The 71562-nt window shown below is 48.6% G+C and overlaps 2 protein-coding genes and 1 non-coding gene across 3 annotated transcripts in view; all 3 read left to right on the forward strand.

Moving 5' to 3' along the window:
- The first annotated feature begins 10885 nt into the window (after positions 1-10885).
- Positions 10886-27016, forward strand: LOC149361560 (3-alpha-hydroxysteroid sulfotransferase-like). The gene is made up of 2 exons (XM_089568112.1): positions 10886-11008; positions 26024-27016. The coding sequence occupies exons 1-2, from the start codon at positions 10886-10888 to the stop codon at positions 27014-27016; spliced, it is 1116 nt and encodes a 371-aa protein (XP_089424238.1).
- A 27959-nt stretch (positions 27017-54975) lies between these two features.
- TRNAA-CGC (transfer RNA alanine (anticodon CGC)) lies at positions 54976-55047 on the forward strand. The gene has a single exon. It is a non-coding gene; the product is annotated as a tRNA-Ala (tRNA).
- Positions 55048-70719: 15672 nt separating this feature from the next.
- Positions 70720-71562, forward strand: part of LOC149361562 (uncharacterized) — a 1176-nt gene continuing 333 nt past the window's right edge. Inside the window, exon 1 of the mRNA XM_089569530.1 lies at positions 70720-71562. This exon is cut by the window's right edge and continues 333 nt beyond it. Coding sequence (XP_089425656.1) covers positions 70855-71562 — 708 coding nt within the window. The 5' untranslated portion in view covers positions 70720-70854.

Raw genomic sequence — 71562 nt, forward strand, 5'->3', positions numbered from 1 at the left:
GTTCGGTCAAGCCATTGCTCTGCGGATGGGAGGCCGTGGTCTTGCGGTGTGTTGTGCAGCTCAGCCGAAAGATGTGGTCGATTAGTTGCGCTGTAAACGCCGTCCCTCTGTCTGTAATCACGTGCGAAGGAGCGCCATGTCGCAGGACGATGTTGTGCATGAAAAACTCTGCGACTTCTGAAGCTGTGCCACGAGGAATCGCCTTGGTCTCGGCGTAGCGAGTCAAATAGTCGGTAGCAACTATGATCTACTTATTGCCGCCCTGCGACAAGGGGAAAGGGCCGAGGAGGTCCATGCCGATCTGGTCGAACGGAGCGCGAGGGGCAGTAACGGGCTTGAGAAAACCCGCCGGCTTAAGTGGTGGCGTTTTCCGGCGCTGGCATTCTCGGCAGCTTTTAACGTATCGTTTGACATCAGCAGAAAGTCCAGGCCAGTAATACATGTTCCGCACTCTGGCGAGCGTACGTGAAAAGCCCAAGTGGCCAGACGTGGGCTCATCGTGGCAGGCGAAAAGAACGTCAGATCGGAGGTCGGCTGGAATGACGAGAAGGTAAGGTCTATCGTTGCCTCTCGAGTTCTTCTTGTACAAGAGACCTTGCCGCAAACAGAAGGAGCCAAGACGTCGAGAGAAGTGACGAGGTATAACCGTATCACTACCTTCAAGGGCGTCAATGAGAGGGCGAAGGTCCGAGTCCGCCCTCTGCCGAGTCAGTAGGTCGGATCTGATATTGGTGAAAACATCAGAATGGACCAACTAGCCCAGCAAAAAGTTCCAGTAGGTCGGAGGCGGTGAGAGTACCAAGGAAGCCGCTGTCGTCATCGGGCGCTGCGTCGGCAGGATCAACTGGTGCACGCGACAGTGTGTCGGCGTCTTCGTGTCTGCGGCCGGACTTGTAAACAATAGTAATGTCAAATTCCTGGAGCCGTAAGCTCCAGCGTGCCAGGCGTCCAGATGGGTCTCGCAAATTTGCCAGCCAGCATAGGCAGTGGTGATCGGTGACCACTTTGAATGGGCGGCCGTAAAGATAAGGGCGAAACTTCATGGTGGCCCACACGACCGCAAGACAATCTTTTTCAGACGTGGAGTAATTGCTCTCGGCGCGGGAGAGAGTACGGCTAGCATAGGCGATAACCCTCTCAAGGCCGTCTTGGTGTTGAACAAGGACCGCGCCAAGACCGATGTTACTGGCGTCGGTGTGGACCTCGGTATCGGCATCTTCGTCGAAGTGCGCAAGAACGGGAGGTGTTTGAAGGCGCTGGCGGAGCGTAGAGAAAGCGGTCTGTTGCTCAGTGGTCCAGACAAAGGAGGTGGTATTCCTGGTGAGGCGCGTCAACGGCTCAGCAATCGTGGAAAAGTCCGCAATAAAGCGCCGATAATACGCACAGAGACCCAGGAAGCGCTGGACAGCTTTCTTGTCGGTCGGAACGGGAAAACGTGCGACGGCGGCAGTCTTTTCGGGGTCCGGCCGCACTCCCTCAGCGCTCACAACGTGACCCAGAAATTTGAGCTCTTCGTAACCGAAATGACACTTCTGGGGCTTCAGGGTAAGGTCTGCGAGCGGAGGGCTTCGAGGACAGCCCGCAGGCGCTGGAGATGTTGGTCAAACGTTTCCGAAAAAACTACGACGTCGTCCAAGTAAACAAGACAGCTTTGCCACTTGAGGCCTGTGAGGACGGTGTCCATCATCCGTTGGAACGTAGCCGGGGCGGAGCACAAACCGAAAGGAAGCACTTTAAATTCATAGAGGCCATCTGGAGTAACAAAGGCGGTTTTTTCGCGGTCCCGTTCGTCTACTTCAATTTGCCAATAGCCGCTCTTTAAGTCAATGAATGAGAAGTACTTAGCGCGCCGTAATCTATCCAGCGAGTCGTCAATGCGCGGTAACGGGTAGACGTCCTTTTTGGTCACACTGTTCAGTTTGCGATAGTCGACACAAAACCGGAAAGTGCCGTCCTTCTTCTTAACAAGGACTACAGGTGAAGACCACGGGCTTTGGGAAGGTTGAACAACGCCATCGTCAAGCATTTCCTGAACCTGAGTTTGGATAACCGCCCGTTCTTTAGCAGAAACACGATAAGGCTGCTGTCGTATAGGGCGAGCGTCGTCACAGGTGATGATGCGGTGCTGCGTGATGGGTGTTTGACGAACCTTCGAGGAGGAAGCGAAGCACGACTTGTATTCCTTCAGCAGCTGTTCCAAAGCCAGGCGTTGCTCCCGAGACAGGTGGCAGTTTATGTCGACGTTTTCAAGGGAAGGTTCGTCAGTGCCTGCTGCCGCGGACGCAAAACAAACGGGAATATCGGTAACAGGTTCGGCAGAAGCGATAGCCGTTCCTGCAAAAAGGTGCCGGTACTCATTAGAAAAAATTAGTGACCAGGACCGCAGACCGGCCACCACGAAGCGTCAGTAGACTGCGAGCGGCGCAGATGCCTTGAGTAAGCAGGAGTGAACGGTTAGCCTCGGCGACTGCTTCTGCGTCATGCAAGTCGTTGCAAGTGACTTCAACCAAAACACTGCTCCGTGGCGCCAACGTGACACTGTCTGCAGAAACACGAAGGGCGGCACTGCGGTGGCGAGATTCGGCGAGGTGGGTCGCTTTACTGGTCGAAAAGGTGATGATTCGTCGGCGGAGGTCGATGACAGCACCATACTCCCGCAGAAAGTCAATGCCGATGATGAGATCGCGGGAGCAATTGCACAGAACTACACAACTGACGACGAACGTAGATCCCTGAATCTGAACGCGAGCCGTACAAATACCCTTTGGAGTAACGAGATGACCACCGGCAGTACGGAGATGCACTACAGAACAAGGCGTAAGGACTTTTTTTAGAAGAGTCGCCAATTTATCACTGATAATTGAATAGTCGGCCCCGGTGTCCACTAATGCACTGACTCTGTGACCGTCGAGAAGAACAGGTATGTCCAAGGAAACGCAGCTGTCTTGGTCAGATGACGGTACTATCTGTTCACGGTCGGAGCGTTGCGGCGGGAGGTCTTCAGCGCAGCGACTCCCAGCGACCTCGCCCCCGAAGGTCGCTGGTCTCAGTTTTCCCGGCGAGGGCTCGGCGAGCGACCCTGTACTGCTCGCGGGGAGCTGTGCGGGCTCGGGGAAGAGCGCCGCGGAGAAGATGAGCGCGGCTGATGCGGCGCACGGGCTGAAAGTCGCTGTTCCGCGAGGAAGTCTTCAATGGCTGGATGCCGGTGGCCAAACCGGGGTCTGGGCGAATCGGCTCGAAAGCCCTGCAGACCGAGGCGTCGATAAGAGCAATTGCGGTAGAGATGGCCTGGTTCTCCGCAGTGAAAGCAGAGTGGCCGGTTGTCAGGTGTGCGCCAGACATCGGCCTTCCGCAAGTGCACTCGGCGATCGTCGAAATACGGGACTGGTGGAACTGGGGACAGCGGTGCAGGAGGCGTTACTGGAATCGGCGGTGGCGAAGCTGCAGCCGGGCGTCTCGCAACTTCGGCATAGGTGGGGCGGCTGTAGTCTCTCGGCAGAGGTGGTGTTTCGACGGTAGGACCCCTGAACGCCTGTTGCACCTCCTCGCGAACAAGAGCGGAAATCGAACCAAGTGCAGACTGCGAAGGGCTGCAAAACTTGAGGACCTCTTCACGCACGATGGTGCGAATCAGTTCGCGCAAATCGTCAGGGTGGCTCCCGGCGGTGGCAAACGATTCGGTGACTGCATCAGCATGCACGGGCCGGTTGTAAGTCGCAGAACGTTGTTGAAGAACCTTTTCCATCGTCGCGGCCTCGGCAAGGAATGCAGCGACGGTCGATGGTGGGCTGCGCACGAGGCCTGCAAAGAGCTGTTCTTTGACGCCGCGCATGAGTTGGCGCACCTTTTTCTCTTCGGGCATGGCCGGGTCAGCTCGCCGGAAGAGCCGAGTCATATCCTCCACTTACATGGCTACAGACTCATTGGGCATTTGAATGCGAGACTGCAAAGCCCGTTCAGCCCGTTCTCGGCGATCCGTGCTGGTGTAGGTCTCCAGCAGGCGTCGGCGGAACTCATGCCATGATGTTAGCGCATCTTCTCGGTTCTCGTACCACGTACGTGCCCCATCCTCCAGGCTAAAGAAGACGTTTCGAAGCTTGGCTGCGTCGTCCCACTGGTTGAACGAGGCCACGCGTTCAAACTCGACCAGCCAGTCTTCGACGTCTTCGAGCTGACTGCCATGGAATGGTTTGGGCAGTCGCGGATTCTGCAAGGTATAGTAGGCTGCAGCTGGCATAACAGGTCGATGGGTGGGTGCTCTTGCAGACTCCAAAAGCCCGTGTTCGGGAGGTAGGCCTTGGTTTCTCCGGCTAGCACGGTGCACAGGGGTGTCCACCAGCGAAGGACTGGAGCCCAGGGTATGCGGAGGACTATTAGACATATACAGGGATCTTACCCAGCGCCTACACCAGACTGTAACGTACTTGCTGACGAAGGGGGGCTTTATTAGCAGGCACGAAAGGGAAGGCCAGGCAAGCTGGGGCAACAACAGCGGCAGACTCCACACGGCGCGAGCCCTACTTCGTCGTCGTCGCCCTACTTCGTATGCGCCACCTGGCAATACTAGGTGGCAATATATATATATATATATATATATATATATATATATATATATATATACAGGGTGTTTCACCTAAGACTTTCTGCAATTTTTAAAAATAAGCTATTTGAATTAGATGCGAGCTTTTTCTGGCATAGCATTGTCAGTGGTGTAGTACATCATAATGCAGCTAAGACGTGCTAACTAGCAGGCTTGTTAACCAATATTTAATAGTTAACTTTTAAACTATTACCGTTGGGCTCCTTAATTATTGAGAGACATGTAGCCCACCGTAAGTAATGTCCATATCCGTTTTTAGAATTTCGAGAACGCGATTATCCTCGGCGCTGTAGCCCAACAAATTTTGGCTATCTCGACGAGTTAGGTTCACTGGAGAGGTTGCTTTACCTGCAAGCTTCTCCAACCGCATGTATTTTGGCGCGATGTAGGCGAAATTTGTTGGGCCACAGCGCCAAGGGTAACCGCGTTTTCGAAATTCTGAAAACTGATATGGACATTACTTACGGTGGGCTACATGCCTCTCAATAATTAAGGAGCCCAACGGTAATAGTTTAAAAGTTAAATATTAAATATTGGTTCACAAGCCTGCTAGCTAGCACGTCTTAGCTGCATTATGATGTACTACACCACTGACAATGCTATGCCAGAAAAAGCGCCCATCTAATTCAAATAGCTTATATTTAAAAATTGCAGAAAGTCTTAGATGAAACACCCTGTATATATATATATATATATATATATATATGTATCATGTATTCCCTGATGTTGCGTATTCAAACCGGTGGGCTGTGATCTTGTGAAGCTGCTCATCAGCAGCTTTTACTTTCACCTCACCTTGTTTTGAGCAAACATAAAATAAACAGTCTGTATCGGTACACACTGTAGTGGTTTTTCTCCATAAACTGTTCACCTAACTGGCAACCCATCTCAGTGAGCCGCAGTCCAAAACGCACGCCAGAGAGGATGTCTATCAGCTCATACGTTGAATTCCGACACGAAGTTCACACTTGCCTCCTTAGGAGGTGGACGCCGCGGTGGCTTAGTGACTATATTGCTCGGCTGGTGACTCGAAAGACACGAGTTTGATTCCGGCCACGGCGGTGTCACTTCCATTGAGGCGAAATACTATAGGCTGGTGCGCTGTACGATATCAGCGCGCGTTAATGAAACTCTAGTGGTCGAAAGTGCACAAAGGGCTATACAACGGTGTCCCTCATAGGCTGAATGGCTTTGGGAGGTTAAACCGCTTGCATAAATCAAACTCAGCAGGTTATATGAGTGATACCGGAATTACATATTCAAAACAGATTTATTCTAAACAACAGATGATGGTTTGTTAGCAGGCTTATATCATCGCCATTGGCGTGAACAAATATCTGCATACATGGGTCGCATATAGCAGGCTGAAGAACAGTAATTTCTCGCGCTTCATATTTTCGGCTGCGCGAGTTCATTCAGTGAAGGTGAAATTCTAGAGGTCCGTGTGCCGTGCCATATGTCGGTGCACGTTAAGGAAACCCAGGTGCTCGAAATTTCTGGAGCCCTTCACTACGGTGTCCCTCATAGCCTGAGTCGCTTTGGAAGAACAGTATAAGAACGGAAGTTCGGGGAAGCTGTCGCAACTCGAAACCAAACCCCCATAAACAATAAGCCAAAAATTCAAGGAAAGATGAGGCGGATAGGAAGTAGCGTTGTACTAACAACTTTATTTGAGAGGGCTGCGGCCAGCCTCGAGCCAACGGCTGCTAGAAAAAAAAAGTAAAAAAAAACAAAACAAAACAATGCACCTGTCGGGAAAAACGCGCAAAAATATATAGGCATAGGAGATGACTAAGCCACATCACGTCCTTTTTCAGACAACCACCAATGAAATCACAAAACAGAAACATAAAACACCCTACGGCGGATGAAGCAAGGATACACGCTACAACAACTCTTGTTGAATGCCACCAGATAAACCAGGAAAACAGAAATAAAAATGGCAAAACAACAATGAAAGCGAAGATCTAAAGCATGAACCGAGTGAAGAACGGAATTAACCCGGCTAAAATATGAGAAAAAAAATGTAAATGTGCCTGAAAGCAATATGAGGGCGTAGTTTTAGAAAACATGAAAGGAGTAAACAATCGTATGTATGAATAATACGGCAAAACAGCGCTGACGGACGGAACGGAAGAAGATGAGACAGATACATGCGCCGGGATAAGGCTCTTCTTCTTCCGTCCAGTCCGTCAGCGCTGTTTTGCCGTACCATTCAACATGAACTAACAAGCCCGACTCAGCCCTCTGCTTGAATCGTATGTATTCCCGCCAACAATTAACTCAGCTAAAAATGTGAAAAAGCATGTGAAGGTGCCTAAGCCCAAGGTGAAATCAGATAAAATTGGAGAGGAACATAATCTTTTTTTCAGAGGGGAAAATTGAGGAGTTGCTTACCTTACTCGGGGAGGAAGATTACCTTCCTCACCCATCACTGCAAGCCTCACCGTGAGCCTGCTGCCGACGAGCCGCCTCAGGGTTGTGATTTAACTAATCGCACTAAAAGCGTTCATGACAACCGGTGGCAAGTCAGCCTTCTCCGCAATAGTCTTCAACAAGTTCATGTAAGTTACAGAGTGCTCGGTTTTCATGTAAAATCGGTGCATGTATCTCCGATCAGGAGTATGATTCGCGTCAACGAAGTCATCTCAGGCGAAATCAGGTCCAGTCATATTCACACCAAGGCCGTGTGGTGTTAGACAATGTCCTCCATCGTTTCCATAAATATGGAAGGAAGGCTACAAGAAAGTAATCTAGGTTATAATCTTTCGTACAGATTAGGCGGAAATGTAGTTGAGCAGCCGATCCCTGGTTTAATGTATGCGGTCGATATTCTAATGTTAGCAGATAGCCAGAAAGATTTGCAAACTCTGTTTAATTCTTGTGGAGAGGAGACGCTCTAAGATTCAGTTTTAGCGCAACTAAGTCAGGTGCGATGATTTTCAACAAAACAACTGAGCACATGCTTACAATACAAGGCCACGAAATACCCAGAGTGGCCGAATACAAATACCTCGGGATATGGCTAAACGAAGTGCAGATATACACGGAAAAGCATGAACAGGCTCTTAGGGCAAAAGGCCGAAGAGACGCCGGGATAATGAAACATAGGGCATAATGGCAGTAAAGCAAATACGAAGTGCTGAGAGGTATTTGGAAAGCAATAATGGTGCCAGGGCTTACTTTCGGTAATGCGGTTCTGGGCTTAAGGGCAGAAGTTCAGTATAGATTAGACGTAAATCAGAGAGCTGTAGGAAGATTAGCACAAGGTGCCCACGGCGAAACCACAAACGACGCAGCACGAGGGGATATGGGCTGGGCATCGTTCGAAGCACGGGAAGCTAAGAGTAAAATACTATATGAAGAACGCCTGAGGAAATTGGACTATAACAGGTGGGCAGCTGAGGTATTCAAATATTTATATAGTAGAGCGTTGAATCACAGTGGCGGAAAACAACTAAATAACCAGTGAGCACGCCAGACACGAGGACGGAGAAAGATAGAGCATTAAACGACAGGTTAAAAAGGCGTAAGTTAAAAATTGGATTAACTCAACGGAGGAGAAGCAGAGCGCAGAACTATATCGCTACTGGAACAGGCAGATCTGGAAAGGAGTTTTCAACCAGAACTCAAGAGGCAGTGCCCTACTCTTTGAAGTTAGGTCAATTTGTCTTAGAACGCACAGCTACAAAAAAAAAATTAACGAAGATGATGACACATGTGCTGTGTGTGGTAGATCTGTAGAAACAATTGAACTCCTCATACCCAAATGTGATGGTATCCATCCGGATGTCGATGCAGGCACAGTCACTCTTCCTGAGGCCCTAGGCTTTAATGATAACAATGATCATGTAAATAAATGCGGTGTAAGTTAACAAAAAGCGATTGAAAGATTTTAGGCAGAAAAGCAGAGAGGTGACATAAGGTTAGAAGTGTGGGAAACCGTAGTGAAAGAACATGGCGAATTTTAATGAGAATTTGCAACAAATTTGAACAAAAACAAAGGAAAAAGAAGCTAAGCATGATGGCAATTGCTACCACCCCGTTTCAAAGGGGGCGCTCCCATCCGTCCATCCGTGACTGGGCGAGTGGTGTTGTCACTGGAGTCGAGCAGGCGCGCTTCTCTGAAGCTTTAACGACGGCTCGGCTGACAGACAGTTGTTGTTGTTGTTGTTGTGACTGAGAGAAGGATGAAAAGGAAATCGCACGGGCCTGCCTACTGGCTCGATCCGAGCCACCACCGCTGCCACGTGCAGACAGAGGAGAGTTAAAAGATCAGAGGAAAGAGAAAAAGGAAAGAAAAGACGCGCGTCGCGGCAACAACGGCGGACGCTGCTCAAAAAACAGATAAGCGGCCGAAGCCGCGCTCGCCGAAGCGAGAACAGATACTCCCTTCAACTGCAGCTGACAGACAGTGCTCAACGTCCTTCATATATAGGCGAGCTATGCGTCTGTGCGCCAAGGCAGGCGCGCACATACACACAGTGTCGGCTGTGCATTCTCCTTCTCGCGCCGGGCGCGCGTCCCCATTGGTCAGGCGCTGAGACTGGCTTCGAGGCGTTTCGAGAACTTTCTGATGTGGCGCCGCCGCCGACGCGTGAGTGAAGAGGAACAGGGCATCCCTTAACACACTCAAGGTTAAGACCTCTCCGTCAGCATTGAGGGAAGCGGCAGTGGGTTGACCATAAGGCTTTCGCCAAGCACACTTTAGAATTTCCAAAGTGTCTCCGGTATTTTTGAGGAAAGGAAATGAGCAGTATCTGTCTCCCACAGCGGCGAAACCAATAGAGCGGGGGCTTGGAAAGCAGAGGGTAAAATTTGTAAATTGCTTTTTGGGGAAAGGAAATGCGCAGTGTCTCACATATCTCGGTGGACACTTGAACCAGAAGGAAGGCGCATAACTGCCCTATTGGAACAGTGGACACTTTAATTGTGCTTTAAGCTACGTGGTAATAGTGAAAGATGTGCGCTGCATGCTTTGGCATTGACAACGTTGTGCCAGAAACGCTGTCACCTGCCAAGGTGGCAGGGCGGGTGGGGACTTTAATGTAGATATAAAGAGAAGCGGGTATTTCTTACACTTATGGGGGAGAACATCCCGTTCCTCTCGCTCGTTACGGCTCACACAGCTGTGACAACCTGGCGAAATACTTGCGCAGACCTCCTCTTTGAGAACCAGGCATTGGTGCAGCAAGTCGAGCATATATCAATCTATTTCTCTGACCACAAAGCTTCCTTCATGACAATCAAGAACTATTATGGAGTGTTTCTTGAAGAAAGAATATGTGTGAAAATTAATAAGTTGTCTGTGATTGCACATACATGCCTTGCACGAATTCTTTGCCTCAGTCTACCGAAAAGCTGGAACAGCTGAGGAGCTGCGCTCAAATTTCGCATTAGGAAGTAACGTAATCTTCGGCAATTTTTCTGGTGCCCAATTGCACGCAGTGCCGCCTGTATAGAAGCCATCGATTCACAGTGGATACGACGATGAATAAAAAAAATATTCGCATGTACTATTTTCTTTGTTTTTTTTTTCCTAAAATGCTCCGAATTTCGTGAGACAGACCGACCTTGCAGCCTGTCGGTGGGCACTTCGCTAGCGGATACGTACTTTCAATGCACCTTTTTTATAGTTTCATAGGGGGGGGGGGATGAGGGGAGGAAGCCTCGTTCTTTCCGGGATGGGGGATGTCGAAGGTGTCACGGGGCCCGTGAGGTGATCTCTGGTCTCTGAGTTTTTACGGTGCCTTCTTGTTTGCTATAGCCGAGTGGTGCAAGCGCAGTTGTTCGTTGTATCTAAGACGCGTGCAATTGCATTAATACATATTTTGGCGGTAGCACCGCCCTCGTTTGTAATCACGGAGCACTTGCTATAACGACGACCGTTATAAGTTGGCCGATTGTATAGGAAACATTTAAAAAACACTGCATATTCTGTGCAAAAATTCTCAGTAATTGATAACGCACTTCATTACGTCCCTTCCGGCAATAATACTGGTTTTTTGCACTACATTACGTCATATCCAGCAATAATACTGGTTTTTCCTTCTCTGGGTAGAAGATGATGGCTCACACGTGCCGCCATGTTTTAAACGTATGGAATTTTCAGGGAGCCTTTTATGAAATTAACCATTTCACATATGCCTTCTAGTCTCTTTTGATGCTCTTAAACCGGACGCGGCTTCGTTTATCACTTGTACCTCCTAGCGTGAGCATGTCGAAAGCCACCTGCCTGGAAAGGAAGTGCCGCATTTCACAACGGGCGAAGCCCCTGCAGCAGAAATGGTGTACTGCGCAGCGGCGGAAGCCGGCCATGTTCGCAGCGATGCGTCCAATCGCCCTGTCGAACAGACGCGCTCCGGCACTTGGAAGACAAGAGGACAGAGCGCGTGTGAAGCTCAGGAGGTAAGGGCTTTCAGAATTGTTTTAAAATGAGGGCCCGCCTTGAAAACAAGCTGGATCATAGCAGATAAGGGTGCAAAAATTGCTGACAGCTGGGGAAATAAATATACTGATAAGAAAGTGAGGCACCTAGAATTTCCTTTACGCACTCGGTTAGTGGGCGGAAGGCTAGAAATAGCTGTGGGAAGCAGATTGTTACTTCAGCAACCACTTACATCAGATGATAATAGAAATAGAAACCTGGTGCTAGTACGAGGTTCATGTGAAAATTCGGTAATGCCATTCTAGAGCATTGACGACCGAAGAAAGATGTTTAGAAATTTGCGTATTACCTTCTCAGAGCGACGTGCTGCGATACAGCGCGTGAACAAACTTGCTGCAAGGCTGACTGGAGGAACCTTGAGCAAATATGCCTCACGAAAAGTGTATTTATCACCAATCAGGAAAGGGAGTGACCTTAAACAAATACCCCGCGGAAAAGGTGCGTTTGTCATCAATCAGGAAAGGGATCGAGGAAGGAGGCACAATCTCTTGAGGAGGATTCCCTGTGTTGAGGGAAGTAGAATGTTTAGAGAACCTGAGCGATATTGATATCAATTCATTTGCTTTAACTCGGGGTTGAAGGCCTCCCAGGGGATCAAATAAGGGAAAAAATGCCCGGGGGCCCATACAAGGTAGCAGTCGTCACAGTATAAATTACAGTGCGAGCTCACGTGCTCAATGAAAATTCTTAAGAAATCTAGACTACAATAAATTAACGAAACAATAGTTCAAGAAAACTCCAAGTAATAAGCGTTGTGCCAGAGTTCACAATGAATATTGAGAAACATTGTACGTTTGTTCGCAGATTTCATGTACATGTCTGACTCTTATCACAATAAATAGGTTAAAAAACAATTCCGCCGCCGCGGTGGATCAGTGGTTATGGTGCTCGGCGCCTGACCCGAAAGACGCGGGTTCGATCCCGGCCTCAGCGGCTAGAATTTCTTGGGAGGAGAAATTCTAGAGGCCCGTGTACTGTGCGATGTGAGTGCAAGTTAAAGAACCCCAGGGGGTCGAAATTTCCAGAGCCCTTCACTACGGCATCCCTCATAGCCTAAGTCGCTTTGGGACGTTAAACGCTATAAACCAAGGCAACCAAAACAATTCCTTTGTATTGAAGGTCTCAGAGTGTTTTTCCTTCTTTTCATAATCAGTAACAACATACGGAAGCAGATGTTGCAGGGATTGAGAGAGATAATCGCATCGTCTTTGATACAGGCCACTTATCACAGCTAAGACAGCGAGCGTCGCTTTTTTTTTGCTTGAATGTGCGGAACTCTTGAAAAACGTTTGAAAGGCGTAGTTTTCAAAAAAGAAAAAGTACATAGGGCGAAAATTCATTTAATGCTTGGGTTTTGTTATTTTATACTCGAGAAACAATTATTTTGTGGGATAGTAGTGCGATAGATTAGCAATATTACGAGAAGACTTTTTTGTAGAAGGAAAATTGCGGTAATATTGCTGATCTTTGGTGTTCGCCTCAACAAGTCAGCAGTAATTTAAAAGTGATTAGAATTATGCGCGGTAAATGTTAACTTTCACTTTTTTCAGGGAACTAATAGCGGCGCCTGGCAAGTGCACTCCTCGGCTGATGATGATGATTTATGCAATGAATTAATGTGTTGTGTACATGTCATATCAGCGGTAAATATCACTTCTGGGGGCCTATATTCGTTAACAGTGTCAATAGCAAGAATACGGTGTTTTAATTAAGGACGTTACACAGGGTGTTTCACGTAACTTAAACCAAGGATTAAAAAAAAAAAAGCGGTGAACCGCGGCCCGCGGAAACCAACGATACATTGTTCGCCATCATGTGGTGCTCCTCAGATTATTTTTTTATTGCGCTTACTTAGTTAAGTGACTAAGGTGAATTATTCAAATTTTCAAATATTCATTTTAGTGCCAGGACCGTTACGTTAGGTTGTACAGAAGGTTTATAAACAACCGATCCAGTTTTTTGTAGCATCGTATCTCGAACGCGGTCCTTTTTTCCGGCATCTAAAGAAAGCCCGCGAAATATGAAAAATACCACGTGACTACGGTCGTGCGCAACCAAATTGCAGCGCCCTCAACGGGGTTTCGAGCAAACAGAGCGTGCCCGCTGACAGTGGCGAAGTGAACGGCCGCCGCACCGCTGTGGAGAACAACATTACTAGATTACCGGGGCAGTTTGAAAACTCCGCTGCACTTCGCCGGCCAAACGTGGTCCCATTCGGCTCCCTTTTGTGAGGTGGAGCTTTGGACGCTGTTGGCCCGCTCCGGCCGGTTTCTCGTCACACCAACTATCGCTATGAGACGAGCACGACGTGTTTCATGACACTTTACGCCAGTAATTCCTGTTTAACGAAGATATTTCCAAGACAGTGCACAGATATTATTCTGAATGGGCAAAGACAGTGGCTTTAAGGCTGCGCGAACGGTCCTGGGCGGCAGACGTACAGTCGGTATATCTGAATCATTAGCTATTTGGATGAGAAATCTGGTTCTTGGTCGGGTATAGTTTTTTTGTTTCATTTACTTCCCTACAAACTAAATGTCTCTTTTCTTACGGCGAGCCACGACACGGTAAATGAGTCGCATGTTGCCGAAAATATCGAAGCCTATGGCCAAATACCATCGATTTGAAGCAAGACAGTCAACGATGCATACATGCTTTTTAAAGGGAGATGCAGGACTACCACCATGAAACTTCGACGTTATTAAGGTCATAAAACACGAAAAAAATGACGGTAATAGCGCAGGTCAGATTCAAAGCAGTTTATTCAATTCATATAGGGAAAAAAAAACATGTACATCTCAATGGGAGCCAATTTTAATAGGCCAAACAGTTACAAGAGACGTGCTTTTACAAGAGACAAGATGCATGCTAGAGAAAAAGTGCATTCTTGTAGCAATAACAAAATTCAGATCTGACAAGTGAATGCCGACACGTGCTCAGCACAACCCAAGCGAGCAAGGCTGCACTTCTCTAGCTCTTCCAGCACTTTCCAGAAAATGTTTGCAGCATTGGCGATGGTCAGTGTGAATTGCGGTCGCAAATTACGAAGAACGCTTATCTTGCCTTGGTTGGGCAGGTCGACAGCTCAGCCGCACCGACTCACGGACGCATAGCTCGGGTGCACCAACGCTGCTGCACTTCTATGTTGAGTTGCAGCCGCAGCCAACTCCGCACAAGCTGCGTCGCTCGAAACGCACTTAAATGTGGCAAGGACACAGAGGAGCAGCGATCAACTTGCGGCGCAGTTTAACCCAACAAAGAAACGCCTGGCACAAAAGCGCTTCGCTGTAGTCTTCGCTGATGTGGTCAGCGCGGCTACTGTATCGAGAAGCCGGTCAAACAGCGACGAGAGCGCCCCCGCTCGGCAGTACAGGCAAGGGCGACATACGCGGCGTCGGAGTTTGCACACTGAAAAAGTATTCTAGTAACGTTGGTGGAAAGTGCTGACGCACTGACGAGACACAGCTAAGAGCGGTTTTCATGCATGCTTTTACTGTTTGTTTGGATTTTATAGAGTGGTATGAGTACTGCAGGGATCTATGAATGTTCAGAGAGTGACCAATTCTGCATATATGGGCATTTCACCAATTATCGTTAAGGCGTCAAACTTTTAAGGCTGAGATTATGTGTCCCCTTAGCGTCCCACATAGCAACTCAGGATAGTGGAGGGCTGCGCAAAAGTTCGGCCACGTTGGATTTTTTACGTGCACTAATATCGCGCAGTACACGGGTCTCTTGCGTTTCACTTCCATCGAAATGCGATCGCAGTGGTCGAAATCGAACCCGCGATTTCGTGTCACCAGCCGAGCGCCACAATTTCTGTCGTAGGCGGTTGCCTATTTTCATAAACACATGTTATGGGACACTCAACGTTAACACCATTGTTTCTCTAATTGCCAAAAGCGTCGGCTTACTAGAGAAATTCAAATATTTTCTACCGTGAACAGAAGTTTATTTGGACCTTGAAGCTTAAAAGGGAAAGACGTCCCTCTACAAAACAGAAGAAACACTACGGCGATTGATGTCTCCCGATGCAACACACATACATACACTCAAAAGCAACGCAAGTGTCCGATACACAGTGTCCAAAGTAAAAGGTTCAGGAGGGTCCAAAGGCGCGGGGGAAGCATGCGGGAGGATGACCGCGCACCAATTCCGCGCACAAACTTCACGCACAACACTGGCGTGCAACACTTAGTATAGCCGGTGATGGTGGTGAAAAGCATTTATTTAGTAACTTACAGAGAGGTGCTCGGGGAGAGGCCCCTAATAGGTGTCACCCCTTACAATACTAGGCGGAGTTCCTCATTCCGAGATCCCATTGGTCGAGACCGCTACACAAGTCCGCCGAACCAGGGCCTGTTGGGCCGATAGTTCGAGGCAGCTGAGCAGGGCCGCCTCCCAGTCCTCTCGGGTAGGGGAAGGGGTGATTGGGGTTAGAGAAGGATTTTCTCTGCATGCCCAAACAATGTGGAAGGTGTCAGCCACCACCCCACAGAATGAGCAGCGGCCGTCAAAAGAAGGATTTAAGTGCTTGAGAACCGCCGGGCACAGCAGGGTGTTTGTAAAGAGCCTGAGAAGAATTCGTTCGCCAGCTTTACCCAGTCTTTTCATAGGAACTGGGTATCGCCGGTGTTAGGCACGACAGTGCTCAGTAATTTTTTTTTAAAGAAAGGAGAGGGCTGTGATCTGGGTTAAGCTCCTCCCAGAGGACGCCTGGTGCCCGGTGAGTGAGTGCGCGGGCTGCCTCATGGGCGGCTTCGTTACCTGGCATGCCTTGGTGGCCGGGGACCCATATGATTGAGCGATGAGTTGGATCGCCGTCGCGAGTACTGCGGTGTAAAATTTGGTGAGCGAGTGGAGTGATCCAACCGAACTCAAAGTTACGACAGGCTCCGCGAGAGTCTGTGAGGATGAATTTAGAGTCGGGATGGGAGGCTGCGAGGGCGATCGCCACCTCCTCCGCATGCGTTGGGTTGGGCGCTCTGAACGAGAGGCCGTCCACCTGCTTTCCCTCGTGTATGACTGCAGCCGTGTACCATTCCCCCCTGGAGCGGTAGGGTCCGGCAATGTCTACGTAGAAGACGTGTTTCTTTGAGCCATAGTGGCGGTGCAGGGCATTCGCCCGCGCCTGGCGCCGGCCATTATGGTCCTCCTTGTTCATCTTAGTCGGAAGGGGTCGAACGTGGAGGGCGCTTCTCCACAGTTCTGGCACTAGAACCCGTTCCATGGTATGGTGATCATGTCTGATATGTAACCGGTCCAAGAGGCGGCGACCGGACACGGTCTGGGCGAGACTTGGGTACTGGTTAACAAGATGCGCCTCGCGGAGTTCTCGATAGGTGTTCACCACCCCCAACGCGAGGAGTCGCGCGTTGGAAGTGGATATCGGGAGGTCGAGGGCTCTCTTGAAAATTTTGCGGAGTACAATCTCCAAGTGATCTTCGTCATGTTTCCGTAAGCGGAGGTAAGGAGTCGAGTACAGTGCTCGACTCGTTTCGAAGGCACGTGCGAGCCGCATCGCATCCTTACTTCGCAACCCTCCTCGCTTGTTGGAAACGCGGCGAACCATCCGGCCCACCTGGTCGCCGACTTTACGGAGTTTGGCAAGAGTTGTGTCGGCCTTACGATGTTGATCAATGAAGAGACCGAGTATTCGTAGCTCCTTCGCTTCACGGATGGGGACGCTTGCGAGAGAAAGCTGAACGGAGATTTTGCATTTCGGAGAAGATCGATTATGCACAAATTAAGACTTGGACGGGGAGCACTGGAGGCCGCAGTACGTGGCATAGTGGTCAACTATGCTCGCCGCTGCTTGCAGGCATTCCTCCATCTCTCCTATGTTTCCCGTAGTGGCCCAGATGGTGATGTCATCGGCGTACAGCACATGCTGAACACCGCCGACAGCCGCCAGCTGTGCCGGGAGATACATCATAGGAATGTTAAAGAGAAGCGGGGACAACACAGCGCCTTGTGGTGTGTCCCGCGTTCCCATCTCAAACGGGGCGCACTCGGTCTCTTGTATACGTATATAGGCCAAGCGGTCTGTTAGGAAATCTTTGATGCAATTGAATGTACGAGGACCACAGTTGGTCTCGCTAAAGTGCTTTAGTATGACGCCGTGTTTAACATTGTCAAGCGCACCCTTGAGATCGAGTGCTAGGACTATTTTGTCGTTGTGTGGGTGTTCTATTGGTTCGAGAACCTCGTGATGAAGCTGTAAAAGGATGTCTTGTGCGGACGTACTGGGTAGCAAACCGAACATGGTGTCGTGAAAGGAGTTCTTGCTCTCGAGATATTCTGAGAGGCGGTCACGGACCATCGTTTCCATCAGTTTTACTACGCATGAAGTGAGGGAGATGGGCCGGAGGTTGTCGGTGTTTACCGGTTTCCCCGCCTTTGGGATAAAGGTTACCAATGATGTCTTCCAATCCGGTGGCAACGAAGTGTCCCCGGTCCAAATGGCGTTAATATATTCGAGTAGGGTTTCGTATGACCGATCACGAAGCTTCGCCAATAATTTGACTGTGACCTTATCCCTTCCGGGCGCCGTCTCCCTGCGCATTTTGACAAGAGCCGCGCGAAGGTCGTGAAGCTGGAAAAGTTGATCCAGTCCCGGATTATCGCAGCCTGCATACAAATAATCCTGCCCGCGCGGGTCTTGATCCTGATTGAGGTATTGTGAGCGCAAGGTGTTCGCTAGCTGCTTCGTGTTTCATTGAAAGTTGTGTATCGCGCGATTGATGTGTTTCTGGGTCTCCGAGCGTGTTTGTGTGGGGTCTATGAGACTCCTGAAGAGCCGCCAAGTGTTGCGGCTGGACATGTGTCTTTCTGCGCTGTTGCATCGATCTACCCAGTGGCGATCTACGGTGGCCGTAGCCGTGGCCGTGACTGACCGAACCCTCGGAAGAGCCGGAACCGATCCAGCCGCAGGTGACGGAACCTGTGCCGCCTCTCCAAGGCAGTCTCCCTTCAAATCAACATGGCTGCGTCCCCTCCCAACCAACACCCTAAAGGGCGCCGCCCGTTAAGACAGCAAGCTTTTTCCCTTCTGCAATGGAATTGTCGGGGTTTCAAAAACAGGACCAAACGCGCCCTTTTAAGGGAGTACATTGACAACCTCGAACACCCCGCCGCAGTCCTTGCGTTGCAAGAAACCGGGGATGCGGTTAAGCTCACGGGCTATAATACTTTTCAACGAGACCCGTTCACCTGTATCCTAGTCCATAAGGGTTACACAGCGCAGGAGGTCTGCGAGCTGGCCAGCATACTCGGCAGCTTGCTGGGTGAGGTCAGAGATTCGAGCGCGGAGTTTACGGTTGTGTTTCTGCCGCCGCCATTGCTTAGTGAGGCTGCGGCGAGCTTCCGAGAGGTGCATTAGGTGGTTATCCACGTCAGGTGCACGCTCCGTAAGCTGGAAATGCTTTTCGTGTGAACAGAGTGTTTGCATGAGTCCGTGTGCCCAAGTGGAGTAGTCCTGTTCCATGAGAGAAGTTACTGGGAGTGCCTGGCGGAAAGTGTTCCAGTCGGGAAGTTTGGCTTGCGCAAGGGGGTGATGTAAGGGCCGAGTGTAAATGACAGTGTTCAGTATGCAGTGGTCGCTACCGAGGGTGTCCTGGGTGTTGATCCACTCTGCGTGTTGGATGTGTTTCACGAGGGTGAGGTCGGGGCAGGTGTCCCGAGTGACGGAGTTCCCTACACGTGTTGGGTGGACCGGGTCGGTTAGAAGACTGATGCCCAGCGTAGATATAAGTTCCGCCAACTTACGACCACGCGTCTCTTCCTTGCAATAACCCCACATGAGACAGGGCGCGTTAAAATCGCCCACTATCATGAGGGGGTCGCGACCCGCGATCCTTAGCGCTCCGCTAAAGATGTTAGAAAAAGTGATGTTTTTGAGTTTCGGGGGGCAGTAGATATTAAGTATGTGTGCGGGGCTATCTGTTCGCCGCAGGGGGAGGTACAGAGACCATCACGTACGAATATTCCAGATTCAAGTCGATGTCAACCTCCTGCGCTGTGTAACCCTTATGGACTAGGATACAGGTGAACGGGTCTCGTTGAAAAGTATTATAGCCCGTGAGCTTAACCGCATCCCCGGTTTCTTGCAACGCAAGGACTGCGGCGGGGTGTTCGAGGTTGTCAATGTACTCCCTTAAAAGGGCGCGTTTGGTCCTGTTTTTGAAACCCCGACAATTCCATTGCAGAAGGGAAAAAGCTTGCTGTCTTAACGGGCGGCGCCCTTTAGGGTGTTGGTTGGGAGGGGACGCAGCCATGTTGATTTGAAGGGAGACTGCCTTGGAGAGGCGGCACAGGTTCCGTCACCTGCGGCTGGATCGGTTCCGGCTCTTCCGAGGGTTCGGTTAGATCCATGGGGCGGTTGAATATTGATGGGCGGTTTGCGTCTTTCAAGGGCCCCATTCGGCGTAGAAGCCTGGGGTTTGATTCCAGCCACTTCTTAATATTGGCCGCCACGGTGGCCGTAGCCGTGGCCGTGACTGACTTGAACAGGTTTTCTTGAATTTGGCCGAAATTTGACATCTGAGTCGCTAATGCGGCAAGGGCGTTCTCGAGGGCGGTGAAACGCGCGTCAGAGCTAGATGGTGTCGGGTCCACCGGTACTTGTTGCATCCGTTCCGGAGCTATCTGGGCAATAGGCGGGGAGGACCGAACCGTTTCTAGCGCATGAATTTTGGCCTGGAGTTGAGCATTTTGAGTCCGGAGAGTCTCGAGCTCACGGCGGAGGTCCGCAACCCCAGAGTTAAGGGGGGGGGGGAGGGAGGAGGAGGAAGGGTAGGTGGGGAAGAACGTAGGGGAGTGCGGGGGGGGGGGGGCGGAGGAGGCCCGTCTCGGCTGCCTACCTTTGGCTGTGATGTCTTCTTTGGTGTGCCAAGCGGACGGCCCTCGAGAGGCGGAAAATCCCCTTTCTGGAATACGGGTGCGCCTGGATCACGTGACGACTTTTGGCTTGTTGATTGAGGAGACTTCGAGGCACGCCCGGGCAACGCGCCCACCGGTGGCGCTGGTCCGGATGTGCCTTGCACCAGCTTGTTGCCAGGCGGGGGAAATTTTGAAGTGGTGTCAGTTCCCGGGGGCACTGCACACTGACGTTGCTTTCGTTGACCGGTTGGGTTTCCTGGTCGTTGCAGCCGCCGAAATTTTGCTTTGCAGTCTTGCGAGCCCGTAAGGTGGCCGCCACCGCAGACGATGCAGGAAGGAGTGCATTCGTGGGTCTCCAAGTTGCCGTCTTCGAGGACTGCGACCGTTTGGGCGCAGTGTACACAGCGATTGCTTTGAGGATCCGGGCATAAGTCCACACGGTGGCCGATGGTGCCGCATCGGAAACACGCGGGAATAGTCCGCTTGTATTCGCGTACCAAGGTCACCACACTGTTATAGTGCACGTAACGTGGCACTTTATGGCCCACGAAGGTGAGCAGGGAAATCGTCGACTTCCCCAGCTTGCTGATGAAGGCTATCGCTGCTCCGCGCCACTGGACTTTCGATTTCAGGGTTGTAGAAGTTTCCTGCTCATGGACGGTAATGATCCGCCTGCAGACTTCACCGTTGACTTTGGCGTGACCGACCATCGGGATGAAGCCTTTGGAAGCTTGCAGAGTAAATTCACGAGCGAGCGCGTTCGCCGCATTCACGTCTTGAGTGGTGGCGATAACGATATTCTGGTCCCAGATGGGCCAGATACTAAGAGTGTCCACCGAGGAGGCATTAACATAGGCGGAGAGCAAAGCACCAAGCTCACCGTTCTCAGAACCGCCTTCAGGGGGACCGTCATTCTGGGCTTGATGACGATCGTGAAGTCTTCTTTGCGGAGTCGAGGCATAGCGGTAGGCCGCCATATCGTCGATCCCGCTGTTTGCGAGAGCTGATGGTTGGAACTTGAAGTATTTGGATGCACAGAAGCAGGGGCACTCACGGAGGGTCCGTTCACTGCCGAGGTGTTCAGGCGCTGCTGGCGTTTGCGAAGTGGCACCAACGAGAAGACGCCTTCATCCACGATCTCCTGCGTCGGAGTGGAGGTTTCAGGAGAAGACGTGGCTTCTGCGACGACTTCTGGCCACGCCATAGTCTCGGGATCGTACCCGTAGCGAGCGGAGGCCGCCATGGCGTCCGCGGAGAACGCTGCTTGGCCTTAGGCCTAGCTAGGGCTCCCATTGGATGAAGACATAAATGGGCCTAAAAGGCCCAAAAGTTGGCCCACCCGGTCGATAGCGATGTCTTCGGGTGCCGGGTGATGTTAACCGTCGAGTACAAGCAAAATTTTCGCGGTCGTAGGGAATTTTTCGGTAATCCGGACGAAAATTGCCGGAGCCGAAATGGGGCGCGTCCGCTCGAGACGCGGCCGGCGATCGCTCACTCTAGTATGGCCGGAGCCGCACTGTCACACGGCCCCTGCTTGCGACGATGAAGCGGGTGCTCCATCGTCGCAGGAACTCTTTTTCCGGCAGCGTCACCCTGTCCAAGCACGCGTGCTCGCACCGCTGCAACATCGGGAACATGGCTCGCTGGGGCGGCCCTGTAAGGAAGCGGAGCCTCTCTGGCGCCACAAAACAAAGGCGCCTACACACAGTAATAGCCGCACAAGCGTATCGCGCGGCCTTGTGCGGGCGTCGAGAGAAACAAAAAACATACGCGACAGAAGTCGCCAGAACGTTTTTGCCACTACACACTCAAACATGGCGTGCTCGAGAGTCTCGGTCTCGGCGCACTGGGACATCGCGAAGAGGGTGAGATGCCCCACGCTGCGACGCGGACTCTCGTAGGCAAGACCGTGCAGCCTCGCAGCCAGGCGAAGACGCGGACGTCTGGTGGAAGCGTGTGAGACGTCAAGTCTCGCCACCGCACCCGCACGCTCCGCTCTAGCTGTTCAGGTGTAGCCACCTGGATGGCAAGGAGCTCGCAAATGCGGGAGGCCTGCGTCTGAGAGACCTCGACCTCGGGCAGGGTAGCGGTGAGAGACTCGGCCGTCCGACAGACATACCGGAAGAGCCTCGGCTGCTGTTCGGCTGAAGGACCTACAAGGTGACCAAAAAATAGGCGCCGCGACGTCCCGCGTAGGTAGGCGAGAAGACCTCTCCCTGGGTAGTCAGTGGCGTAGACCAGGTCGTGGACGCCTCGGACAGCGAGCTCGCTGCACATTGTGCGCAGGTCGGGCAGGCTAAACCCGCCCATGCGCGTGGGAAGGCGGAGGAGCGCGCGAGCGTTGGTCTCCGTCTTTCCCGCCCAGAAAAAACTGGCACAAAATGTTGCCAAGCGACGCGTTAAAGTGCGGGGCGGGCACGCGACGCGAGCGATATAATAGAGCTTCGCACACACGGAAGATCTGATGATAAATGCCCGCTCCGACAGCGACAGGCGAAAACGCGCTGCTACTACCAGACGCTGCTCTGCGGTCGCTCTCAACTGTCCTCGTTTCGCGGGCTACCTCCCCTGAGGAGAGGAACGCTACTCCTAGGACCTTAACCGCCGAGGCCCACTCTACATCGCCAAGCAGATCTGACGAAAAAGCACCGAAGCGCAAGGCTTGGCTCTTGCCCCTGTTAAGCAGGGCACCGGACAGCTCGCTGTAATTCGAAAAAAGCCGTAAGAACGCTACGTAACTGTCCTCGTACCACAAAAACAGGGACACTACCTCATTTAAGTTACTTTTGTTCAAATGATTGTTTCAGTCACATGTACACTATTGCTTCTTTGCATGGGGAAGCGCAACATTTACGAATTTCCAACAGATTAACATGCTACAAACAAAAGCATTACCCCTTATCGCACGGGTAGATCCTTGCGTACACACTAGAAGCCTGTTTATGCAATTCAAAGTATTTTCTGTGCATAGGCTCTACTCTTATATCTTAGCCAAAAGATATAAACAGGATGTCCAAAACAATGAGGTCCTCATTCACACCATATCAAATCTAAGTTTAAGAAAAGGTAGATCGACATCGCGGCCACCTGAAATTTGGAAAATTCCATTCATGCGCACAACAATCAGCCGTCAAATGCTCGAATATTCACTTCCAACCTTGTTAAGTTACCTCCATAAACACGATATAAATATCGAAAGTGTTAGCACCTAAACTCTGCTGAATTTTTTTTACACAAGAGTGTTATGCCCGCTATGAATTCTATAATGATGCTTTTTTTCTTTCAAGTGTATTATGCTAATCTTGATATGAAGAAGATATCTTATTGTCGTGCAAAATAAGACTTTGATATAGAATGCGGCCAAATAATTTTTCTTTTCAGCCAAGGAAATCTTGATTCACTTGCTGTGTGTGTATGCTGTCTTAATTATGCTGCTAGATCGGAAGGGGGCGAAGTGGGTGAGGGAACGAACGCGGGTTAATGACATCTTAGTTGAAATCAAGAGGAGGAAGAAATGGGCTTGAGCAGGGCATGCAATGCGAAGGCAAGATAACCGCTGGTCCTTAAGGGTAACGGAGTGGATTTCAAGAGAAGGCAAACGTAGCAGGGGACGGCAGAAAGTTAAGTGGGCGGATGAGATTAAGAAGTTTGCAGGGATACAGTGGCCGCAACGGACTAAGGACCGGGTTAATTGGAGAGACATGGGAGAGGCCTTTGCCCTGCAGTGGGTCTAGTCGGGCTGATGATGATGATGATGATGATGATGATATGTAAATGTGCAACTGCTGTATGCCTTGTAAATGGGGTCTTGAACCACGTCAAGTGATATGTTTTTCCTTTTCTTCGAGTCCCTTCCCGCCTCGACGGAATAAAGTTCAATTTCAATTTTAATTTCGTTAGATGAGAGAAGGCACAGGATTCACAATAAAAAATTTTTATTACCCAGAGGCGCTGGACACGACTTTAATTTCTTTATGGAAGCCGTTTCCCTGGCCTTGCTTTCTGATTTCTACAGTAGTTACGTTCGGATGCTCCTTGCGACGAATCTGTGTTTGCTGCTTTACTACTTCGGGGTTGCGTGTTGCTGCGAGGCCTTTCGGCGGTGCGAGATCGACCTATAGTTGAAGCCTGTCGCTTAGTGTGATATCTTGTGGACAAACAACAGACTTTCGCGGATTAGTTCGTCTTTCAGCGCTCCATAGTCGCATTTATCCGCCATTTTAAAAAGGTCTGTCACAAAAGCTTGTACAGTTCAGTCTGGCTCTTGCTTGTGCGAGTTGAACATCCCTCGGTAGTAGACCACATTCGTTCCCGGAGTGAAGTGTTTTTCGTAAGAGCTCACCACTTGGCCGTACGATGCCGTCTGGTCGTCTGTGAACTTCAGAGAGATCAGCACATCCTCCGAGCGCTAACTTGGGCTAGAAGTTAGCGCTCGTGTGTGTCCTTGCTTGTCTTGCTCAGTTTCTGCGCTATTTTTGTTTGACATGTGTTACCAACAAGCCCAAACTGCCACCTTAAAAGAGATTCCACCACTTGCCACGTGGTGTCGCCCTGATCGGTGGCCGATAGTCCACGTCAGCCTCAGAGACAGCGTGACAGCTTGCATGACTGTACTGAATCGAAGAGCTAAGTCGTTGACGAAACTACTTTCAGCTGTGACCAAACGCACATCCGACTGTTATGCAGATATCGTCAGTGCAGAATACGACAGGAGATTTTGAGTCGACAATTTTTATTTTTAGCTTTCTTCATGGCTTCTGTGACTCCACTGCGGCGTGTTTCCTGAGCAATTTAGTGCCTGCTGTTCTCTAATATTTTGTGGCGCTTGGAGTGAGAATTCTTCTACTCTAACTGGATATAACTTCGTGTGCGCGCGTTAGGTACACATGGCTTCTTTTGGCCTGCATTTCAGTGGCCATTTAAACAGAAAGCAACACTTAGTAACTATGCTGTACGTTTTTTTTTATTCTTGCTGAGTGCTTGTCTATTCGCTGAAATGTGGTGAATAGTTTTTAAGAACTGTGATGCCATTCTTTAAAATTTGGTTTACACGCCTAGATGTCTCATTATCTTATGCAGTGATGGCTCATGTATTAAGTAAAACACAGTTGAGGGCTACTTAAACGAAAATTTGCCCGACATAGAAGCTTCTGGCAATATCTTTAGTTTTCGACTCATCTTTTTGAAGCAGCAGTCATTTGGGGCGAACCTTTTTTTTTCATTCCTTGACATCCCATTGCTGTTCTAAGCTTTCCGGTTTAACGTACTGACTATAAGAAGGTGTTTACGAGCTCTATACCATTGGTGATTTCAACCACATTGTAGTTGCAGGCACTGATCGATAGGAGGTTTGTTCATGGAAGTGAGCTGCACCAGTGTGGTACATTACACAGTGGTAGTCTGATAAAATCACTGTTAGAAAAGGCAGCACCAGGCACGCAGCCCTGCTTGATTATCAGATGGAGCGAGCCTCGGTACTAAGCGTTGAACTCTGAGGGTCTGCAGTCTTGTACTTCGTAGGCAAATGAATATGATTCCTATATCTTATAAACGACTTACAGGGTTTTAACAGGTACAAAAAAAGGATTGCTATGTTTCTTCATGACCCAAGTTTCTAAATGTTATGCGTATCTCTTGTGGCAGCAATTATTTTCAGATATTGTTTACTTGGTTGTTCCTCACTCCCAATAATTTTTACACCCAGAACTGATTCTGCCAGCTTCAGGCTATTAAGGAAGTCGGACAGCCCACATCGTTAAGCTGAGCGATCTATGTTGAAGAGCTAAAATTCTAGAATAATATTTTCGCGAGGTGCTGGCCAGAAGACAAAATTGATCCGAAGAGAACAGCGTAGAGTCTTATTTTTAGTTTCTGCTTCGGGAAGAAACTACGAAATATTAGCTAAAATTGTTCTATCAAGCCTCACACCATAGCAGACAAAACATTCACTGGGTCATATTCTACTTCAGTGTATCGTGTTCAAAGATCGCGGAAGGAGAACTGAAGCCGTTATTGACTATGACTTTTGAAATACTGCAATAAACTGGCGGCAAAACTCCCGCGTATTTTTCACATTATCATTTCTTGTTTTACAGGAGAGTAAGAAAGACATGGGCGCCAAAAGACCGCATTTCGAACTAATTGACGGGGTTCCCAGAGGACCCAACCTAAATCCTCAAGTCTTCAGGGAAAGCCTCAAGTTCCGCGCCTGCAGCGGCGACGTACTCCAGTCGACGTACCCAAAGTGTGGGACGAAGTGGGTTCAGTACATCACGCAACTAATCCTGCGGGAAGGTGAGCCGATCCAGAACTATGAAGACTACTTTGGCAACATGCGGTCCGTCGAATACACGAACGACCAAGAGTGGCATGCGAAGTTGCCTCTGCGAACATTCATCACGCACCAGCCCTTGCGCCGGGAGACCATGGACACGGAGGCGAAGTACGTGTACATCGCTCGCAACCCGTGGGACGTGTGTCTGTCCTTCTTCGACATGGTCAGGGATCTGAGTGTGTACCGCTTTCAGGATGGCACTTTCGACGATTTCGTGGACGGCTTTTTAGCGGGAGACTTTGGCTTTGGCAGCTACTTTGAACACGTGGCCTCGGGATACGCCGTGAAGGACGAGCCGAATGTGTTTTTCGCCACCTACGAAGAGCTGAAGAAGGACACTCGCGGCACTGTGTTGCGATTGGCGCACTTTCTGGGAGAACGATACAGTAGGAACTTAGAAGGCGAGAGCAACGGATTGCTCGACACACTACTGGAAAGGAGCGCTCCGCAACAGATGAGGAATGTTATGGTAGTGCGTATGCAGGACCGAAATAACATTGGTTGGTACGCGCCGGCGAATGTTAACAACCTGACTAGCAGGAGGGGTTACCAGGGGGATGGGGGCAAGTACACCGTTGTCAATAGTGCCAGAGTGGGCGGTTGGAAAGAAGCCTACACCCCTGATCAACTGGTACGTATGGAGAGGAAGATTCAGGAGGAAGGCGAGACTGCTTCCTTCATGTCGCTGTGGAAAGAGATGAGAGAAGAAGCTGTTGAACTTTCAAATAATTGTAGAAAGGCAGTAGGCTGTTAGCTTCCACCGGACATTATTTCAAGCGGCGAGAAAAATGTTACCGTGTTACTAAAGAGTAGCCGCACGTTTTGAGTCAGTTAACAAGAGGAGTATTAAGATTGTCAACGAATTTAAGCATTAGCACGGCGGTGCGTTAAGCAGGGTATACTAGGTGCAGTTGACTGAAAATTAGCTGCCACAAAATAAGCCGCTTTACAGGACCAATTAAATTCTTCTAAGGTTGCAGTGCAATGAAAAAGCACGGATTCAGCACAGAACCATCAAGCTAAGTCTGTCTATCTTCAGTTCATTGAAAGGCAACAAAGAGCAAGCATATATTTTTAACACCGCACCGACTGCACACACTCCTCTGACTTTTGGAGAGACCAACGAAATGGAGTAGACCGACCGCCACACTCAATGTCACAAATTAGAAAACAAAACAGTGCCCTTTTTTTGCGAGGGAGATGGAAGTGTCTCTCTCGTAATCGTTCATTTGTGACAAATGAGGTACGCTTAGTGCACCGGCCCTGCGGTTAAACAACTAGGCCCTGCGGCTAAACAAAATGCCAAAGCATTTGTACAGTTTAATACAAATGCCTGTAAGACAGAGAAGTGCAAAGACGTGAGTGCGGCGGTCCAGACAACAAGTTGGTTTCCCGGAGAAGGACGCTTACGCACCGTTCACGCCCTCCTGGGCACGTCTTACAAGAACTCTTCAGACGAAAATAGACTCGCCAGCAGCACCGGAAGTATAGCATACTTTACGTTCTATGTTGAGTCTTTGTGCTCTACCCGAGGATAAAATCTTACTGTGCATGCAAAGGCGAACTTTGGCCGCGTTTGAACTAAATTTCTTGCAAGCTTTGGCGAATAAAGTTCTTGTTAAATACACTTCGTTGATTTCCATTAGTTTCTCGCACGCTTATGAGGCCACCTAGTAGCGTATTTCCAGAAACATGTGGTTTGACAAACAATTTAGGGATGTGGTATATTTTTGCAGCAGTGCCTGAGACTTTCGCTTCCTTCCAGGAAAGAAAAAAAACAATAGAGCTACCACCGTCCCATTCGATTAAAGGGTCTGGGCTAAAGCTCGCCAAAGTCTAAAGCTCATATCGAAGCCTCATGAACAGCGTACAGTCTGCGTCATCGGTCTATAACGTTTTTTTTGGACAATCGGGCGAATGGGGGAGATTTTGCTTATAAGTCACTGAGGCCCAAACTGTGGCTAATGTATCGGACCAAGGATCTTGTACAGCCTTCGCTATAAATAAAAAGAAAGATTATGCTCTCTCTGCCTACACGAGTTCCGTTTTTCCAGTACTTTCTCTGCAGCCGCTGAAAGAAGTGCTTTGCAAAAACCGCTGTTATAAATTAAGCCCTCTGTCATATCAAACAGTGAGGATGTGTAAGGAAAAATGCACATCTTGGTGATATACAGCGGCCCCATGGTGTTTTTTTTCTGATGAACAAAGGAAGGCTGCAATATTCTAGTCAGGTGTGGATTCAAGTGTCAGTTAAACTACTCTTTACATTAGACCGCCCGCCAGTTGAACGTCCTAACTCGCTGTAGGCAGTTAGGAGGCATTTTTAAACTATGCCACCAGAATGAGGGCAGTCTGAACGTGCAAAGCGCTTCGTGATGAGCGTGAAAATGACCCCAGTTGCTTTGCTGCGTTGCTGAGTAAATTCGATCGTGGTCTACCGCAGAAGAGCGCGCACCCTGGTTTTACAGTGCAGCTCCTTCAATGCCTGGTAGGAGGATGTGTTCGAAAACACTAACTTTGAAAACGTATTTCACCGGGATGGCAGAAGCTTCAGAGAATTGTTTTTTTCGTAAGAAGATAGTTAATTTCTTAACGGGCATAAATATCTGCACATGTTATTCTACTCCTGAAAGGGCAGTTTCGTAGCGCGAGAATGCTGATAGAAAAAAGCCCATTGTATCCGCTAAGAACTAAAATGAAAACAAACATTTGAAAATATTGGCTACTAATGAACAGGGAGGTTTATGACAGTAGGCGCCATATACTGCCATACAGGACTGTCATTACGGCGAAAGACTTATATGCCCCATAAAGACAAAACCTGTAGTTGTCGGCGTCGTGGTACGAGAAATCGGATAACCGTGCGGATGGCTAGAATTGGAGAGGGACGCGACCACAGTAGCTTCGGACCGAGGCAACACAGCCGGAGAGGACATTTTAGTGGAGAGGGCGTGGGAGGAGTATAGAGAAATAGGACTGCAGATGGCGTTGGAAGACAGCAGATAGAGTTACTCTATGGGCTCCAGCAGTTGCGCGTTTGTTTTCCCTGCGCCGCTCGGGCCTTTATTGGTGAGACGCGATCGCATTGTTGGAAAAGCGTCCATGCACTACGGGGAAGCGAACTCCTCCGGATCATTAACTGTGCACTACCACTGGCAGTCAAATGGTGCACAAAACTCTTATGCTTCGAGGCATTTCATTTTATTCGAGTGCCCAAGTTCACTGAAAACGGTGCTTTCTTGTCAAAAACATGCACATTATGACAAGTGCTCGCTAAATGTTAAAAGGAAAACGCATGCGACTTGTGCAGTTTAGAGCAGATGACACCACCCATCCGCATGAAAAGTATTTTATGGTAACTAACTGAGATTCGTCTCCGTCCAGCCTATTCATTATTAGCAAGCCGTGTGATTCACTGCATCGATATTCTGGTTAGAATAAAACAAGTTCCTCAGCCAGAAACAATGAGATTGACCCTGCATTCGCTCTAAACGGTGCACCAAGTCTGCCTCCGGCATTCAAGAGTTGCATCTTTTCCTTGTGACTTGGGTGCTTGGAAGAGCAATATGGCGGACCAAATCGCAACTCGTGGATCCTGTAGAGTCGCTCTAGCTAGCGTACAGCTCACGCCGAGTGGAAAAGCACCGGAAGGTGGCGGAGCGTCGGAGGAGCAGGCGGCGGCATCAGAACACCTGCCGCATGAGTCAGTCATGCCAGCGCTCACGCGGTATCAGTCTTAAGTTTCTCCAAAAAAGGTTGCGCGGCCGCATGAGCGCCGTTGTCTCTTCGGGTTCTCTCAACGACGGCGTGTGTGCGATGCAGTGTTATTAAACGGCGTCGGCATCAACGACTGCGGCCTGCGAGGGGATCGCGTTCACGGCAACAGGAAGGCGAGGGCGCCCAGGAAAGTACGCTACCAACGCCGAGGGAAGGGAGCAGAAAAATGCTGTCCAGAGTTGCGACAACATTAAGCAAAGGCAATGTGAAAGAGGCACGAACAGGAGGCTCAGGCTTGGGCGCAATCGCGAGCGGCGCATCTCGCCAAAACATTTCCCCAGCGGTAATGTAATACTTTCGCATTCATGCAAGTAAGCAGCCTTACGTGCCTCTGCTCAATTTGCTAACCAGATTACAAATAGTTTTCGTTGTTGGGGAATAAAGAATATTTAAATAAGTTATTACACCGGGGAAATGGTAACATTTGGTTTGGTTAGATATCTGGTGATATATACTTTTAGTTTAGTTTTTATCAACGACCTTCATACAAGCATTTCATCCACAATGCGCCTCTTCGCGGACGATTGTGCGCTTTATCGTCGCATTACTAGTACCTGAGAGCCAGTCACTCCTCCAGAAAGACCTGAATATAATAGAATCAAGGTATGCCACCAGGCTGATGAAATTTAATGTGTCTAAATGCAAGAGTCATTAAACTGTATGATTATTTCACGTAATGAATCATACTCATATTTAGGTGTTGCTATCACGGACAAACTGAACTGGTCTGTAGATAACACAATACTTGCGGCTGACACGCCTAAAACACTTGGACTCATTATGACGTTCTCTTCCTTTTCTCCCAGTTACATCTGAAAACTTGCCTTTGAGGTATACGTAAGACCGAAACTTGAATTTGGCTGCGGGATATGGATTCCTCATCAGCGCTACCTAACTGATTTACTTGAAAGCCACCAGAATCGGGCGCTTTGCTTTATTTGCTCAGCATGAGATGCACGGCTTAGCGATGCCATCAAAATTTTAATTGATGTCGACTCTTCAGGTCATCGAAGAAAGAAATCGAAATCGGGCTCATATGCACAATCTGCATACTGACCAGCCCTGAACTTACAGCAAGGTGTGTTGCTGGGCGAGTTGGTTGGGGAACATCTTGAGAACAAACAGCGCTTACAGACAAAGGACCAGAACAAGAAGGACACACAACTGCGCTGACTAACAACAAAGTTGTTAGTCAGCGCAGTTGTGTGTCCTTCTTGTTCTGGTCCTTTGTCTGTAAGCGCTGTTTGTTCTCAAGCTGAACTTACAGCCTCTCTTCTAGTTCAACGTGTACGAATATCGCGTCGGCATTTCATATCTCAGAGTGAGCAACGCATAACTGGCACAAAAAATGCATTCAGTAAGTCAATCTTGCCTTTGGCTATTGATGAATGGAATTAGATTACAGAGTCTATCGTTGATATACGCGAGAGTTCAAAATTAGGCAGTTAACATCAGATCATTTTGCTTAATTAAAACACTGAACAGAAAGAAGTTATCACTCAATTTTTTTTCGACATGACTTTGGTCTGAAATTGAACTTTTGGTTTCTTACAGCTTTTTAGTGTCATTTAAATGCCACGCTTTGTTGTGTACCTGCATATTATTTTGTGTGTATTGTGCTTGTAAAAACTGCTCTGTAAACGTATGCGGACATGAATCGCATAAGTGGTCTTGTCGTCTGCTTTCTTTTCGTATTCTACTTTCAGTATGTCCAGTTCCAAAGCAATGTATAACGTTTTAGTAGGAAAGCGCTACTTTACGAGGTCTAATGGGCTCACCCAGTTTGTGTGAAGCTTGATCTTGAAGGCAATTTTGGAAAAACCTAGCGTAGGAGCAGCCCGTGCAGAAGTAAAATGATTATTGCCGCGACTGGGTTTCGAACCTACGGCAGCGTGAAGAGATCAACTTCGCTAGCCACTGCACGAGGGTACTACGCTATCGCCACAACCGATCACGCCTCGAATTGAACTGGAACACGCTATCACGCTGTGAATTCCACATCGTCATCTTCATCCACTACCATCAGAGCAGAGAAGCAGATCAGAGCAGCTTAATTTCGATCGTCGCCAAACGTGCCGACAACCCAGCAAAGCAAAACATGCGCCAACCAGGTGAAACACATGCTTTCGCACGTCTACTCGGTTTACCTACGTTGATACCCTACCACACCTCACTAACTCGCCTATCGAGGTCTTCAAACGAAGGCATATATGCGCCCCTAAGTTTCTGGAAGGGATGAAAACTGGAAGCTTTTTCCCGCTATTCAAGAAATTTCATCCACAGCTTTCCTGGACTTTGGCAACCAGCATCCTCTGTTTGCCGCACGAAGCCAATAGCGCGTACCTCAGTGGGGATATTTTAAAATTGTTGTTTTCAGAAAACTGAAGTTTCGCGAGAAATCATACGCGGGCATCGGGATTATTATGACCGTCTCTTCCTTATGGTTGCAGTAATGTAGCCAATACACGCTTCATGCACTCGCACCAACTATTCGTGATGGGCATGAAAAATCAATGGGAAATACTGAACGTTACAAAAAAGAACACCACAAAAACAGGGAGAACTAGAGGGGAACGACACACGCTTTCATTTGGCCCTTTACACATCCTCTGACGATGACTGAGCTGATAGATCGTCTTAAGACAACTTCATTTGTGTACAACTTCAAATTAACTCAGTTGTTAGCCAGCGCCTGTGTCGTTGTTGTCTGCTTCGTGCTGTGTTTGTTCTGTTCATTTTTATCATACACCGACTAGCTGGCGACAGAACCTTCGTGAAATACCGAGTACTCGAAATTTCTGCGGATAGTTTAGTGTTGAGTGCCACACGTAACGTGGTGGCAGCTGTTGCGAGCTTGAAGCGTTTGTCCAGATACCCTAAGCTTGTGAAATAGAAATGGACATTTATAAAAAAAAATCATTGTTTCTTGGGCCGGCCGGTGCATGTTCGAACAGGTGTACAAAGTTGCGCAAAAGACGGGACAAGAAAGTGGACGGTAGGCCCTGCATTCAACACGGATCCCTATTTTTTTTGCTCCTTTGAAAGCCTTTATTTTATCGATTCCTGTATTGCATTTCTATTCTTCCGCTAGATTTAGGAATTATAATCTTCTGTTCTTTTACTTCTTGTTGACATTGCTTTCAAGTTTGTCGTGGATCTCATTCCTTGATTCATCCAAGACGCATACAAATTTTCGCGGTAGCTTCGATTGCTTTGGCCGCCCACATTATTTTTCAGAGCATATATAGATTGCCAAAGTTGATATCAGTTTCAGAATTTCACTGGCATGTTTCTTCAGCGCGTTTAGAATATATAACTGCTGTTTAGTGGCACCAACTCTATTGTGCTAGGTTGATATTTTTAATTTCAATCTCATTCTTGGCGACCAGTACTTATGCAATAATATTCTGATCTTCAGTTTGACGATTTAGAAGTCTGACAGCATCCGCCCTTCAGCAGGAGCTCAGTATGTTTCACTCTCGCCGGAAGGCAGTAAATTTGCGCAAGAAAATCTGGTCATCGCTTCAGTAAGAATAAACACAGAAGTTTATCCTGTGACTGATGAGTATCCCATCAGCATTGCTGATGGCCTAACTACTACTAATCATCGGTGCTGCCAACTTTCTTTTAGAGGCTTTTGAGCCACGGCATTCGACGTAACCGATGTCAGGATAGAACCTTACGCTTTATTCTGCACAGCGTACTCCGTCGCAAATCATTGGTTACGTTGCAGCACTATGCTGATGCACTGAGCGGATCAAGCGCAGGATATTGGTAGACTTCAGAAGTCCATGTGCCCGAATATTCGGTCCTCGCAAGCAGTCGATGGGGCGCAGTCAAGCATGCAAGTTATCCGTCTCTCACAGCGGTGTGAAACACGAAGGTCGTATTTGGCCCGTGAAGCCTTGTCGTGCGGCCCATAGGGCCCAGAGCTTTTATTTTGTGCGGTGAAAAAACGTCAAGTTTTTACTTTTTGCTGATCTGTACCTAAAATAAGTCACCTGTGGTCCACTTCACCACTTTTTTCGACTAACTGCTTTTGATATTTTGTGTTCGCAACTGCCCATGTTTTGTTTTGCTTGTTTTTTGTAGATTTTTGTTGCTTTTATTTTTTCTTTGCATCGGACTGCCCACCTACCCTGGGAGACAGCAGTCAACCGATTTGGCCCACATCACGAGATCAGTTTTAGAAACGCGGCATAGAACGGCTATACCTACGAGCACTTCCTTATTATTGAAACTGATATGCCCACTCAACGTCTTGTTCTCTTTCTTGTGCCGTCATAATTGCACCGCTGTTCTCTGGTCTGCGAAATTCGGTACTTGCGTTCTGTTGTTATCACACTGTCGCTAAATATACCTCAAACTAACACAGCACCTTAGTTAGAGTACGAAGCTAGATTCCGCTGGTTCATTATGTTCCATGCACCTTCGACAGCATTTAAAAAGGTAGCATTTAGTCTTTCAATTCTTTCAAAAACTTTCAAAAAGTCTTTCAAAAACTGCATTATGTTTTAACTCGGACGCCGCTGGAGCTAAAGTATGTTTCCTCTGGTACTGTCACCGTCCGCAATAACGTGGATTTTGTAAAGAGGGGAGATTTTATTTTACAGCAAGCAGGTTACCTTTGTTCTCAGTGTATATAAAATTGATTTAACAATTAATGCACGGCAATTTAACGAAACGGTGCGGAAGGTAAACAACTGAAGTGTGGAAAGCACGTGAAGATCCACCCTATATTTGTTCCGGCGGTTTCGGTACACCTTGCAATAGGTGTGATAGTAGCTGGGAGCAGGTGAGCGTCACAGATGGTGAAACATTCGCTCTCCTCTAAAGCGAAAAAAAGTTCAACGACCGTATCGAATGCACTGGCCTCATCGAACTCCTGCTTTACCCAAGTTTTCCTTATCCAGTTTTCTGTTAAGCTGCAGCTTGTTTTCAACAGATTCACCAGAACCACCAGCGCGCCCTGGATAACGTGTTCGGTGGGACAAAAATATATATCCCCAAACACGACTGCGCTCCTGCCTCGCTCCTATAAGCTCCGCAAGCCGTGAAACACTGCTGGTTGTAATTTCGCAAGTATTGATTGAGCAATCGTTTTCGTGATGCTCTCGGTGGTCTTTAGTTCGGTGAGTACAATGGTCACGACGCCGTTCACATAATGCAGGCTGCAAGGAGAGTGAACAGCATTTGTTAGAAGTCGATCAAGTTTAGCATATCCACAAGCGTAGATCTTGCGTTGAGCCTTTTACATATAAATGCGCGCTGGTGTAGTGCATTTTGGACAACGTGGTGTTATTTGGCATTGAACCAAAGGGAACGCAGGGCTATCTTTTCGTTGCGTAATCACTGGCGAAATAACAGTTTAGGAAAACCAGGACGAAGTATGTACGCACTTGGAACAAGGTGAGAATGTTGGCTGTACTCGACACTGTGTTTAGTCATCTAGGAGTACGCAGTCGATTCTTCGAAACAATGGAAACAAAATTATGCACCCGGCGCCATTCCTCCCTATAAGTTTGGGACACAACACAGAAACTATTCATTTAATACCACTCCGTGGAGCTGACATTTTAGATCGAAAAATGTAGGCGAAACTTTAGTTTTACTGCTTTCGAACGTATATTACGCTGAAAGAAGTTGAAATTCATTAGAAAGGCGAGGCGAAGTCAAGGCGATGTTGATAAAAGACAATACTGGGGTATGTGTGAAGTAGCCACTTCCGTATTTTTCTAACGTCTCTGTCTTCTCTTAGCGTCAACTTTAAAATTCGGTGGCAGCATCGGGAAAAAACGCCCGTGTGCTCTGCAATGGCAGTGCACCTAAAGAACTCCAGGTGGTCGAAACTCGTCCGGAGGACTCCACTGCGGCGCTTCTTTTTCTCTTTTTTCTTTTAGTGTCTTCTTTCCTGCTTTCATCCTGGCACCGTTGAATAGTATATAAGTCGGATAAGTTCTATCTGACTATTCTTCCAGCACAAAAACGCAGCCTATTGTAAAGCTTTCCTTTGTATCCAAACAAGAAGCTAATCATAAGAAAAAATATATCTCTTCAATTTTGATATCTGGCTTGTTTAATGAAGTCAAGCATTGAAAAGCTGATTTCGTTTACTGTTACTATTGGCTAGTGGAGTAATACAGGAAGCCGCGGACCGTGGTCCAGTGTTAGAAAGTTCTGCTCTACGGATGCGCTTGATGGTTTAGACGCATAGGCGAGGACATTCGCCTCAAGATCTAGCGTTCTAAAACCAAACGAAGTTCTTAAAGTTATGGCTAAATGTGAATCACGACAAAGTGGAGCCTCTCTTCGTACAGCCATAGGATTCTCCACTGTGACGGCTGTGGTGATTCCTTACGGACCACATTAGGAGGTGTTACTTACCTCCCTCCCCCACCCCCCCTTCGCCACTCGTCTTTATAGGCAGCCAATCAAAGTTGGGCTTCTTGCTCGCCTAGATGATGTAAGGCTTTGCACAAGCTGGGGAACTGGGCCGCGTCCTCGAGATCTGCTCGAGCTTAGCGTGGCGACTATAGGAAGTTGTTAAGAGTCGAAACGCTTGGTAAGTTTCACGCTAGGCGCTTTGTGGTGCACGCAGGTACCATTAGTGAAAATATTTGGCCTTTCGCGTATAGAAAATCCACGGGGCCGACGCGAGATACAGAGTGTGCTGTTAATTCGCTGGCGTTCTTAAACAATGAAAATTGGTTTCAAGTAAAGGAAATGAAGCAGTAACTGTTTCACATACCTCGGTGCACACCCAAACTGCGCCTGTGAGGGAAAGGATAAAGGAGGGAGCGAAAGAAGAAATAGGTGGCGTAGTGGAGGCCTGCGGAATAATATCGACCAACCGGGCATCTTTAACGTAGTACAATGACATCGCAAACCACACGGGCGCCTTTTGCGCTCCGCCTCCGTCGAAACGCGGCCGCCACGATCGGGTTCGAACCCGGGTACTCCGGCTCAGTAGCCGAGCGCCCTAACCACTGAGCCATCCCGGCTGGTCTAGCGTTCTAGTTTGGGTTTATGGTTTATTGGGGTTTAACGTCTCAAAGCGGCTCAGGCTATGAGGGACGCCGTAGTGAAGGGCTCCGGAAATTTCGACCACCTGGGGTTCTTTAACGTGCGTTGACATTGCACACTGGATGAGCCCCTAACATCCGACTGCAGATGCCGAGATAGAACCTGCGTCTTTAGGGTCAGCAGCCGAGCACCATAACCAGTGGGCCACCGCTGCGGCTGGCGTTGTAGTAAATTATTCGCACATGAACTTCGTGCATCGCTCATGTTCAGCTGTGTTCTTCGTTTAGAAAGTGAGAATAGTAGGTTTACGAAATAAGGGTTTTAACACCTTTGTTCTTGTGGTAAACAGCAGAGAACACGAAAACAAAGGTATGCAAATACTTATTTTCATGATAAAACGCGCTGCATTGAACGCTGTTCTGCGGCAGCACGCCGAACTCGCACCGGTGAAGCGTTCAACGCCCAGAGAACCCGGTGTGCGGTGGAAGCCGAGCCCGGCAGCCCCGACACACTGCTGGGCAGTTTAGGCAGGTTCCCTTGTGTAATAACCCGGTCAGATGGGCAATCTCACTGTCCACCGAGACATTGGAGGGCCATGAAGACGCGCCGTTGCCATTAGGTCGATTCCTAATTTTGAGGGCCATCTATAAAGTCAATGTGCGCTAGACGGAGCAAACTAATTCGTTTATTTTTAGTAAACACACGTAAACACACTTTCTGTGGAGAAGTTAATAAACGAAAATTTGCAAATTTAAGCTGGCGCATTTTTACTCAAAGTTTATTCAGGAAAAGCAGTTTAAGTTCATTAAGCGTGAACACCCACAGAATAATTTGTGGTAGTCTCTTTGTAATAACTTTGTTCGGTCTTTTACAATTTTAATTGCTCTTTATTTTCAACATACAGGGCGGGTGAGGCGGCCTTCAAAGGAGAATGCGATTCAAATTGCTGTTCATGAACCTACACTGAGTTGATCCCCCATTGAGTTAAATGCTCTTTGAATGCCGACGGTTGGGACTGCCGATCCTCATTTCACTGATTTCGATAGCCATTGACTAATTGTGCCATTGAAACTGGCCGTGTGAATCACCGTTAGGCGTCTATTTAGGCGGCTCTCAGAACTAAGGAGTAATAGACTCCACTGGCCACAAGGCTACAGTTGTACGACGATGAACAATCAGCAGCAGTGCCACACTACCCTTCGGCTCCCGCCGGTACACTTGTTGATGACCGCGCCACGCCCGCACCGATCAGCTGGTCCAAATTCTTGACCACCCGCGAGATGCCGATGTCGACAGGTAGCTTGCTATCGGTCGCCCTCTTCTGATTACCTGCGCTTGCACCGCTCCGGTGAAGGTGGTTGACCGCCTCCGTGGCACCGGCTTCGATTGCTTGGAGGCCAGGTTCGTGGCTGCGCCGCCCTGAGAGATTGGGTCAGGTGGCTTCAGAGGCGAGGGCCGCGGCGCTTCTATGGTAGAGGCCGCGGTTGGGCTGCCCTGGCATGCCTGGTTAGATGGCGAGGGCCCAGGGTTGCGGTGGTAATGGGGGCCGCGGCTGCTCTATCTTCGTTTTGCCAGCTTTCTCTTGAGTAGGCGGGTGCGGCGGCGTACAGTCGGCAGGCGGCCAGCTCCGACGCGATGTGGCAGGTGGCAGTTGCTCCTGGCTGCAGCAGGGGGGGGCGGCTTCAGGTCGCGGGCTGGGCGTAGCGGCGGGCCATGGGCGCGGCGCGTTGCCGAAGCTGGATGGTGGCTCTTGTTGGTGGTAGCACCGAACGATGTCGTTCTGATGCGCCCTGCTTCTTTTCCATCTGCGCTGAAAAAGGTCAACACAGATGTAACCAACTCCCGCAGCGCGTGCTACGTAGCTGTTCGGCCCTCACGAGAGTCATGAGGGCTAACGCAAGTAAGTCTTACGCAACATTGATCGGCATGAGCGGCCCGTACGTTCATGCATCTAACGAGACTGCGTGTCGGCCTGCGCCCTCGCTCTAGTACGCGCAGGCAGATTTTATTTCTGCCTACGGCGCAAGTTATAGCCGACGCGGAGTTCGCCGGCTGATCGCAGCGCTCGTTCTCCGACTGCGGCGCGGGTCGGGCTGTGTCCTGAACCCACTAATCTCGCTGCACGTAACGTTTCAGGTCGCATACGTGCACCGGTCCGCCTGTCGGTTTCGACCGCAAGTCTTCGAGCCTGTAAACGAGCGAGGAAAGCTTCTCTTGCACGCGAAACGGCCCGATCCATTTCGGCGCCAACGAGGCCGCGAACTGTCTGCTAGCATCGCTCAGAACGTGTTGGCGCCGAAGCACCAGATCGCCCACTTCGTAGTGAACATCCCGGTGCGAGCGGTCGTACTGTGCTTTCTGCTGCGCCCTAGCGGTGCTGAGGTTTCGGCGAGCCTTGCGTAAGGCCTCCGTCATCTTAGCGCGCAGCTGTGTCGCGTATTCAGCTCGTGCTGACGATGCGACTGGCGTCTTCCTGCTGTCCGTTAGAACCCGGTCCATCGGATTTAGCAGCTCTCTACCCAGATTGAGAGAAGACGGCGCATACCCAGTCGAGCGGTTAACGGTCGAACGCAAAGCGAACGCGATCTCTCGCAGATAAGAGTCCTAATCTTTGTGCCTCTCAGAGTACGCGACAAGCATGTGCTTGATGTGGCGGTTGACTCGTTCCGTGGGGTTCGACTGAGCATGATAGGTGGTCGTTTTCTTGTGCTTAATGCCGAGTGCAGCGCACGAATCTACGAACACCTTCGTAGTGAAGTAGGACGCGTTGTCAGTTATCAGCTGCTCTGGGAAACCGAACCTGGTGAATACGTCCATCAGCTTCTTCATGATCACTCGTGCCGTCAGCTTTCTAAGGGGGAAAAGTTCAACCCACTTGCTGAAGTGATCCGTGACCACCAGCAGGAACTTGTTCCTACTCGGTATCGTGGGATACTTTCCCATGATGTCACACGCCGCGATTTGCCAGGGAGTCTGGCTGTTAATCGGCTGCATGAGGCCGGGCGGTCGTCCAACTCGGGGCTTCACGCTTTGGCACCCATGGCACGAGCGGGTGTAGCGTGTTACGTCCCTTTTCATGCCAAGCCAGGTAGCAAAGCGACACAACTTAATGTAAGTCTTGGGGCCGCTTGCATGCCCAGTGATGCGCGAGTCATGAAAGTAACGTACAGTGCCACTCTCAACACTCGCGGTATCACCACCTTGAAAGCCTCACTTGTGTCGTTCTCGGAGGGGATATACCTCAGCAGGACGCCGTCGGAATACAGCAGATAAGAATCCAGCGCGCTCACAGCACTACCAGCTGTTTCCAAGCGCTCCGCACCGACAGCACAACCAGTTGTCCCCGTGTGCGCGGCAGGCCGGCCGCCCGGCTCCCGGAGCCCGTCGAACACTTTTCGACAAAATGAATCCATCTGCTGAGCTTCGAGCAACTCCTTTCTGCTGAACACGATCCCCACGGAACTCGCGTAGTCCACGTGGTTCACGCTCTGGCCTGGGTCAACGGTCGGTCCGTGTGCCTTACATCGGCTACGGCTGGCGACAATCTCTCACTCTCTCTCTCTGTCGGGCGGTCGGTCGCGTGACCTTCCTCGCTCTGGACAGGCGCTCGCGAGAGTGCGTCAGCCACGGCGTTGTTCTTCCCTTTGCGGTAGCGTACGGTGAAGTCGTAACGCTGGAGGAGTAGCACCCATCGCGCTAGGCGTCCGGACGGCTCGCCTAGGCGTCTCAGCCAAGTGAGTGCCGTCTCCAGGATGTTGCTGCTGAGAAGCCGTATTGGACAACCACAGCAGGGACTGGATGTCAATCCCGCTCGCCGCCATGGCTAGTCTGTGTGTCGGCAGTCGCTCACACAGACACTCGGTTTGTTACACCTCTGGCTCCACGTTGGGCGCCAAGATATGGGGTCACTCGCGTGCAGCCGGCCGGGAAGGCGCGCTTCCGTGCCAGCTATGCGCGGGCGTTCTCGTGTCCCCAACCCGTGGCGCAAAGTGACAGCCACGGCGGGTTCGGACGAAGTAGGCAACGAACAGAGTACGCTAGGAAACCGTTTATTTACCTAGCGCAAGGCAAAGCACACTGCGGAAGAATGTTCTATCCGATAATAGATGGTTCAGCAGCTTACCAGGTCGTCGTCGACCGGCGTAGGATAGTCCGGGCAGGCGCGGGCAGAGCGGGGTCGGCGGGGCAGAGCGGCCGTAGCACCGCGGCGAGAGGCGAGACTCGAGAGCCTTTGTTCCCGCCCGAGCTCTCCTTAAACCCCTACGACATTGCCTCCCCCATGAGCAACCGGTTGCAATCAAGAGGGGTCGGTCGTTCACCCCGTTCCTAAGACGCCAGAGCGTAGGCGTGACGTCACGTCCGAGCTAGGACTGAGGAGAATGGCCGGGTGCCCCCTCTCCCCACAACCGGCGGTGCGGCGGCGATGAAGGATATTTGTATATCCCACAAGGTAAACTGTGTTCACCACCGTAGGGGTCGCGTGCGGCCACCGGAACCGGTCGAAGATATAGCCTGCGCCACCGTCTGCTAAACTGCCCGGATCGCTTTCGTTTGATTATCATGAGACTTGAGAAGTATTTTTAAAATAAAGCTGGCTAGGCTCTCTAGTTTCAACGGCTGCACTGGTCAGGAAACGTACGGCACGCGGCTGCATGGCGTAGACCACAAGAAGTTTGTGGGATTCGGAGTAACACACTGTTTATTGAGCGGCTCTTGGGAGCATGTCCGGCTTCAAAACACAGACTTATCGCTACGTTTTGAGCCGATGACTACGAACTCACGTCGCATATTTTCTCACACTCTTCTCCAAAGCATTTGCCTACAGTCAACGCACGCCTGCTTGTATGCATGGGCACAGAAGAAACCAGAGAGAAATTGTGTACCTCTGCATGGTTTGAGCTCCCGCCCCGTGGCCCCGGATGAGGTGACTATACCACGCGCACTAATGGCGATGCTTTAAATACATATCACATTTGAAATTACGCATGGTACAATCACAACCACTTATATAAATGTACTCGGCCTTTCTTCATGGGGGGGGGGGGGGTGTCATCAGAAGTGCGCTGTAAAATAAAAAAAAAACTGAAAATAATACATTTGCTTACGTGTATTACCTATTCCGCGTCACTCAAGCTTTTACACCGGCTATTGGAGCATCACAGCTTCTTGCTTACGCAGCCTTCCTGCTAGCACGAGCGACCACCACGACGTACTGTTGGGTGATCCACGCCACAGGCAGAGAAAAAGTACAAATAAAGTCATGAGATATATCAGCGTGGACAGGGGATCGTGCATCACTCTGTACAGCCAGTGGGACATAGGGTGCGCTTTGAGGGACATCAGGCGTGAAAATCGAGCGACAACTGCTATTCGGCGAGCGCGCGCACTCCCCACCCTCACGCCGTGTGGTGGCGCACTTCTCTGTGCAACCTGCTGCGCTCGGTGTCTTCTACACCAGGCGATGACTGCTAAAAACAAACGCACCCTCAAGCTGTTCTTACCATGCGAGTCCAGCAACAGGAATTTTACAGTGGTGCCATGTGGCCTTGAGCCATAGTAAAATAATGTTACCACATTCTCCCTTCAAAAATTTTTACCCAATGCCTCACTTTACTTTTAGATGCACTTCAGCCACCTTCTCATTCCTGAGAAGAGGACTGAAGTTTTTGTTTGGCTGGCTGGGTGGCTGAACATCCTTGCCCAGCCAAGGATGGCCGCTGAGGCTGCCTGACCTTCATTAAAGCACTTATTATTAGCCGTTTATAAAACTTCATTCTTCTGTCATCACAGGGTAATACATAAAAATGTTTATATGCTCTCTACACCGACGATAATTTTAATATTCCTAGAAAACTCTCCACAGGACAATTTCCTTATACCTAGAGCTTGGCGCATGATGGCCTCAGTTGCCTATGTGCCATAAAACTCAGCTCAACTCATTCTCCCCTCAACTGTTAAACTTCCCTGCTCCATTTTTTAATAGGTTCAAAAAGCGGTCGATGAACCCATGTGCCTTTCTTTTTTAATTTCTCGTTCCTGCCGGTTACTGTGTGCGAGCCCTAGATCCCGGCAGTCTTTTCGTAAAGGGGAACATGCCGCTTTGCCGGTTCGAATGCGCCATCAGATTATCGCTCTCGACACGCGCATTCCAATGTGTCCAGGCTTCTGTTTAGTGTCATTAGTAATCAGTTATCTTCATGCGTAGTCAACCACACGCGCAGCTGGCAGCACACGAGTGCTGGCAGGAAATGCATACGCTAGTTTAGCTGCTGCAGCTGCATGAATGCAAACGGAATGTCACTTGCAGGGCATGAATGCAAACGGAATGTCACTTGCAGGGCACGAAAAGCTGCGCAGCTTGTTAACGCTATATGCGTTCCTGTGGTCATGGTAATAAATCTCGCGACTGCACAGTGAAAGAGTGAATACAAACCTTATGGCAATTCAGGCAAATTTTTTTAGATTTTGATCCAACAGCCGGGATGGTGGAGATCATGACAGCTTATGATAACAAAATATGATATCGCTGCATATTTTTGCCAATGTTCATGTATGATTGTTGAGGAATGTGCATGTTGACGAATGCGCATTCTGAGACAAGTGTGTGCACGCAATTTTTCCGCCTGGTTAGTGCTATTGGCTCTTGCTGATAATGTACTCGATGCGGACTAATGTCCGCAAAATTCCGATACTTTGCGCGGCCACCCCATTGTAATTAGTGCAGTAAACTTGGAATAAGAATACAGATTCCACTTTCATCGTATGCGCTAGATTCGCTATAAAGCATTTCTGTGCAAGTGGGCGTGACCTATTGTTCCTCTGTGGAATTTTTTGTCTTCGCTTCGACACATAGCACTATGATGCCATTTCGTTCTCTGGTACAGCCATGGCCATCGTTTTGCCGCAAGTTTTGCCGTTTAAAAAAATGTCTGCTTTGCCTATTGTTTCACAGGTGTTCCGGTTCGATGCCAGTTTCCTGACCTTCAGCGTCCTTGCTTTCGCATGCGGTGTCATCACCGCGTGGCTCAAGTATCTGGGCGATCGCAAGAAAAGGCTTCCTCCTGGACCTCGCGGCTTACCTCTTTTGGGATACCTTCCTTTCTTAAAGCCAAACCAGCACGAGTTGTTCTACGAGCTCTCCAAAGTTTATGGCCCAGTTGTCAGGTGTGTACTAGAAAAGAACCCGGCGCAACACGAAGCGACGCAACATTATACAGGAAACTAAAAGAAAACAGAACCTCGGTTGGCTGATTGCAAACTATTTCCTTTTATTGTTGTGCAAGTTAATTGCTTAGTCTCCCTGACTCCATTTGCAGCTTGAGAGCTGCCGCCATCATGGCTTCTACTCCCAGCGGTACACCGCGCTTAACGCAGCGCCGCGCTCAGCCACACTCCCTTTCGTGTGGTGCAGTGCGCGCAGTGCATTTCGTTGCTTTCTCTGCTTCATGCGGCGTCACGGTCGCTCATTCTTCTTCGCCCTTAGCGACGCCTTCTACTGCTTTGCAGCCTGCTTTCCTTGGAAAATTGGAGTGCCTTCTGACCTCTTGACACCTCCTGCACAATTGCATGGCAATTGCTTGAAAATGCTCTGTCGAGCATTTTGAAGTGCAGAATGAAATAATTAATCGTAAGGATGACGACTGCCATTGCCATGTGACAAAACATATTCCTTGATGCATTTTGGCCGTGTTAAAGTAGCCGACCAGACACTCTTTCTTGAGGCGTGTTTTTGCCTCCCAGAATAATGACGCGCATGATCAGGGTGGTTCGCGGGGATATCATGGGGTGGCATAAAGCGACCCAGTTACGTCGAGTATAGGCCGCTGCAGGGTAGGAGCAGTTTGGCTATCGAAAGAAGAAGCTTCGGCGATAGCCGAGTGGTGGGACCCATGCACAAAGAAAGCTGCTTAATTTTCGACGGTGTTGTCTCGTGTCCTGCTCGGTGTGCTTTGGCGCCAATCGGATAAAATGTTTCTGAGAATTTCGTCTTCAATTTAGACGTAACTTGCGACAGAGTTCCGGCTTTTGTTCAGGCGTCTGTTTTAACTTGACTAGCCGTCCACTTCGCCATTGATTTGGGATGATTGGCCGCCCAATCGAGGATGGGAAGAATAGGGCTTGCGTGGGTGCTTTCTAGAGAGGCCTCGAGTTTACCGCGCACATATGAGCGCAGCTCATGCCTGACAACCGTACTGCTTTGGTGGACTAGGGACAAGGTGCATTCCCAATGGTTATCAATCTATATTACGGCGCCTTACGAATTTGACGTCCCCCCGTTTGCGTTGCGTTACTCTTTTCACATAAAAGTGGGTACACGCAGAATGGGGAAATTCACTAATGATAAGAAGCCTATTACCTGGATGAACTATGTATGGTCTCAATGCGCTCAACACTGCGGTGTGACTAATCAGCAGGAGGTAGTTGAGCCCCGCAGTCTGGATTTCCGCAGCTGTATCTTTCCAGCATCGGAAGGTTCACCACTGGCTTCGGGTTGAGTGCTATGACAGCGTTAGCGATAGCGGGGTGAAGTCGTGGGGTTCCGGGTCAAAATGGCTGGGGATGGCCAGGCGGCGCCTGTGCCGAACCGAGAATAGCTTTCAGAGCGCTTCGTTTTCCTTTTGGTGACAGGATCGGCCGCCGTAGCGGCAAGGTAGCATCCCAACGCTCGAATGCTCGCCTTTGTATACTCCTTTCCAGTGTCGCCCAGTGGAGAAGTCGCATGAGATAACATGAGATGATAAGCAAGTTTTTGCAAGCAAAGGAGTTCTAGGAATCGTCCACCACTCGCATTTGCCCAATCTTTGAAGGACCCTTGCATGGGAGGCTTGCCTCTGAGAACGCATGCCTTGTTTACTGGTTGGGTCTGGTAAAGTTGCCACTTGAAGGTTGACTGCCTTTTCCTTTCATGACGGTGCTGATGCGTCGTGTTCTTTACTCGCGCCGTCCGACACGCGGCGGTACTCGTCTCACGTTGGCCAGAAACAATGCAGTTGATTTTCTCTTGCGTTTTACAGTCTGTAGGCACTGTCCATCACAGAAGCAGCTACGTCCAGAAAAAATGATCGTTCTTAAACTTCAGGAGAGGGAGAGATAATTGAAATGAGGCATATTGAGGTTGTGGCGCTTCCCCCAGCTCAGGATTTCTGTTTTTCATTGACTTGCGTCACCCCCCCCCCCCCCCGGCCGAGACTGCTGTCGATGCCAACTCGGCTACCATCCCTATCTTGAGTTGCGGTTCAGGAAAATGCAGCGCTGCCTCTGAACTTTTTCGCTTCACCAGCAGCACCTGTAATACGTGACGAAGACAGGATAGAAGAATTGTGAGGAAGGAGGAAAACTTTATTTTTGCACTTCCTCTGTGGGCGCTACATGCCGCGTAAGAGTGATACGTTGATTCTGTGTTATTTATTGCGCAGTGTTCCAGTTGAAGGAAAGAAGTAGGTAATCTCAAAAGGGGTTGATATTGTTGATGGCAGAGTGGGATGACATCTGGGCTTTTCTTAGATGCATGAACAGCGCTATTGCTGTCTTCTTTCTTCTCGTCCCGTCTTGTAAGCCTAATTCTTGGGAGCTTTTCTTACTTTTTCTTTCTTTCAGAGTGAAAGTGGCAATGACAGACGTCGTAGTCTTGAATGACTATAAATCTATCAAGGCAGTGCTGACCAATGGCAGTGTTCAGTGCCGGTTTCGGAACACAGTCTTCAAGCAGACAGGATGTCCAGGTAGTGAATTTTCTCCTCACATTGATGAATAATAATGGTGTGCCACGCTGGGTTTCTGAAGAAACAGTACTCTGTGCAATGTAAAAAATAAGCATGTAGCTGTTAGGAGGGTCTTCTGAGAGCAGATTCATTGCATGAAGTATAAATCTCGGCCTCGTCATTCCAGATTGGCTGCTCCAAAAAAGCACAACGCACTATGATTCTTAGCAGTCTGTAATGCAATTTAGTAGTGATGGTGGATTCCAGGAAAGAAATTCTGACATAGAAAAATAACTACTATTGCGTCAATAGGCAAACTGAACAAATAAAACAGGCAATTACAGAAAACACTGCGGACTCTTTGTTGGGGTCACAGACTGATTAGAATACTGATGGCAGGTATTGACAGAGTTGGCCGGCTGCGAACTTTTGCTGCGTATTAACTGCGTATTTTTATGGTATAAAAATGTGTAGTGGCCCATTTTTTATTCTTCCTACAAACCTGCCGTGAGGAAATGATGTCACAAGATTATGTCTACCCGCGGCTTAAGTGACCTTCGCTCCTAGAAGAAGCGCAGTCACGCAACGGAGTCCCCTTATCTATGGACGTATGGTATGGAGCTGAGTCCTTGGATATAAAGCAGAACGTTTTTTGGCCCGAAAGCATCTTTAGACGATAAGCGAATCTCTGGTGTGGATCTCAATCATCCAGCATGTGCAGTGTGATGTCGATAATTCAGGCGCGGAATCTTGAATAAAAATAAATGCAGTGTTTACTCCTCTTCTTGCACCAGGAAGCAATGGACATATGCATTTAGGAAAAGGTAAAAAATGTTCAGGCATGCTTTTCAGAATCAGAACCACTTTATTTGAATAAAAGCAAATTATAAGGCGGGCACATTTATACAGAAGGATGTCCGGTAGTCACTGACTCTACTGGGACCGCCTATATCATTAAAAAAAAACGTAGTAAGTAATGAAACACAGCACAGCAACTGGAATAAAACTCCGGACCAGTCAGCGCATGCGACACACTGTTAACTGGTGCATCTCTTCTCTTGCAGCTATACTGCACCGAGATCTGCTTCGCTCATTTGCCCCCCCCCCCCCCCCCTTTCTATTAAATGTTTGTAAATAATTTCCTGTACAGTTCCTTCGCACAATGTCGTTTATTCATCTACCAAGGAACTTCTATTCTCAGTACTGACGAGAAGCTCGATATATGGGTTAACCATGATCTGCAAATTATGCAACGGACTGTTGACGCTGCCACCAGTTGTTGGCGATGATGGGTCGGTTCGGCGTCGTTGCTAGCTCGCTGCTGCTGCTGCTGCTCGCTTGACGGAACCGTGGTCAAGCTACCGACACCGTTCCCACCACCACCAGGACATGAGTGCCGCCAAGTCGAAAAGTTAAGTGATGGGAGGAAGATTACAAGGGGGTTTATTTACATCTTTTTACAACATGGTTAGAGACTGAAGTGAGGCTCCAAAAGAGGCTCTATGGGAGGCTTGAAGAGAGGCTTGAAGTGAGCTGCTCTGCCGCATTCGTTCTCGACATTTATACTGTTCGCCTTCCCTAAATTCCCTAGGTTGAGGACGCCCACGCCGGGGTGGGAGGGGCCCAGATCACAAACAACACAAACTTGTGCGCACAAACACACCACTGCACTTAGGGCCACGCCCCCGTCACATGTGGAGTCTGAGGGAAAGAAGGTTACGAGGTAGAGTTGACTGCGGTAGGTGATGGCCTCCGGCCAGTCGAAGGTTTCTGCGGGTCACCGACATCTGCTGATAATCAGACACCCGCCGCTCGAGGCCGGACGCGAGGTCACGAAAAGGCCGAAAGTGGTTCCTCGTGCTCGGGTCGGAGATGATGCCCGCCAGCTTGTCGCGATGCTTGGCACGCCACAGAGCCGCATGAAACGAGGCCCTTTGTTCCCCGGCATGGCCACGGCAAATGGGGAAGATAACGTTCGTCTCCCCGAGGCATATTGACATGAGGCATATTGAGGTTGTGGCGCTTCCCCCAGCTCAGGATTTCTGTTTTTCATTGACTTGCGTCACCCCCCCCCCCCCCCGGCCGAGACTGCTGTCGATGCCAACTCGGCTACCATCCCTATCTTGAGTTGCGGTTCAGGAAAATGCAGCCGCTGCCCCTGACCTTTTTCGCTCCACCAGCAGCACCTGTAATACGTGACGATGACAGGATAGAAGAAATGTGAGGAAGGAGGAAAACTTTATTTTTGCACTTCCTCTGTGGGCGCTACATGCCGCGTAAGAGTGATACTTTGATTCTGTGTTATTTATTTATGCGCAGTTTTCCAGTTGAAGGAAAGAAGTAGGTAATCTCAAAAGGGGTTGAGATTGTTGATGGCAGAGTGGGATGACATCTGAGCTTTTCTTAGATGCATGAACAGCGCTATTGCTGTCTTCTCTCTTCTCGTCCCGTCTTGTGAGCCTAATTCTTGGGAGCTTTTCTTATTTTTTGTTTCTTTCAGAGTGAAAGTGGCAATGACAGACGTCGTAGTCTTGAATGACTATAACTCTATCAAGGCAGTGCTGACCAATGGCAGAGTTCAGTGCCGGTTTCGGAACACAGTCTTCAAGCAGACAGGATGTCCAGGTAGTGAATTTTCTACTCACATTGATGAATAATAATGGTGTGCCACGCTGGGTTTCTGAAGAAACAGTACTCTGTGCAATGTAAAACATAAGCATGTAGCTGTTAGGAAGGGTCTTCTGAGAGCAGATTCATTGCATGAAGTATAAATCTCGGTCTCGTCATTCCAGATTGGCTGCTCCAAAAAAGCACAACGCACTATGATTCTTAGCAGTCTGTAATGCAATTTAGTAGTGATGGTGGATTCCAGGAAAGAAATTCTGACATAGAAAAATAACTACTATTGTGTCAATAGGCAAACTGAACAAATAAAACAGGCAATGAGAGAAAACACTGCGGACTCTTTGTTGGGGTCACAGACTGATTAGAATACTAATGGCAGGTATTGACAGAGTTGGCCGGCTGCGAACTTTTGCTGCGTATTAACTGCGTATTTTCATGGTATAAAAAATGTGTAGTGGCCCATTTTTTATTCTTCCTACAAACCTGCCGTGAGGAAATGATGTCACAAGATTATGTCTACCCGCGGCTTAAGTGACCTTCGCTCCTAGAAGAAGCGCAGTCACGCAACGGAGTCCCCTTATCTATGGACGTATGGTATGGAGCTGAGTTCTTGGATATAAAGCAGCACGTTTTTTGGCCCGAAAGCATCTTTAGACGATAAAGCGAATCTCTGGTGTGGATCTCAATCATCCCAGCATGTGCAGTGTGATGTCGATAATTCAGGCGCGGAATCTTGAATAAAAATAACCGCAGTGTTTACTCCTCTTCTTGCACCAGGGAAGCAATGGACATATGCATTTAGGAAAAGGTAAAAAATGTTCAGGCATGCTTTTCAGAATCAGAACCACTTCATTTGAATAAAAGCAAATTATAAGGCGGGCACATTTATACAGAAGGATGTCCGGTAGTCACTGACTCTACTGGGACCGCCTATATCATTAAAAAAAACGTAGTAAGTAATGAAACACAGCACAGCAACTGCAATAAAACTCCGGACCAGTCAGCGCATGCGACACACGGTTAACTGCTGCATCTCTTCTCTTGCAGCTATACTGCACCGAACTGCTTCGCTCATTTGCCCCCCCCCCCCCCCCCCCCCCCCCCCCCCCGCCCCTTTCTATCAAATGTTTTCAAATAATTTCCTGTACAGTTCCTTCGCACAATGTCGTTTATTCATCTACCAAGGAGCTTCTTTTCTCAGTACTGACGAGAAGCTCGATATATGGGTTAACCATGATCTGCAAATTATGCAACGTACGTAATTTGGTCCGGCGCGTCATTACATGCAACAACAGCGGCCTTCACGCCCTTAATATTAAGTTCGAAGTAGCCTGCTTGTCGTTACAGAGATCATGTTAAATAGCAGTGATTTTTGATGTTTACCTTGAAACCTTCGTAACGGTAACTGTAAGGTTTCACTTGGAAAATCTTCATTTCTTAAAGATCTGATTAGCGAACCCGTGATTTTGTTAGTCTGAGGCTTTTGGGGCAAAATGTGATTTCGGCAGCAGTCCCCTGTAAAAACTGGAGACTAATCCACACTTAACTACGGTAAATACGTTACCTTCAAATGTACCACCTTGTTTTAAATCACACTGCAATTGGTCTAACTGCCGAGGTCTTTTGTTCCAACCTAACATTTCGTTCTCGGCTCCATGAATTACTGCGCTATATATACAAGTCGAAGTTTAGGTTTAAACCGAAAAAAATTGATAAACGGTTGATGGGTTAAATTTTCGAGCTTAGGTTTTAGCCAAAAATGTTAGAATCCTTGATGCAAACCCCCCGATTAGTTAACTACCGAGTAGGAGTTAGTCCCAGTCAGAAGAGAAAATCAACGAAGTGCTGAAGCCAAGGACTTCGCGAGATGGTGCACCATTAAATTAAGTAGCGCAGTTCTGCGTTTCGAAATATTTCTCTGCTAATTTCGCGCCGCATGGTCGTCACACGTCGTCTGGTAATGTAAGGTTGTTCCACGTCTTGAAGCACGCATGGCAGTTTCTCGGCTAGGAATGTTTCTTTGCTGCATGTGAGGACACTCCACTTGAAACTGTGTATGAGCGAAAGGAAACGCTGTGATGTATTAACTACTGCGGCCGTGAAGCGGCAGTTGCGTTGCTGTTTTCAACATGCATGCCCAGTGATGTCCAGTCCTCTTGCTCAACGTAGTGTAACAAGTCGTAAGAAACATAACGAACCACATCCTAGAAATCCAATTCCACTTGCGTTTTTTCAACGGTTCTATTTTACCTACAGCTGCGTGTTTCACTGGCGATAGAAAATCCTTCGGCAAGCACAGGTGTAGATAATGTGCCAGTTTTCAGGATCATTTGCTCTGGTAATACCTAGTAAATGGAATACCCAGGTTGACCCAAAAGCGAAGATAAACTCTAACTTTTGACCGCACAGGTTTACTGCATCATATCACCAAAAAGAAAACTGTAGTTGAGGCGTACAAAATAAGACTGGGCAAAAAACCCAAAACCGTGTTCTGAAATAAGCATGAAAGGATAACCGGCAAATTTTCAAAAATAAAGAGCGGAAAGTACGGCTTCTAGCTATACAGCAGCGACGCTAGCTGCGTAGTAAGTCGAACATGATGCTGTCGTTTTCTTTTTCCTTCTACGTTGAACTCACTGTCCTCTCCCTCAGTGTAGACAAATTTATTCACGTTTATATCTGACATTCAAAACGCCGACTAGAGTGTTCGCCGTTTCATCTTCTAGCATTGATTTCTGGTCAAAACTTGCTGTTGTATGCAATGGGGTGCGTTTTTCTTTTTCTTCTTAAAATCCGTTTCCTATATATTGAGTTCTATTCTTTATTTTTCTAATATCTTCAGTTACCAGAAAGGCAATATCTCAGTGACAAAAATAATCAGGAGGAAATTTTTTGAAAATGAAGGAAAGCAAAGCAGCTAGGTAAAAGGTAAATTGAAACCATTGACTGAATGTCAAGAGAAAAGTGTAGTTTAAACATTGTGAAAAAATAAAAATATATTGGAACCAATAATACAATCGAGGTTCTTCAACTTGAAAAACAAATTCTTCTGCTAGTAACTCTGCTCATTGAAGAGACTAACCCTTCTGTCTCTAAACAATAGCAAGGGCTTTACTGACTTTTTTTTTTCAGAAAACAGGGGCTCGGACAATCATTCTTCAGTACGTGGCCACAGGCAACAATAACACTACAATCGTTTTTTCTGATATAGCTCCTTGGGACTTCGGAAGACATCACTGGTTCCAAGCATCTTTTTTTGCATTTATTTTTGAAATATCTGCTAGCCAGTCATCGCATAGATGTTTATTTTTTTGTGTGCAGCCAAGCTTTGGCGAGTATCCGGTCCCTCCAATTTAATGGTTGCCCATGGGAAGCGCTAGTTAACATCTGCATTATTAATTATTTTTTTTTGTGAAGAGGTCAGTTAGTCAAACTTACTAGAATTCTAGATCAATAAAAATTGATTGAAGTGTGAGCGAAATAGCGACATCTTGACATCTTGCTGAAAGAGACTTTTATGCACCGAATGTTGTCGCGAAATATGCCGCCAAGTCGTATTAGTACAACTGTAATTAAGTGTTCACAATGATTGGAGTGCGGCTGTTCGTGTATTTTTCTTCTAGGCTTGGATCCCACTAACAAAGTTGTCTTTCTGTTTAGGCGTGGGTAATCTCAATGGCGATGCATGGACCGAGAACCGATTAGTCAGCCTTCGCCTTCTAAGAGGTCTTGGTTTCGGCAAGGCCCAAGTGCTGGATATTTTACAGGTATGTGGAAGATACAGCTGTTGCTGTTTACTTAAATAGCCCGGCAGCCTCTGTAGTGGCGTTCGATGTAAAATTTTTCCAGATATTTCAAACTATCTGGATTTTTTGACGTTGACTGCTTCATGCGTTATCAAACCAACGTAATATTATGTAATGTTTGCCTATTTTTAGGAATCCTTTTAAGTCTACTAATTCATATTTATTTCTTTTTGTCACCTGCCATGCATCACTTTACGTAATCTGTTTAGTTGCTAATCAAGAAATCCTCTGGCAGTTTTTCACATTGGGACCTCTCATGCTGTATAAAAAAGCGTTCCCGTTGGATATATATTACTGATGAAATAAATCTGAAGCAAAAATCACAAAACTGGCTGTTTCGAAATGAATGGTTCTATTTTTTTGTGACGTAGCAAGGGGATGGAAATTGTTCTTCTCATGTTATCATATTATGAACCAAATTACTTAACTAGAAAAAGTCTGCTTGTTTCCTATTTTTTATCTTAGTATACGGGTTCTACAAAACCCGACGTAAATTTACCTTTCTGTTAGTGGCGTGGACCGAAGTATTTTTAAGGGGGTGTTTTATGCCGGTGGTAAAAAAGTTAAAAGGACAGCCTGCGCCCAAACAATATCTCAGTGTTTTTTTCTGCTTTAACGAAGCCGAAGAGCTATGTGGCTCTGTTCACTCTAACAACTATACAAAAATATAAGCTGCGAGCTGTCAGTGTTTGCTCGGGCAACAGTATGCAACTTGTTCATAGTGGCAAAATGTTGGTATATGCTGCAAGTTAAGTGCATAAAGCGTGTAAATGTTCGGAAATTGCACAGAGTTCTCGCAGTTTTTGCGGGGGGCTCTACATGGGAGTGAACGAGTCGGACCAATTTGTTCCGGTCGGTGATAGAGGGAGGTTTGGGCTAACCCATTTGTTTTTGAGACAGGTCGTCTCCAGATTTATGTTTCTGCGGGACCAAAGTGATCCTTTCTTAAGAAGCGTCATACAAGTCAGGCTACGTGAACTCCTTCCCAATTTCGTTGTGTCCACGAGTGACGTACGAAGCATGTGTGTCCGCGGTTTCCTCATTGAGGTTGTTGCTGCTTTCCAGATGTGGAAATCATAGTTTTCTCTAGAATTTTTGCGTACTGTCTCTAAGAAGCAATTGTACAATGATATAAGTGATGTAATGATGTCCGTGCCTTTATATCGTTATATATACAGTGCAGGTCCAGGAGGAGACGTCCTAAAACGAGTTAAAAAGATGCCAATTCGTTCTTCAGCCAAAACATTCTTCTTCAAGCTCCACAGCAATACACTGCTGGTAAAATGGCTTAAAGAAAGGGAATCTTTGTTCCTTGGTCTACAAACTGTTATTGTGCAGAAAGACAGAGACCACAGAACATATCTTCCTCGAGTGTTGGGATGCGATATTCCTGTGGGACATCCTTCAAAGAACCTTGAAAAAAGACCTCTCGTCGTCACCTCGCGGCATCCGGCTTCTACCTGTCCAAAATCTTGGTAGCATACCCCTAGATATGGTCATGCTACTGGGCCTGCACAGACTGTGGAAAGTGCGTATGGCAGTCCGCAATGCAGACATCGATACTCGCCCTGCGAGGCAGTACTTTATTGAGAGCATTTTATATGTCAGAGATGCACTCAAGTCACAAAAATGACCCCCCAGAATGGATTGCTTTAAAGGATGAACTTGCAAACTTGAAGCACTTTTAATGAACGATCCACCCAATGTCGGAGGACTTATTTTAACATTCCATGTACATTGATCTTGCTTTTCGCCAAGCCGGTAATAAAGGAAAAAAAACAGGGGGTGTAGCTCAGTGGTAGAGCGCTCGCTTCGCATGTGAGAGGCCCCGGGTTCAAACTCCGGCACCTCCGATGCTCTAAACATTTTCATTTTTTTTTATTCTCCGATTCAAACATATACGGAACGTATCCATGCCGATTAGTGCTGAAATGTTCGCTCTCGTACGTAGCTAGCTTAGGGCTGTCGGGAATAAAAGTTGCGCGGCGAATGAGGGCAACAGGGCAATCTCCGACAGTGACAGTGCCGTGATGCCATGCAAAGAAAACTTGTTTGTCGTGGGAATGCAGCACGTACCAGCAAATGGTATGATTGGAGGAAAAATAGGCGCACGAGGTGTACAGGGGGTGTAGCTCACCGAACGGTCGCGTTTTTGATGCTCTCCGCAGAAATGGATAAATCGGCCCTAGGCCGAGGTACTGTTGCGGCTTCTGCTGCCAGTAATACTTACCGTACTGTTCTTCCCCGTCTTCCCGCTGGTAAGCTGGTTCTTAACTCCGTATTTCTGCATGCGGACCTTGCTGTCCGTCCCTATCGTGCCCAGGACTTTAGAGATGCCTTACGGGGTGTCATTGACCTCTGTGACATCAGCTCTATCGGACAGTTTCAGATGTCTCACGCATGGATGATAACATGCAAGACAGCGTTAGCGAAAGCTAAGCTCGTGAGCACTCAGGAGTTACAAGTGAAAAACCGCCGTTGTCTAGTGAATGACCCGGAACCGAGGACAGTAAAGCTGAAGATACTTTGGCTCCCAGAACATCTTGAAAATTTTTACATTCGGGACATCCTTCGCGCTTGTGGAACGAATACGTCCATCACCGTGGAGCACTGCAGGGTTAGAGAAATGGATGGCATGCGCACCTTGAATCGAGACGTTGCCCTGACTCTTGCTGATGGCGTCACTGTCAATGACGTGCCTCACATTTTGACAATTTTGCGGTGTACAATGTCTGGTTTTAGTGCCAGGAAGGCCACCACTGTGTCTCCGTTGCCACAAGGTTGGCCATATACGCCGTCATTGCCGCACTCCTCGGTGTGATGATTGTCGGCGTTTCGGCCATACTACAGAGGAGTGCGTAGTGTCGTATGCTAATAAGCTACGCGGTGGCCCCCGCGCCATGGACGACGCATTGCAGGAGCACTTGATGGACGCAACAGAAGTTTTGGACGCTGCTGGTGGCACGCCAGCCGTTGCACCCATTGACTCAGCGATTACGGACCCGCTGTCTGGCCCCGTTCCTGCTGTGCAGCATGAGCCTACCCAGCGTTCAGAGATGGAGCAGCTGTCAGCAGATGATGAGCGTCGATGCCTGGCGGAGCAGGCTCCAGCTATATGCAGTGTCAGTGATGGCGCTCTTGGCGCACGTGCCTGTGCTGTGCGTGGGCCAGAGGAAGACAAGGACGACGGTGTGGCTCCGGCACCGAGTGCCTGCACTGCTACATCTTCTGAGGCTCCTGCCGGATGTGCCACACAGGTAACAGAGTGCCAACCTGGCACTTCACTCCCCGACGGCAGCTGTGATGCCGATGAGCAAATTTTAAGTGTGGCCTCGAAGCGCGCTGTGTCTCCGAGTTCTGCCTCCTCTGAGGAGGACAGTGTCCCCGCCAAGCACAAGTCCCGCCGTCGAAAGTCAAAGAATAAGAAACCTCCTCGGCGCTCCAGATCAAGGAGAAAGGGCGTCAACTCTAGCGAGGTCTCAGCTTCCGGAGTGATGCCCCCAGACATCGTGGATGCCTGATTGAAGCTCAAGTTAGCCATCATGGCGTCTAACCAGCAGTTGACTGTCGCAACACTGAACATACATTGTCTGTTCTGAAAGTAGTAGGACTCATTTTTTTAAACAAAATTTATTCAAGAGAATAGTACAAACGATCATAATTTTTTAAGGTAGCACTCTTCCGCACCTACACGTTGATGCCAATGAGTTTTACGGTTTTCGTACCTCTCCAGGAACGTCTGGACCGGAATGCTGTTTAGCTCCCTCGTCACGGCCTGTTGAACCACCTCTACCGATCCGTGATGTTCCCCCTTGAGCGTCGATTTTATTCTCGGGAATAGAAAAAAGTCTGGCAGGGCCAAGTCGAGGCTGTAGGGGGGCTGAGGCAGCGTTGCCGCCATGTGCTGGGCAAAAATTCGGGGTCCTCATTCACATGATGAAGAAGATCCTACCAGTTGGCCTTTTCCTCCTCTGACAACACTCCCGGCACCAACTTCGCGCACGTTTTCCTCATGGATAACCTTCCCTCACGCTCTCAAAAACTTGGGTTTGAGGAATGCTCAAGTCATCAGCAATCATTCTGATATTTATTCTACGATCAGTGTTAAGTAAATGTCTCACTCGCTACACATTTTCGTTGGTCTTGCTGGGCGAAGGGCGCCTGGAGAGGCCGTCTTCCTCCACTCTTTGCTTACCTTCTCGGAAAAGTTTGTGCCACTCAAAAAACACCCGATCTACCCATGGAAACGTCGCTGTAGGCCTCTTAATCATGTTGTGAGTCTCTTTGCCAGTTTTACAAGATTTACTCAAAATTTGATCGCGTATCGCTGATCCAGTAAACGCTCGATGATTCTGCGTGACGAGACGTTTCGACAGGGGTTCACAGTACATTCGACCTCCTCTCTTCAACGGCCGAGAGCCGACTGCCGATTTTCCGCAGCATTGCCAATATCCCCCTTCAACGATCCTGCACGCGCAGACCACCTGTCGTCCGCCCGTTCGCCCAGGAAAAAACCAGTCCTACTACTTTCAGAACAGACCCTGTATGTGAACTCCGTTCAAGGCAGAAACAGGTAAAGTTACGCCGATTGCTTTGGGGCAATCGGCTAGACATTGTCGCTATTCAAGAAACTAAGATAGAAAGTGAAGTGGATACAGATATAGCCCTGCGACCTTTCCTAACAGATTAGAACGTCTGTGTGTCGCACTCAGTGGGTCTTTCGGCAGGTTGCTTTCTTTTCTTAAAGAAGAGTCTACCTATTTCTGACTTTAAGTACCAGGTTGACATAGAAGGGCGTCTCATATGTTGCGACTTTCGACTGCATGGCGAGTCGTGGAGGGTTATCAATGTGTATGCTTCAAATAATCCGGTGCAACAAGCAGTTTTTTTTCATGCAATTGCAGCTCTCCTAGATTGTGATCGTTATATCGTTTTTATGGGTGACTTCAACTGTGTGTGCGACCCACGCGATCGCACAGGTCCTAACCAAAACGCCGATAAGAGCTCTGGTATATTATTGTCTATTACCGAAAACGCAGGTTTAATTGATGCCGGATTGTCATCCGCCTTCACATACATCAGAGGAGCCTCACATTCACGCCTTGATCGCATTTATGTTTCCGTAGATCTCCTTAAACGGCACATTTCGTGTGATGTCAAGCCTGTTTCTTTCTGAGATCATGCTATGGTCATTGCGCGGATTGGAGAATGCGCCCGTCCCAAATTTCAGCCGCAGTAGGAACTGTGGAAGCTTAATTCCGAGCTTCTAAATGATGAGCATTTTCAGCAGCGAGTGATGACAGCTTTGGAATCTTGCTTGGTCATGGATGTCCCATTATTTGCAGCTTGGGAGATGTTTAAGCTAGAAGTTCGTAGCATAGCTATTGAGATCGGCTCCGTGAATGAAGTCTTATCTTAAGCACGGTGAGGAGAAACGGTTACTTCAGAGTCTTTATAATCTGCATGCGCTTGAATGTGAGGCTCCTGGCTTGTACACAGAGGAAATTGGTGCTGTAAGACAGGCCTTCGGCTCCCGAACCTTGGGTGGCTAGCGTAAGAACGAAGAGGACGAAGACAGCGGCGCTCTACGGCCCTCTTCCCAGCACATCAGCCGGCAACCGCTGGATCATCGTCGCCATCGATCATCTTACCCGGTACGCTGAAACATCACCTTTGCCATCTGGTACAGCCCACGACATTGCATCCTTCGTCCTCCATCGCCTCGTTCTTCGCCATGGTGCTCCCAAAGAGTTGCTGAGTGATAGAGGTCCAGCCTTTCTCTCTGAAGTTGTCGAAGCTCTCCTTCGGGAATGCAACATCGTTCACCGCACCACCTCTGCCTACCATCCGCAGACAAATGGCCTGGTTGAGCGTTTTAATCGCACTCTTGGCGACATGCTGGCCATGTATGTGGCTTCCGATCACTGCAACTGGGACCGCGTTCTACCTTTCGTCACCTATGCTTATAACTCCGCTACTCAAGCCACCACCGGATTCTCTCCATACTTTCTCCTCTACGGCCGTGAGCCTTCTTGCACAATGGACACCATTCTCCCTTACCGCCCTGATGCTTCTGAATTTAAGCCTCTTTCTCAAGCCGCCACTTATGCCGAAGAATGCCGCCAGCTTGCCCGGTCTTTCACTTCACACTCCCAGCAGCAGCAGAAAAGCACCCGTGATCCCTCTGCACCACTTCCCACCTATCTTCCTGACTCATTGGTCTGGCTCTGGGTTCCTTCCTCAAGTCCCGGCCTTTCCTCCAAACTTCTCAGCAAGTACCAGGGCCCCTACCGCATTCTTAAGCAGACATCCCCCGTCAATTACCTCGTCGAACCCCTTACACCGTCTACTGATCATCGTCGCCGAGGCCGTGAAATTGTCCACGCCGACCGCCTCAAACCATACTACGACCCCGCCGTCGTCACATCTCCCTAGGCCGCCAGGATGGCGCCTTTTCGCCCGGGGGAAGTTGTAAGACAGGCCTTCGGCTCCCGAACCTTGGGTGGCTAGCGTAAGAACGAAGAGGACGAAGACAGCGGCGCCGATGCTCGTGCGTGTGCGCTGATCGCTGCCGCTGAGACTGATCGCTGCCTTCGAACTGAACCGAGACGTACCGCTAGCCGTTCGCGACGCAGCGCCTTCGTAGACGTCCTACACTACAGTGCTGTTAAGTGCAACCTTCAGAAGTTTGATGCAGAACGCTATCGTGCGGCCCGTGTACGATCCCGCAGCAACCGTGCTCTGCACTCTGAGGAGCCTACTACACAGGCCTTGCTAGATGAGCGTCGTCATGTGGCTGCCAAGCGAATTTCTGAGCTCTACTGTGGTGGTGCCCTGGTCACAAGTACAGATGTCATAGTTACCGAGTTTGAAAACCACTATAGCTCTCTGTTTGCTGCCACGTCCAGCACTGCTGATGATGATCATATAGCGCCATTGGTGTCCATGATTAACCCACTCAATGAGGATGAGTGCAAGGCAATAAGTGGCTCTTTAAGCTTGGGTGAATTGCAAGATGCAATTCATCAATTGCCGCTTTCGAAAACCCCGGGGCCTTACGGCCTCTCAGGAGAATTTTACAAGGCATTTAAATCCGTTCTAGCCCCTGTCCTGCTCCAAATTTTGGAGACAAGTATTGATGTTGAATTTCTGCCTCAGTCATTTACGAAAAGTCATATTGTCTTTATACGAAGGACTGAGGATAAGGAAAAACTTCGATTTGTAGATGGCTACAGACCAATCACGCTTTCTAATGTAGATTATAAGATTTTTGCTAAAGTACTGTCAAATCGGCTGCCGCTTGCAATGTCTACTTTGATTGGGCCTCATCAAACATGTGGCTTGCGGGGACGATCAATACACTCTAACGTACATGTAGCGCGTACGGTGTTGCAGTATTGCAGTGACGCTCAAGAACAATGAGCAATGCTGCAAATTGACCTGGCAAAGGCATTTGATCGAGTGTGCCATTCATTTATTTTTGCACTTTTAAATCACGTCAATCTCGGTTCAATACTTTCTACTGGCATACGCCTTTGTTACAAATCCTGTACCATGAGCTTGATTTTTAATGGCTGTCTCTCGCAACCAGTCCCAATTCAGTCTTCGGTGAAACAAGGGTGCCCACTGTCTCCGCTCCTGTTCGCATTATACTTGGAGCCACTTTGCATAAGTGTTATAAACAGTAGAGCTATCAATGGTTTGCGAATAATGGGCCATGAACTGAAGGTATTGGCTTATGCAGATGACCTTGCGTTTTTTTGTACTGATAAGCCAAGCATCGATGAGGTTATTCGTTTAACGGAGGACTTTGGTTCGGTGTCAGGAAGTCGGATTAATCGCTCTAAGAGTTGCGGTCTTTGGTTTAGTAGCTGGGGTACGACACCTGCTGAATATGCTGGTATAACATGGACATGCAGGCCACCAAAGTACCTTGGCGTCCCTTTGAGTGCCTGTAAACATAGCGCACATTATTGGAAAGACTGCGTGTCCACTCTTCAGCGCTATGCTCAAGCGTTTGTCCCCCATGGCCTCTCAATTTTTGGCAGGGCGACCGCCTGTAATGTGTTTCTCTCCACTAAAATATATTATGTACTGCAAATTATTCATTGCGCAAGACTTCCTATCGAGCGTTTTCACAGGGTTTTCGCTACTTTTGTGTGGGATTCGTCTTTTGAATCCATGAGGCGTGATAACATTTTTCGGCCTGTAAGCGCTGGTGGCCTTGGTCTAGTTCACCTGTATGTCCTACAGATAGTGTCACGTTTCATGTTTTATGCGAAGCATATTACAATAGGTAACCCAAGCCATTCGTGACGGTTACACGCCGTGCACACCACGTGACACAATGACGTCACGACAGATGAGAGACGGGGCTTCAAGTCGTGCCGTCGCTGCGGTTGCCCGCCGTGCAGACCACGTGGTATGGTGACGTCACACCACATGACACAATGACGTCACGACAGATGAGAGACGGGGCTCCAACTTGTGCCGTCGCTGCGGTTGCACGCCGTGCAGACCACGCGGTATGGTGACGTCACACCACGTGACACAATGACGTCACGACAGATGAGAGACGGGGCTCCAACTTGTGCCGTCGCTGCGGTTGCACGCCGTGTAAATCACGTGGTATGGTGACGACACACTCCCGCGCATTTCGAACGCGCGTTCACACTCGGTGTAGGTGAAACGCTTGCTCCACCGGGCAGGCGGACGCGGCTTCCGTGGCAATCCAGGCGCTCACCCAACGCGCGTCTCGGGGTTAGTCGGCGTTCCGCTGTAGCCATGCCGTTGTCTTCCCCCACGACGAAGGCTTCTAGTGGTTGTATTAAAATGACCAAGTATTCAACCAAGGAAAACCATGTATTACCAAGCCTAGCCATCAATATGCTTCGCATCTGACTAGGCTTAACCTTAGCTAAGCCTCAGCCATTTTTTCTCCGTGACACTACACACCCAATAATACGTTGATTCCTGCAAACAAATTTAGTTCATATTTTACCCAACCTCATTGTGTCTTCCAATGTTTGTGACCGTCCGTGTTTGTGGGGCATAATGCAAGAGGTGTATTTGGCTGTCCGTTTCCTACTTGTTCGTTTTTCTCCTGAGTTCCTTTTTTTTAGTGTCGAGGAAAAAGTTGTATAAGGATTTTATTAGTATGCTCTTCCCTCCGCCCATGTACCGCTCTCTGTATTTTGGTTTACCTGGGCATGACGTATTCAAACGAGTACGTAAGATGCCAGTCTCGCCGTGTACAAAGACCTTTTTCTTTAAGTTAGACACCGATACGTTGCCCGTTAGAACATGGTTAGCGAAAAAGGGCATATTTGTGTCTACCGTTAATTGCCACCATTTTGATGAACCAGAAACAATTGAGCATTGTTTCATCAGTTCCAAAGATGCAGTACTCTTCTGGGATATCCTGCAACGCACATTCAAAAAAAGAAGTCATCTGACTCCACATTCTGTTCGCTATCTCACTGCTCTGCCATTTGTTGATGAACCCCTGGACATGTTCTTTCTGACTGGACTGCACAGCCTCTGGAAAACCCGCATGATGGACAGACACTATGAACCTGTTGTGTCTTCAAAGGATCACTTAAGTCGAATGGTTGTTCATCTAAGAGACGTGTACGCCCAGACTGAGTACGAACCGGAGTGGCAATCACTATTAGTGATGTGCTCTGCATTGCCCCTTTTCTAGTGCATGGTGTTTTCAATATGTATTGTTTAACACTGTGTTCATAATGGCTTGTATATAGTTCATGTACATAGAACATTACATCACTGTAATAAATACCATGTTGAAGAAAAAAAAGGGAGGGGGGGGGGGTGTGGCTCGGTGGTAGAGCGCTCGCGTCGCATGTGAGAGGCCCCGGCTTCAAACCCCGGCATCTCGAATGCTCTAAAGCATTTTCATTTTTTTTTATTCTCTGATTCAAACATATACGGAATGGATCCACACCGATTAGTGCTGAAATGTTCGCTCTCGTACGTAGGTAGCTTACGGCTGTCGGGAATAAAAGTTGCGCGGCAGATGAGGGCAACAGGGAAATCTCCGACAGTGAGTGCCGTGATGCGATGCAAAGAAACCTTGTTTGTCGTGGGAATGCAGCACGTACCGGCAAAAGGTATATTTGGAGGAAGAATGGGCGGAAGTGGTGCACAGGGGGTGTAGCTCGGATTCTACTTCCGGACGCAGAAGCGAACGGACGTGTCTCGATGGGCTCCGTCGGAGCGGGTTCAGCGGCCCAGTCGGGCCGCGGTAACAGGATTTTGGACACTGCTGACCAGGATTATCAAGTGATACTGCCGCAACTGCCATCAGGTCAGATTGTTTTGAACACAATTTTTAAGCATGAAATGCTTTTAGCTGCCGTTGTCGGCAGTGTGGTGACGTCACGCCGAGACCGAAAGCCATCATCCGGGCACTGAAATCCACTCATCCGGGCACTGAAATCCACTCATCCGGGCACTTTAATCCACTCATCCGGGCACTAAAACGAGAACATCCGGGCACCGTACGAGACTTAACGAGATTTAACGAGACTCTCTAAGCCCTCCTACGCGACCGGCATGCAAGCGCCGGTTGGTCTCCAAACGAGACAAAAAATAACTGCTGCCAGTGCCTTCTCAATGTTTATCAAGATATCAGTGGAGCTGTGGGTTTGATAATGCACGGAATTATAATTTCCGATTTCTAGTAACGCGTGCAAAAGGCACATAAATCCCATGTTACACTTCGTTGTCATACGTGATCCGGGGGAGAAGCGCTGCGTTCAAAGGGCAATGCATCGCGCCGAACGGGTGGTGGCGTTCCTCCCTTCCATTACGGTGCGGTTCGGGTGTCCACCGAGATGGCAGAGAATTACTGCGCCATTTCCTTTCCTCAAAAAACCTTCCGTTCAAATGGCAAGGCATCGCGCTCAACGGGTGGTGGCGTTCCTCCCTTCCTGTACTCTGGGGTTCGGGTGTCCACCGAGATGACATTAGGCCCGTAAACATTTCATGCTTACTCTACTCTCGGTTACGGGAGAGGCAGATATTTTTTTATCTGGTCTGACTAGAAAGGTTAATTGGACTAATTCGTTAAGTAACCAATTAACTAAACTCAGTCAAACTTACTTGGAGCATCACTATACGATCCCTTTAATTGGTTGGATGGTTAGTAACCCAAGTACAATTGGCCCTGTTTGAAATTCGCGCACTGTGACGTCACGACCGTTTCGACCAACTGAAAAGCGTGACAGTTCTGTCGACAGCTCCTGCTTACAACGATGAGGCATTAAAGGCTTCCGCCTTAATATGCTTCGCATCTGACTAGGCTTAACCTTAGCTAAGCCTCAGCCATTTTTTAAGGCGGAAGCCTTTAATGTCTCATCGTTGTAAGCAGCAGTTGTCGACAGAAAATGTCACGCTTTTCAATTGGTGGAAACGGTCGTGACGTCACAGTGCGCGAATTTCAAACGGGGCCAATTGTTCTTTGGCTAGTAACCATGCAACCAATTGAAGGGATCGTATTAGTGATGCTCCAAGTAAGTGGGACTGAGCTTAGTTAATTGCTTAATTGCCCAATTAGCCTAATTAGCTTTACTAGTCAGGCCATATAAATAAATAAAACCGATTAAGAAATTGGTCGAGCTGAGGAATCGAACCCCGGTCTTCGGCGTGAGAGACGAGCATGCTATCCACTCCGCCATGCCAGCTCGATGGTTTGGATTGAACAAAGGCGCGTCTAGTGAATACGGTGTCTTCACTCACTCTCATCCTCCTCCATTCCCTTCCGGCGAGGTTTAGGTGTCCACCGACAAATGAGAGACAGATACATTTCCTTTCGTCAAAAACCAATTTACCGACGAGCGAGGCGTAGAACCGAATGGGCGATGGCGTTCTATGGACTCCCTGGCAGCGTTGCAAGACGCTGTCGCGTTCCACTCTTAGGGGCATCAGTGACCACACTTTAGGTCAAAAAAGTGCCCCCCTGAATTTTGGGAGACAGTTAATCCGTAATTTCCTTTCTCCAAATACAATTTTCATTTTCTTCATTACGGCTCCTCTTTATCTATCTTCTTTCACTCCCACTTCCTCCCTTCCTCTACGGTGCGGTTCAGGTGTCCTCCGAGATGACAGAGAATTACTGCGCCATTTCCTTTCCTCAAAAAGCGTTGCGTTCAAAGGGCAAGGCATCGCGCTGAACGGGTGGTGTTCCGTGGACTCCCTGGCAGCGCTACAACGCGCTGTCGCGTTCCAATCCTAAAGGCGAAGCTTAAGCGTCATTAATTAGCAGTTAATTTGTATTCAGGCATTAATCAGTAATTAACCATTAATTAGTGATTTGTCATCACTTAGTAATTAGTACTCAATTATATGTGACGCCACCGGTGCCACAGAAACAGCGAAGGTGGTGCGGAAAACGCTTCCGCCTCTACCCACTTTAGACAGTCAAAGTGCCCCCTGAATTTTTGTGTGTGCCATGTAATAAAGTTGTTTCCATACTCAACACTAACTATATTCACTAGAAGTGCGACACTCAATGCGCGTTCACTTTCCTTTATAACAGTTTGCATTTACATATATTACCATGCATTCGTCTTCACAACTAAGCTGGCTACTGCGGGATTTCATTCTAGCGATGTACTCAGGTAACATTGCTTAAAAGTCTGGGTACAATGTGCGGTCATTACGTATACATTCATCAACCGAATCTTCTCCAAGATGAGCAGCGTTTAAATGCGCAATAAACGCTTGCAACATGAGAGCCCTTGCTCGTGTTACGTGTGATAACGGCAGGAAACTGCTTTCCTTCTGTCGGTGCCATATGCAGTTTGTATACGCAAGGTAGGTTTTCCTGCCGTGGTTGTTTGCTGAACCGAATTTCTAGCGATAGATCCGGTGAATAACCGACAACCCTGGTTTCAATGTTCCGTTGTTACCATGCCTGGCTGGGAGCTTTGGCGCGTGCATCAAAGTGCACCTGCGTTCTATGCAGAACAAACTGTAATGCCCGGCGTGCGATCACATTAAAGATCCCCAGGTGGTCTAAATTATTCCGGAGTTCACCACTACGGCACCTCTTTCGTCCTTTCTTCTTTCACTCCCTCCTTTACCCCTTCCCTTACAGCGCGGTTCGGGTGTCCACCGAGATGTGAGACCGATACTGCGCCATTTTGGTTCACAAAAACAATTTTAATTCTCATGCGACGCGGCAGCCGCATTTCGATGGATGCGAAACACAAAAAAATTGCGCCTCTCCCGTAACCGAGAGTAGAGTAAGCATGAAATGTTTACGGGCCTAACACAGGCTCCATTGCTCGGCTTAAGCAGCTGTGACGGTGGCGGCATTGAAATCCAGGACGATGCAGAAGCGTTCGCGGACACGACGAGACGCAGGCCTAAGAATGTATATGCAGCGCGTTCGAATACTCCGCGAGCGTGTATACATCTGCCTGCCAGAGGAGGAAAGGGCTTGAAGGCCAAGCGGCCGGTCTTTTACATGCGTGAGTGTGGGACCGCAGCGCCATCCTTGGGGAGGGAGCGAAAGTTTTCCGCCGAAAGCTTTTCTCGCCCTGGAGCTCCCCTCTTTCTCTAAGCGGCCTTCTCTCAAAGCCCCTAACAGATCACGTATGACAACGAAGTGTATTGTGCCATGTATGTGCTTTTTCCACGCGTTATTAGAAAGCGGAAATTATAATTCCCTGCATTATCAAATGCACAGCTCGACTGATATCTTGATAAACATTGAGAAGACACTGGCAGCAGTTATTTTTTGTGACTCGTTTGAAGAGCAACCGGCGCTTGTATGCCGGTCCCGTAGGAGGGCTTAGAGAGTCTCGTTGAATCTCGTTAAGTCTCGTACGGTGCCCGGATGATCGCGGAGTGGATTTCAGTGCCCGGATGATGGCTCTCGGTCTCGGCGTGACGTCACCACAATGCCGACAACGGGAGCTAAAAGCATTTCATGCTTAAAAAAATTCAGGGGGCTCTTTGGCTCTCTAAAGTGCTGCAAGGCGAAAGCGTTTCCTGGCCACTTTTTGCACGGCGATGTGAGAGCGCGGCCTTTCCGCGTCGAAGATTTCAGAGGCACCCTTGCTAATCTGGGAGCACTCCCAGATGTTATCGCCCTGGGGGCGTACCAAATGAACCATGTATGGGCGGTAACATTCAAGACAGCGGAAGCGGTGAAGAGCATGCTCGCTAAAGGCGACATGCTGGTGAAGGAGCGGCGGTGTCTGGTTATAAACCCGAACAACCAAGATGTCAGGCTCAAGCTTCACTGGCTCCTTCATAGAGTAAGCGACGATGATGTGCGGGCTGCGCTGGCAAATTATGGCAAGGTAACTGAAGTGACCAGGGAGAAGTGGCGTATCTACGGCATTACCGACAGGTCGTCGACGACGCGCCTCGTCGCACTGAAGTTGAAGGCCGGTGTCAGTGTGGAAGACCTGCCCCATCAGGTGCGTGTGGGCGGTGAGCTGGCCTTGGTTGTGGTACCAAACTGGGCACCCTTGTGTTTGCGCTGCAACAGTAAGGGCCATATACGGCGTGATTGCAAAGTCTCGCGCTGTTCCCGATGCCGGCGCTTTGGTCACAACGATACGGACTGCGTTAAAACCTACGCAACCATCACCGGTCAGCCGAAAAAGAACGATGTGACCGAGCTCGTTATGGATGACGAAGACGCTGAAGAGGCTTCCGGAGGGGCTGGGAATGTGCCCGTGCAATCTCCAACGGGCGACAAGGTTGAAGCCACCGAGGACACTCAAGGCGCCGTCAGCAAAGGCGACCAACAAGATCAAGGCAACACCACCCCCTCGGGGGCGGGGACTGCGAAAGAAGACTCCGGCAACGAGTTGGAAGTAGTGTCGACGGGGGGCTGGTGGGATGGTGAGCAAACCATGGAGACCACAAGTGCGCTGCCAGGAAAAAGAGTGCACGAGGAAACAGTCGTCGCGGGCGACAGCGCCGACGTGGAACCGCCTCCCAAGACGTCTGCTACTCGGCGGCCGAGTTTCAAGCCCAAGCCGAACATTCCGCCCGACCGCAGAGGGGGCGGCACGGAGCCCTCGTAGCAGCGGGGGCCAGTCTTGTTCCTGCCCACGAAACTGCAATTAGCGTGCATCATGGAGCTGTATCAAGGGCCAAAACAACGACGAGGACTACTATCTTGCTGCGGGGGCGGAAACGTCGAGTGCCGCGGTTTTCAACACCAGCGGCGTACCTCAGATTGTCGAGGTAAGCTCCGTGCGGTCCTTGTGACCTAGTGTAAATATGGCAGCAAACTTTAAAAAATCCCTCCGTGTAGCAACATTGAATGTTCGGGGCTTGGCAAGAAGGCGAAGGCAGTGCCAGGTTAGTAGGCTACTTATCGAAAACGAGCTGGACATCTTTGCTGTCCAAGAAACGAAGGTCAGCAGCGAGGACCAAACGGGCCGCATGGTGCAGCCCTTTAGAACTCATTTCAATGTTTGTATAGCTCATGCGGTTGGAACATCGGCGGGATGCGCGCTCTTTGTACGTAGCAGTAATGGGATTTTGGAGGAACAAGTCATTGCTTGCGAAAGTGGCCGTTTTGTTATCCTGGATTTTTAATTCTGTGATTTATTGTGGCGTGTTGTTTGTCTTTATGCGCCTAACAAAGAAACCGACCGCAGAAATTTTTTTGAAAACCTCGAGCAGTATTTGAAAACAGAGCGACATGTTATATTTATGGGAGACTTCAATTGCGTTTGCAGGCCAGAGGACCGAGCTAAAGTCCGTACTCTAAAGGATCAAAGTGTGCAGGTTCTGGATGAGCTCGTAGAGGAGTACGACTTAATTGATGTTGGCTGCATGTTATCACCCGGCAGTCAGGCACAGTTTACTCATTTCCAGGGTGAAAGCCATGCCAGGCTCGATCGCATATACATATCGGTGCATCTGGCGCCGCTCTGTAAAACTACGAAGTCATTTCAGTATCCTTCTCTGACCACTGCATGGTTTCCTTCACCTTAGGATCAAAATTAAAGGAGGTGAGATTTAATTGGGATTTATGGAAATTTAATGCCAAACTTCTGGACGGCAACAGCTTCGTTTGCGAGTAAATAATTTACTGAAGTCATTGCATGTGTCTGGAGCCGAAAGCTGGTTGGAAAGGTGGGAAGGTTTCAAAAATGACGTAAAAATGAAAGCTATTGAGAGAGCAAGCATACTAAAACGCGAAGAAAAACAGAGAGAAAAGGAATTGCACAGCCAGTTGAAACTATTGCTGAACATAGAATCTGCGCAGCCTGGTTTATGCATGAACCAGATGAAGGAAGTTAAAAGAAAGCTAGAGCAGGCCAATGAAGATAAGTACCGAGGGGCCGTTGTGCGGGCACGCACTGAGCGATTATGGATGGGTGAGGCGCCCACTAAGCGGTCACTGAGCGATGAAAAGAGCTATGCCTCGAAAAAAGAAATACAAAAAATAATGTACAGAAATGAAGAAACCACTGATCCAGAGAATATAAAACGCGCGTTTTTTCAGCAATATCAAGCTTTGCTAGGACAGGAGCAAGTGAAGAAGGACGGCTTTGAACGTGACTATTTGCGATTAATGCCCAAATTAGATGAGAGTGAGAAGGAACGACTTGAAGCTCCAATCAGTATAACAGAAATAGAGAAAGCAATTGACCAGTTAAATGCCGGGAAGTCCCCTGGGCCCGACGGCCTGGGTGCAGCTTTCTATAAAGCCTTTAAAGATGAACTAAGTCAGGTCCTGCATAGAGTAATCGAAGAAGCCTATGAAACAAAACAATTGCCGCCATCTTTCAAAGCTGCCCACGTTGTATTGATTCCAAAGTATGAGGACTCAGCAAGGCTGCTTTTGGTGGGGTCTTATCGGCCGATAAGCCTCACCAATGTAGATTACAAAATCCTTATGAAAGTTTTAGCGAGAAAGACACAGAGCGTCAATAAAGACCTAGTGGGACCCCACCAAACTTGTGGAATACAAGGACGAAGTATTACGACCAATATACATGTGGCGAGAAATGTTTTGGAGTGTTGCGATACTTTTGACGGACGGGTTGCGATGATGCAGCTCGACCTAGCAAAAGCTTTTGATCGAGTGTGCCATGAAGTGCTTTTTAATCTCCTAGAATTTGTGAACATAGGAAGTGTTATTACAGAGGGAGTCAAAATGGCCTACACTGATTGTGCAGTGCGAATTATTATAAATAAGAATCTCACCGAAAGAGTGCCAGTGAAATCGTCTGTGAGGCAGGGCTGTCCATTATCCCCGTTGCTTTTTGCTTTATACCTAGAGCCGTTATGCTTGAGCATGATACCGAACGAAAGGATACGCGGTTTCGCGCTGGAAGCAACGGAGGTAAAAATGCTTGCGTACGCAGATGATGTCGCTATTTTTTGTTGACAAAGAAAGCGTTCAAGAAACTGTTAGAGTGGCGGCTGATTTCTGCGCTAAAACGGGGTGCCGTGTTAACTGGGAGAAATCATCTGGATTCTGGCACGGGGAGTGCGATCAAAAGCCTGAAGTGTTTGCCAATGTGCGATGGACAGCGCTGCCCTCAAAGTACTTGGGTGTACCACTTGACCAATACAATGACAATGAGGAATACTGGAATAGGGAAATAGAGAATCTCAGAAGGAAAACGCAAGCATGGAACGGCCGGAACCTATCTATGTTCACACGAGCAACTGTTTGCAACCTTTTCTTGGTTGCAAAAGTGTGGTATGTCTTGCAGGCATTACTCATGTCGCGCGTAACCATACGAAAAATACATCGAATCTTTGCTGTTTTCGTGTGGGGAAGCACATGGGAACGTACGAGTCGGACAAATCTGTTTCTTTCGGTTCGAAAAGGGGGAGTGGGGCTTGTGCATTTGTTTATCAGACAGATTGTGTCGCGTTTTATTTTTCTGCGGGACCAGAATGATCCCTTTTTGTGTACTTTTGTGCAAGTGCGCCTGCGCAATGCTTTGCCTGATTTTTTGGTGTCCTGTTCTGATAAAAGAACGACAGCCGTAAGAGGATTTTGGCGCGAAGTTCTCACGGCTTTTAACATGCTGAAAGTGCGCTTTTCTTCAGATTATTTAAGTTATGTGTCGAGAAAGAAACTGTATAAAGATTTGTTGGATGTCATGCTGCCTGCACCAGTGTATCGACAGCTTGGTTGCGGAGGCCCAGGGCAAGATGTTCTGAAAAGAGTGAAACGTATGCCAGTAAATCCTAACGTGAAAAGTTTTTTCTTCAAACTCCATACTAACACTCTGCCAGTTAAAACCTGGCTAGAACAAAAGGGCATTTTTGTGCCATGGACGGTTAACTGTATGCTCTGCAAAAAGCCTGAGACAGTCGAGCATGTGTTTATAGAATGTTGGGATCCGGTA

Source organism: Amblyomma mixtum, chromosome 2 (assembly GCF_055824585.1).
Source record: "Amblyomma mixtum isolate Tamu chromosome 2, ASM5582458v1, whole genome shotgun sequence".
NCBI classification, from domain to species: Eukaryota; Metazoa; Arthropoda; class Arachnida; order Ixodida; family Ixodidae; genus Amblyomma; species Amblyomma mixtum.

Bases quoted from the DNA above. Each gene is read 5' to 3' on its own strand.
- LOC149361560 (XM_089568112.1), top strand. From the start codon at position 10,886: ATGGTGTACTGCGCAGCGGCGGAAGCCGGCCATGTTCGCAGCGATGCG. The intron at 11,009-26,023 runs GTAAGGGCTTTC...CTTGTTTTACAG, and splicing joins GCGCGTGTGAAGCTCAGGAG to GAGAGTAAGAAAGACATGGG.